The sequence below is a fragment of the Budorcas taxicolor genome, chromosome X, assembly GCF_023091745.1.
Source record: "Budorcas taxicolor isolate Tak-1 chromosome X, Takin1.1, whole genome shotgun sequence".
In the NCBI taxonomy this organism is placed as follows: Eukaryota; Metazoa; Chordata; class Mammalia; order Artiodactyla; family Bovidae; genus Budorcas; species Budorcas taxicolor.
The window spans coordinates 72,263,076-72,316,600 of NC_068935.1; the positions used below are offsets into that span (position 1 = coordinate 72,263,076).

Consider the following 53,525-nt stretch of genomic DNA (forward strand, 5'->3'; position numbering starts at 1 on the left):
CTTCAAAATATATAAAAACTCATCAAAGTGTTATAATTACACTTTTATGTGTAATTGATCAGTTTTCCCAGCACCACTTGTTAAAGAGATTGTCTTTTCTTCATTGTAGATTTTTGCCTCCTTTGTCAAAAATAAGGTGTCCATAGGTGCATGGATTTATCTCTGGGCTTCCTATTTTGTTCTATTGATCGATATTTCTGTCTTTGAGCAAGTACCATACAGTCTTGATGACTGTAGCTTTGTCTTATAACCTGAAGTCAGACAGGTGGGTTACTCCAGTTCCATTCTTCTTTCTCAAGATTGCTTTGGCTATTAGAGGATTTTTTTGTATTTCCATACAAATTGTGAAATTATTTGTTCTAGCTCTGTGAAAAATACTGTTGGTAGCTTGATAGGGATTGCACAGAATCTATAGACTGCTTTGGGTAGTATACTCATTTTCACTATATTGTTTCTTCCAATCCATGAACATGGTGTATTTCTCCATCTATTTGTGTCCTCTTTGATTTCTTTCATCAGTGCTTTATAGTTTTCTATATAATGGTCTTTAGTTTCTTTAGGTAGATATATTCCTAAGTATTTTATTATTTTCATTGCAATGGTGAATGGAATCGTTTCCTTAATTTCTCTTTCTGTTTTCTCATCAATAGTGTATAGGAATGCAAGGGATTTCTGTGGGTTAATTTTAAATCTTGCAACTTTACTATATTCATTGTTTAGCTCTAACATTTTCTGGTGGCGTTTTTAGGGTTTTCTATGTAGGGGATCATGTCATCTGCAAACAGTGAGAGTTTTACTTCTTCTTTTCCAATCTCGATTCCTTTTGTTTATTTTTCTGCACTGATTGCTATGGCCAAAACTTACAAAACTATATTGAATAGTAATGGTGAGCGTGGGCACCCTTGTCTCATTCCTGACTTTAGGGGAGATGCTTTCAATTTTTCACCATTGAGGATAATGTTTGCTGTGGGTTTGTCACATATAGCTTTTTATTTTGTTGAGGTATGTTCCTTCTATGGCTGCTTTCTGAAGGGTTTTTGTCATAAATGGATGCTGAATTTTGTCAAAAGCTTTCTCTGCATCTATTGAGATAATCGTATGGTTTTTATCTTTCAATTTGTTAATGTGGTGTATCACACTGACTGATTTGCAAATATTGAAGAATCCTTGCATCCCTGGGATAAAGCCCTCTTGGTCATTGTATATGATCTTTTTAATATGTTGTTGGATTCTGTTTGCTAGAATTTTGTTAAGGATTTTGGCATCTATGTTCATCAGTGTTATTGGCCTCTAGTTTTCTTTTTTTGTGGTATCTTTGTCAGGTTTTGGTATTAGAGTGATGGTGGTCTCATAGAATAAGTTTGGAAGTTTACCTTCCTCTGAAAATTTCTGGAAGAGTTTGAGGAGGATAGGTGTTAGCTTTTCTCTAAATTTTTGGTAGAATTCAGCTGTGAAGCCATCTGGTCCTGGGCTTTTGTTTGCTGGAAGATTTCTGATTACAGTTTCAATTTCCGTGCTTGTGATGAGTCTGTTAAAATTTTCTATTTCTTCCTGGTTCAGTTTTGGCAAGTTGTACTTTTCTAAGAATTTATCCATTTCTGCCAAGTTGTCCATTTTATTGGCGTATGGTTGCTGATAGTAGTCTCTTATGATCTTTTGTATTTCTGTATTGTCTGTTGTGATCTCTCTATTTTTATTTCTAATTTTGTTGATTTGATTCTTCTACCTTTGTTTCTTGATGAGTCTGGTTAATGGTTTGTCAATTTTATTTATCTTCTGAAAGAACCAGTTTTTAGCTTTGTTGATTTTTGCTATGGTCTCTTTTGTTTCTTTTGCATTTATTTCTGCCCAAATTTTTAAGATTTTGTTCCTTCTACTAACCCTAGGGTTCTTAATTTCTTCCTTTCTGGTTGCTTTAGGTGTAGAGTTAGGTTATTTATTTGACTTTTTTCTTCTTTCTTGAGATAAACTGGTATTGCTATGAACCTTCCCCTTGGCACTGCTTTTACAGTATCCCATAGGTTTTGGTTTGTTGTGTTTTCATTTTTATTCATTGCTATGCATATTTTTATTTCTTTTTTTAATTCTTCTGTGATTTGTTGGTTATTCAGCAGTGTGTTTTCAGCCTCCATAGACTGGAAGTTTTAATTGTTTTTCTCCTCTAATTGACATCTAAACCTACAGCATTGTGGTCAGAAAAGATGCTTGGAATGATTTCAGTTTTTTGGATTTACCAAGGCTAGATTTATGGCCCAGGATGTGATCTATCCTGAAAAAGGTTCCATGTGCACTTGAAAAAAAAGGTGAAATTCATTGTTTTGGGGTGACATGTCCTATAGACATCAATTAGGTCTAACTCATCTATTTTATCATTTAAAGTTTGTGTTTCCTTGTTGATTTTCTGTTTGGTTAATCTATCCATAGATGTGAGTGGGGTATTAAAGTTTCCCAATATTATTGTGTTATTGTTAATGTCCTCTTTCATACTTGTTATCATTTGCTTTACATACTGCAGTGTTCCTATGTTGGATGCATATATATTTATAATTGTTATATCTTCTTCTTAGATTGATCCTGTGATCATTATGTAGTGTCCTTCTTTGTCTCTTTTCACAGCCTTTATTTCAAAGTCTATTTTATCTAATATGAGTATTGCTACTCCTGCTTTTTTTTTTTGGTCTCCATTTGTGTGAAATAACTTTTTCCAACCCTTCTCTTTCAGTCTGTGTGTGTCCCTTGTTTTGAGGTGTGTCTGTTGTAGACAGCATATATAGGGGTCTTATTTTTTATCCATTTAGCCAGTTTTTGTCTTTTGGTTGGGGCATTCAACCCATTTACATTTAAGGTAATTATTGATAAGTATGATCCCATTGCCATTTACTTTGTTGTTTTGGGTTCAGGTTTATACATCCTTTTTGTGTTTGTTGTCTAGAGAAGATCCTTTAGCATTTGTTGGAGAGCTGATTTGGTGGTTCTGAATTCTCTCAGCTTTTACTTGTCTATAAAGCTTTTGATTTCTCCTTCATATTTGACTGAGATCCTTTCTGGGTACAGTAATCTGAGTTGTAGGCTTTTCTCTTCCTTCCCTTTATGTATATCCTGCCATTTCCTTCTGGCCTGAAGAGTTTCTATTGAAAGATCAGCTGTTATCCTTATGGAAATCCCCTTGTGTGTTATTTTTTGTTTTCTCCTTGCTGCTTTTAATATTTGTTCTTTTTGTTTGGTCTTTCTTAATTTGATTAATATGCGTCTTGGGGTGTTTTGCCTTGGGCTTATCCTGTTTGGGAATCTCTGAGTTTTTTGAACTTGGGTGACTACTTCCTTTTCCATTTTAGGGAAGTTTTCAACTATTATCTCCTCAAGTATTTTCTCATGGTCTTTCTGTTTGCCTTCTTCATCTGGGACTCCTATGATTCGAATGTTGGGACGTTTAACATTGCCCCAGAAGTCTCTGAGGTGTCCTCATTTCTTTTACTTCTTTTTTCTTCTCTGCTTCATTTATTTCTAACATTCTATCTTCTACCTCTCTTATCCTATATTCTGCCTCCGTTATTCTACTCTTGGTTCCCTCCAGAGTGTTTTTGATCTCATTTATTGCATTATTCATTATAATTGACTCTTTTTTATTTCTTCTAGTTCCTTGTTAAACATTTCTTGCATCTTCTCAATCCTTGTCTCCAGGATATTTATCTGTAAATCCATTTTGTTGTTCAAAATTTAGGAATATTTTTACAATCATTGTTCTGAATTCTTTTTCAGATAGGTTCCCTATCTTCTCCTCTTTTGTTTGGTTTTGTGGGCATTATCATTTTCCTTTACCTGCTGAGTATTTCTCTGCCTTTTCATCTTGTTTAGATTGCTGTGTTTGGGGTGGCCTTTCTTTATTCTGGCAGTTTGTGGTTCCTCTTTATTGTTGAGGTTCCTCCTTGTGGGTGGGGTTGGAAAGGTGGCTTGTCAAGGTTTCCTAGTTAGGCAAGCTTGTGTCAGTGTCCTGGTGGGTAGAGCTGGATTTCTTGTCTCCAGAGTGCAATAAATTGTCCAGTAGTGAGTTTTGAGATGTCTGTGGGTTTGCAGTCACTTTGGGCAGCCTGTATGTTGAAGCTCAGGGCTGTGTTTCTGTGTTGCTGGACATTTTGTGTGGTATGTCGTTCTCTGGAACTTGTTGGCTCTTGGATCGTGCTTGGTTTCAGTGTAGGCATGGAGACTTATCATTTAGTGTTCCCTGGAGTCAGGAGTTCTCTGGTGTTCTCAGGTTTTGTAGCTAAGCCTCCTGTCTCTGGTTTTCAGTTTTATTCTTACGGTAGCCTCAAGACTTCTCCATCTATACAGCACCAATGATGAAACATCTAGGTTAAAGATGAAAGTTTCTCCACAGTGAGGGACACCCAGAGATGTTCACAGAATTACATGGAGAAGAGGGATAAGGGAGATAGAGGTTACTAGGAGGAGAAGAGGGGGAATCAAAAGGGGATAGAGCAAGCTAGCCAGTAATCAATCTTCTATGTGCTCTCCACTGTCTGAACCCGTCAGAGATGTTCACAGAGTTACACAGAGAAGAGAAGAGAGAGAAAGGAGACAGAGGTGACCAGGAGGAGAAAAGGTGGGAATCAAAAGGAGAGAGACAGATCTAGGCAGTAATCAGTTCCTTATGTGTTATCCACAGCCTGGAACACGCAAAGAGATTCACAGAGTTGGGTAGAGAAGAGAAGGGGGAGGGAGGAGATAGAGGCAACCTGGTGGGGGAAACGGAGGGTCAAAAGGGGTAGAGAGCAATGAAGCCCATAATCACACTTCCAAGAAAAAAGAGTACTGAATATTGGGTTCTTAAAAGTACAAAATTGATAACAAATACCAAAAAGCAAAGATTAAAAATCTAGAGTAGAGGTTAGACTCTCAAAAATAAAATATTAAAAAACAAAACAAAGTCACAAAAATTATAAAATATGTATATGAAGTTTGGTTTAAAAATAGGGTCTTTTTTTTTTTTCAAGGTTATTGTAGGTTACAAAAATGAAAATTAAAGGAATGATAAAGGACTAAAGCATTTTAAAGTTTTAAAAAATGGTAATAGTAAAAATATATCTAGGAATTTCTCTGGAGCTGTTGTGAACAGTGTCGGGTCAGTTCAGTTTCAGATAGTTCCTTGATCCGGCTTATACTGCTCAATATCTATAGGCCCCTTCCAATGTAATTGGTGCTAACTACAGGGTTTTAATCTGTTGCATCTATTTCTAAAGCAGTTCCCTCCGTTTATTTTAGATTCTGTTTGCTGGTCTCTTCAGTGTCTAATTTCCACCGTGACACAAAGGTGGTCACTTATTTAAAATCACTTGTTCTGTCATGCTTTGGGGAGGGAGGAACAGTGCAAACAAATATCACTGGCGTGTGTGGGGAGTGCTCGCAGTGTCTTGGCTGCACTGTGTTTGCCCCCGCTCACAGAGTGTGTGCTTTCAGGGTCTATGCTTCTCAGGCTCTAGGATGGTCTGCTGGGGAACTGTCTGAGGTGGGCCCTGGGTTGAGTGCACTTCCCTGGTCTAAGCTGCTCAGGTTCAGGTTCAGGTTCTCAGGTACTCCACAAAGGCGCAGACTCGGTTGGGCCTGCATTTTGTGCCCTTCCCGGGTCCGAGCAGCTCAGGCGACCAGGTGCTTGGCAAGCACAGTCTTCCCAGGTGCGGGGTGAGTCTTATTAACTCCACAGTTCCAGCCCCTCAGTGTCCTGGGTGCGCAGCAGGCACATCTTCTTAGGTGCTGTGTGTCTCTTCTGAGGAGCTGATCTCTGGCTGTGACCCTCCCAGCAGATGTCAAATGTTCAGAATTCCAAGAAGTCTTGGTTAGCTACAGAGCCTGCTTGCAGTTTGGTAGAGGATGCCTCTGAGGGGCCGAGATTGCCCCTTTCTGGCTCTGGCTGCCCCCTGCCTGCCTGTCTCCAGTGGGGAATGGGCTGGTGTGCAGCCAGCTAGCTCTACTCTGGTATTCCTTCAGTCCTTTGTTCTGTGAGCGGACCTGGCAGTGCCTTAGGTTAGGGCTTTTCTTGGGATAGTTCTCTGTCTGTCTGTCTGTCTGTCTTTTTCTCTCTCTCTCTGGCTATCTCATGTTAGTTCCCTCAGATTGCCCTCAGGGTATTCAGGCCCGGTCCTTACTCTAAGCAATGCAGCCGGAGCCTTCCTGTTCAGCCCCTGCTTGCTGCTGGTGGATCCGAGCACTGGGAGTTACCATTAGGCACATAATATGTGGGGTTTGTTTATTTATTTATTTTTAATTTTTCCTCCCAGTTTTGTTGCCCTCTGAGATTCCAAAACTCCCCATAGAACAGCCAGTGAGAGTATTTCCTGGAGTTTGGAAACTTCTCTTTTAAGATTGCCTTCTTGGGACAGATCTCCATCCCTACTTCTTTTGTCTCTCTTTTTATCTTTTATATTTTGTCCTACCTCCTTTTGAAGACAATTGACTGCCTTTCTGGGTACCTGATGTCCTCTGCCAGCATTCAGAAGTTGTTTTGTGGAATTTGTTCAGCGTTCAAATGTTCTTTTGATGAATTTGTGGGGGAGAAAATGGTCTCTCCATCCTATTCATCCACCATTTTAGGACCGCCCCCACTTCTGTCTTTTTAAAATAATTGGTCCTGTGTAAATCAGGATTGCATTTCTATCATTTTAATTTGGTTTAATATATCCTTAGTCATCAAAATACTTATGGCTTTGGACTCTTAATTGGTAAATATTCATGGTATATGAATAAGCATTATCAATATTGTATGACCACAGCCATACACAAATATTGTATGCTCAGTTGTGTGTAGACATACACGACTAGAACTCAAACTATATACTACTTGTGATTATGAAAAATTTTGCCTTTTCTTGTGCTTTTTATATTTTTAATTTTTATTTATTTGGTTTTGCTGGGTCTTTGTTGGTGCATGTGGACTTTAGTTGTGGTGAGCAAGGGTTACTCTTTGTTGTAGTGCACAGGCTTTTCATTGCAATGGTTTCTCTTGTTGCAGAGCACAGGCTCTAGGCATATGGGCTTCAGCAGTTGCAGCATGAAGGCTCAGTAGCTGTTGCATATGGGCTCTAGGGTGTGGGCTTTGGTAGCTACGGCTCACAGTCTTTGGAGCACAACTCAGTAGTTGTAGTGATCAGGTTTAGTTGGTCCATGGCATGTGGAATCTTCCCAGACCCGGAATCAAGCCTATGTTCCCTGAATTGGCAGGCAGATTCTTATCTACTGTACCATCATGGAAGTCCTCTTATGCTTTTTAATTTGCAATAATATACATATAAACATTTAACAGTTGGAAGTATTATTTTAAAAGTACCATTCCTCCCCTCAAGTGTTTCCCAGGCTTCCCAGGTTCTTCCCAGGTTTCCCAGGTGCTTCTCAGGCTTCCTATGTGGCACTAGTGGTAAAGAACTCACCTGCCAATGCAGGAGACTTAAGAGATGAAGGTTCTATTCCTGGGTTGAGCTGATACCCTGGAGGAGAGCATGAGAGTCCACCCCAGTATTCAAGCCTGGAGAATCCCATGGACAGAGGAGCCTGGTGGGCTACAGTCCATAGAGTCACAAAAAGTCAGACATAACTGAAGCAACTTAGGACATACGCATGCCTTCCTCCCCCCACTTGAGTCAAGTAGGAGAAATATGCATGTGAACAACTAAAGTAAAATATAGTAGAATATGTGTGTGTAAGTTTCACGTCTTTGTTATTGTCAGCTATAGAGCCCTCACACACTAGACAGCTCTGAATCTTAACTAGCCAAGAGCTCAGGTCAACTGCCCTAATTCAACTCACCCAAGGAACTGCTGAAATTGGCAACAACAATTGAGACAAAATGTTGGGTCAGTTTATCTTAATCCCTTATGTGTGGTACTATGGCTTGCAGAGCCTTTATGAAATGGAATACCCTATCTCCATCCCAGCTTCATGCATGTTACAACTACAGAAAAGAATCATGTTGATAGTTAACAAAGTCATGGTATATTTGCCAAATAGTTCTTTCTTCTTGGCATCAGAGTTTGATGATGATCCAATCTGAGTTTTGAAAACAGAATTATTGATGTAGTATTTAAACATGAAGTATTTGACCTGTACATGAAATCCTATAATGAATGTAAGATAAAAATCTGTGCAAGTGCAATAGTGAGTAATTTTGCCAGTTCAACTGGAGTCTTAACTAAGAAAATATGCCTCTTTCAAAGGGTAATATTTGTTGGTGCTTCTATGAAACAGTTTTTCCTAAAATTTACAATTTTCAATAAAGCAAAAATCCAGCATGACTATACATTAGAATAATAGATAAGAGGTCACAAGATCTTCAGGTCACAAAAGAAAGTTGTGAGTCACAAGATCTTCAGGTCACAAGATCTTCAGGTCACAAATTGAAAGTTCAATTTTAGGCAAAATTAAGTAAAGGCGAAATACTAAACCATCAACACTTTTCAAAAATTAACATAAAAATGGGAAACTGAATTATGTGTTTAACAAAAATATCTTTAAATATATTAATATTATCTAATAGAAACACGTGATTTTATTCCCTTCATATTCTAGTAAAATTCTGAATTAACTTTTATATCTATAATGTTACATTATAATTTGTCATGTGCATATGTGATCAATTCAATATAATAAATCTGTCATTTTTAACAATAACAAATGATCATTTGATAAAAGAGTTTAATGATTCAACTTGTACTATAACTTAAAGTTTTTCCATTATGCTTAATTTCAAATTTTATAACTCTTTTAGGTACTTTGAAAAAATAAATCCAGTATACCTGTGTACATTTCAACTAAGTAGAAATATCCTATCACTATTCTTTGAACATCTGCTCACTATACTGCATGTTTACATATTAATGTGCCGTACAAATTTGTAAACATGAACATATGAAACTTTGAAAGGAAATGACACCAGTCATTTTCCTCTCAATATTTTATTGAAACAGCATGTCAAAAGTTGGCCAGCATCACACATGTAAATAATCTTAATACTGGATATGTTTCAAGCATTCTTTATATTTATTTGCTCTATGTTGACATTCAAACCATGTTTATTTACACAATTTTAATACAAATTATCATTTAATTGCAGACCAAACCTAAGAAGATTAAATGTATATTAAAGCACCTATATCAAAGCAACAGTCACTGTTGCCTAACCTATGCATTTGATTTGTTTTAAATTGCTCCAATAAACATGTTAAATTCAAGTGAAATGGACTAGTAAACTGCTGCTATGTGCCAGGATACTGTTGTTATATTGGCTAAATAAATATTTTTCAGCACAAAGGCAACATATCTCTAAATTGGAGTAAAAACATTGTACTTCCATAAAATGTTTTTACTCCAATTCATTTCACACTGTCGATTAAATTCACAAAATGCAGTACATGCAATTAGACATTTCTAAGTATATTTAAATCTGTCTTTCCATATAAGAATACAAAATAAATAGTATAAGAATGCAATGATTAGATGTTCTTTGTAGCATCCTTTTTTTGAGAAGAGGAGGGAGAAAAGGCAACATAGTATACATTATTTTAAAGCAAAATGAAACTAAAACCCCACTGGTTATATGAATTACAGTGTGACATCTGGAACTTAGCAAATTGCATCTTCAAATAAGGAAAATATTTGTTACTGAGATTTAAAACAGTGATAACTGTATATTACCCTACTGTAAACATGGATATATAATACTATTGTTTCAAAGCATTTAGATTTGTCATCACAATGTTTGTAGATTTTTGTAAAATATATTTAAAATATTTGTACAAATTTATTTAAATCATATTCTGGCTTACCATTGCATCAGTAACAGTTAAAAGATACATGTTATCAGCTTTATGTGCACCATGATTTTCTTCAAGGTGCATACTATAAATGATCAGGATAATGAAAGGGAACTCTTCCATAATATCCAATAAAAATGCTTGTCTTTATCCATTGTTGGTTGGCACTTTTTCAAGTTGTCAGCACTTAGAACTCTGACCATCCAAAGACAGATACACTGATTCATCATTTGCTGATTCTAATTTTTCATTTTTTGTGTGCCGTAGACTTACTTCAACCTCACAAAGAAGAAGTCGTGTCTACTCCTAGACTGCCTAATAGCAGTGAAATATCATGAACATCTAAATTCATAGCTTGAAGAAAATACAACTATGTTTATGATATAGCAAATAGGAGTAATGATATTAATGTTTGAAGACTCTAATATTATATAATCTAATATTATGTATTAGACTTTAAAATATAATGTGCAGAGGGCAGACTTGCTCTATTTAATGAAAAAAAAGGAAGTTTTGATGCTAAGTTTGTTACCTAAACTTATACTTGGTGATTAAAATGTAATGAATATAGGATTTATCCACTTAGACATGTGTTCTGCAAAAAGGCTCAAATTTGAACTCAAGCCCTTGATTTCAATTTGACTGACTGTTTCACAAAGTAGAAATACTTCCTGACACCAGGTCTTAGCTTGCCTAAGCTAAGTTTCAAAGATAAAGCAACATTCACTTATTTCCTGATTCAATGTATAAATCTTATAGAGTAGATGAAAGTTTATTTTCTCTAGATTTATTTGGGTCATATAATCAGATTCTTATCTAGATAACTGAATTAAACTGCTTCTGAAAACTAAATTAACATGCTTTTTCTTTAATGGGATGAAGTAGATGTATGCATGCATGCTAAGTCACTTCAGTAGTGTCTGATTCTTTGCAACCCTATGGACTGTAGCCTGCCAGGCTCCTCTGCCCATAGGATTCTCCAGGTAAGAATCCTGGAGTTGATTGCCATGCCCTCCTCCAGGGGATCTTTCCAACCCAGGGATCTAACTTGTATCTCCTGTGGTTTCTGCATTGCAGGCAAATTCTTTACCACTGAGCCACAAGGGAGGCCTAGATGTATATATATGTGGTCAAACAAAATGTAAATATCAGTTTTAATTATAGACTTGGGAGTCTATTATGTATCATTTGGTCACTTTCATTTGGTACTTCATACTTTGTCTAACTTGAGTGACTTTTGATTTTTGTAGGTTTTAAAAAGCAAACCTAATATTCAGTTGACACAGCTGAAATTAATATAATTTCATACATTCTGTTTTTCACTCCATAATCATTAGCCTCAACTTACCAAGTTACTCAAGTTTTGCAACTGATAGCAATTTTCTACATACAAGAAACTTGTTCAGAAAATAGAGGACTGCTTACTGAACTTCTTAAGGTCTCTTCCAAGTCTAATTTTCTATAAAGGTTTTCCCTTGGTTTCTTATTCAATAAAAAGTGTTGAATGACAATTTGTGAATATTATATAAAAACAGCTTAAAATAGATTCCTGGGTTCTAGACTTTAAATGTTTTCCCTTTAATATAAATCACCTTTCCCAATAGAATTTGGATTAGCAATTGTATATGGATTATACACAGAAAAATTGTCTGAAATATAAAGTATGGTGTATATGTACTTGAGCAGCTACAAAATTAATGCCTTTTCTTAAATAACCACTAAAAAGTAACCCATAAATTTTCTAGATTTATTAGTCAAATACTTTATGGTTTTAGTTGCTAAGTATCTGCCATGTAAGTCATCAGAAGAAGTTTTATTATAATCTGACTTGGGAGTTTCTGCTTAGAAAATAATCATTCTTTTAGCAGTAAAATTTAGCCTACAGCTTTCCTGTTTAAGAGTAGACAGGAATAGTGTGCTTGCTACTTTAATCCTTGATTTGATAAACTTGAGTAGTACAGGTTTTCTGCTTCAAAGACTTTTATAACAGGTACCTAATTAACTTGAGCAATAAATAATTTTTCATCTTGACTAGGTAACTATGTGCTGTTCTATCCCTATACCCAGAAGTGAAGGGGCATATAATTTTAATGCATGTATAAGAAGGTATATTTATAAGGTACATTTGAGAAGAAAAACTATTTTGAGCAAAATAAATAATGTTGACTCGTGTGTGTGCTCATTGTCTGACTCTTTGTGACTCCGTGGACTGCAGCTCACCAGGCTCCTTGTCCATGGAATTTTCCAGGCAAGAATACTGGAGTGGGTTGTCATTTGCTCCATCAGGGGATCTTCCTCAGTCAAGGAACAAACTCACATCTCTTGAATCTCCTGCATTGGCTGGCAGATTCTTTACCACTGTGCCACCTGGAAAGTCCAATAATGATATGCCCTCCCTAATATGGGACTTCCCAGGTGGCGTAGTGGTAATGAATCTGCCTGTCAATGCAGAAGCCACAAGAGACTTGGGTTTGATTCCTGGGCTGGAAAAGTCCCTGGAGAAGGAAATGGCAACCTACAATAATATTCTTGCCTGAAAAATTCCATAGACAGAAAAAGAGTCAGACATGACGGAGTGACTGAGCATGCTCCCTAATATGTGTTGGAAAAGTTTTTAAAAAGCAGTTTTTTCAGTGCGGTTAGTTTTTCAAGTCATACCACTGTGATGTGAAGGGCCTTGGCTTAATAAATTGTAGAGCTAGCTGCACCAAATTAAAATTAAAATTCAAGTCATCTTAAGGATATAGAGGTTATACTTAACAAATCTCTCTAGAGAATTTAGGACCAGGTGAAAGGAAACTTTTCCACTTCATAAACTAAAATTAAGTCTCATTTATGCTAGTTTTGTGTGATTTATCATGATTGATGCAGAAGGGTGAAATTAAATTGTACCATCGTAATAGTAGTTACATATTTATGGATTCAAATATATTCTCACAATTCAAATCATAACTTTTAGTCTTTTTGAAAGACTACCACAATTTGTAAACTGTGTACATAAAACGCCAGGTTTGCTAAAGTACTAAGTAAACAAACATCACCTGAGAATGATCTAAAAAATAAAAGAGCATAAAAGATCAAATTTATTTAGAATATTTTGCTGTTGATTTAATCTTCATGTTCCTTCAGGATTGAATGGTCCATAGGCTGCAAATATTAGTATTAGAATGTTAATGTCCTTATTTGTATCTTAAAATTGAGACCAGTAGTTCCTTCAACATCAGAGTATAGAAGTATAAGGCAAATGAACAATGAAATGTTCTACAGTTACAAGATAGATAATTAAAACTGTACCAATATTCATAGGTAAAGTTGAAGTTGTTTCACTGCTTTCACAGGAATTAAATATATCTTCTTTTGGTCATTGTCAATATGTAAGAGGCAGTTGTGGTAAACAGGCTTCACTATAATTAGGGACTTTGTTACCTGAAGTCATTTTTCACTGGTAATCTTACCTCATCAAACCATATTTATTGAGTATCTTATTTTGAGACCTAAGGCTACAGTAATCAGAGATTGCTTATAGATCATATATGACTTATGACATGTCATAAGGCACTTTAAATGCAAAACAGAGGAATATCCTCTGATAATGAAGCTTTTTAAGCCCTTTAGTTTTTGACCATTTTTGGTGACACATAAAAAACAATATATATGGTTACATGTAAGCATTTTAGGAACATGACTATTCCATTAAAGGCAATGGCTAATTTTTGGATACCAATGAGTGTGATTCTATTTGCCTTCTATGAAAGAAACTTGACTGTTGTCATTCACTTTAAGATGGTTGGCAGCATTTACCAGTCTAGGTGGTGTGGAGAACTTATACCTATAAAAGCCATAGGAAGGATGGAAAGAGCAAGCAATTGCTTCCTGAGCAATGGGGTTTGGTGATAAAACATTTTCAAGTGCCTGTAATTCATACATTTGATTGGAAGAATTAGGTGCTTGTAGACACTGTCCATTTAAGTCTTCAGATAAACCATTTTTTGAATTGGTGACTCCCAAAGAAGATAACATGGGAACTTCCATCATGAGTGGGGCTGAAGACTGAAAACTGTTGTTGCTTGCTAGACTTTCAAGAGCAGGCAAGACAAGAGGCTGCTGTTGCCAAAAATTATTTGGGCAAATCTTGTAGCAAAGGGGCAGGTTGATATTGTGTAGGTACACCTCTGGACGGGGCATTCCAAGGGAGCTTGTAGGCATGTGAAATGTAGGAAGTGAACAAAGTGGAGAATGCAAAGAGTTCAAAGGAGAAGGAGCCCCTCTACTAGAGGTCACTGGGGATGAGCTGCTGCTTCCACCTGTGAATGACAAGTCAATCAATGAACAATGAACTATATATTCCTACTGAATCAGTAATCATGTACATAACTATCCCTGCTTCATTCTTAGATTAGCTTTCCTTGCAAGTTCAGAGTTATTTTGCTGTTGCTGTTTAGTCACTAAGTTATGTCCAACTCTTTTGAGAACCCATGTACCATAGCCCTCGAGGCTCTTCTGCCCATGAGATTTCCCAGCAAGAATACTGGCATGGGTTGCCATTTCCCTCTCCAGGGTATCTTCCCAATCCAGGGAATGAACCTGTGTCTCCTGCTTGTCAGGCAGATTCTTTTCCACTGAGCCACCATGGAAGCCACAGTTATTTTGACTCCTTTGGAAAAGACCATTCCTCTGATCAAAGTTGAATATGATATTTCTATTACTACCACTACTACTTTTAGCATTACTATTATGTATCATACATTGAGCATTCATTATGCCCTAGAACTATACAAGGTACTTGAGCAACATTCATTCAATGAATTACAAAAGGAGCCTAATTAAATATGATCCAGAACCAATTATATCTTACAAATAAAAGTTTTTATTTTTAACTTAAAAAAATTAATAAAATAAGTACTTGATTAAATTGAACAAGTTGGTTGAGATTCTATAGAAAGCTTCAGTTGATTAAAAAAATCACTGCATATGAAAGTAATCTTATAAATTAAAAAAATAACATTTAATATGTTAGGTTTTCTCTTATGTGAAAATCACAGATGGGGAAAGTTCCATGGTTCACTATATCGAAGGTTAAAGACAGTTTTACAGGTTAAAAATACCAAGATGAAAATGAAACTGTTCATACCAATGTTGTTAGGTGATCCTTTATGGTTGCTTAGCATCTACCGAAATCAGGGATAAATATAATGTCCAGGAAAATCTAGATTTTACACCTTATATTGTAATTATTTAATTTTTTTTAAAATTGGTTATTGACTGAACTTGATCAAGTTTTTGTGGAGTTTTTTAGGTGCTACTATTTTTCTTAGGGTTTCTCTGGTAGCTCAGCTGGTAAAGAATCTGCCTGCTATTTTTCCTAACTATTTTAAAATACTTTTTGTTGTTCAGTTGCTAAGTCATGTCTGACTCTTTTCAACCCAATGGACCGTAACCCACCAATCCCCTCTGTCCATGAGATTTTTTAGGCAAGAACACTGGAGTGGATTGCCATTTTCTTTTCTAGGGGATCTTCCCAACCCAGGGATTGAACCCATGTCTCCTGTATTGCAGGGGGACTCGTTATTGCTGAGCCACCACAGAAGCCAATTTTTATATGTAAACATAGTTTAATCCTATATCAACAGGGTGGCAAATATCTTTTATAATTAAACATCCAAATATTATTTTAAAAAAATGGTACCTCTTTTCTTTGTAATTTGAGAACATTCTGGACATTTTAAATAATTGAGAAAAATATATATTTTACATTATTAATGATCATCTTTAGCTTTTTACAAATTAATGTGTTTTGGATAATTTAAAATCATCCTGCCTAGATGCTATTAAAGTGATACTATCAAATAAGTGTTCATATTTTTCTAGGCAGCTTGAATCAAATTAATACAGTCAATTCAGTGAAATATTTCACTAAATAATTAAACTTGATTTCTTTACATTTCAATAAGTTTTTATGATATTTTTATGTAAAATTCAACCTAAGTATAATGTAACTGTAACTTTCAATTAATGTTTAAAGACAAACAACTTTAATGGAGTAAAGACAAAAAAGGTAAAATAATTCCATATTGCTCATGAATAAAGACTTCTCTATTTATAATTGAATATCATAGTAAATGAAGGTATGCATTCTTCTAGCAGAAAGGCTGCATTGCCAAATTATTATTTAGTCAGGTGATGTACTACCTGACAACAAATGCTCTGCTGCTATTTTAAGTGCTTATGGCAATTAAACAGATTGGAATAGCTTAGTATTTTTTAATATAAATTTATTTAAATTGAGGTTAATTACTTTACAATATTGTATTGGTTTTGCCATACATCAACATGAATCTGCCACAGGTATACATGTGTTCCCCATCCTGAAACCCCCTCCTTCCTCCCTCCCCGTACCATGCCTCTGGGTCATTTCAGTGCACCAGCCCCAAGTATCCTGTATCATGCATTGAACCTGGACTGGCGATTCGTTTCATATATGATATTATACATGTTTCAATGCCATTCTCCCAAATCATCCCACCCTCTCCCTCTCCCAGAGTCCAAAAGACTGCTCTATACTTAGTATTGTTTTTGACATTTATTTTTCCTACTCACAATAAAAGGAAAATTGAAGCCAAGTGATGATGAAATTTAATGGAAGTCATTTTTATCATGCGCTGAAAGTATCTCATAAAATATAAAATATTTATTTTAATATCTAACATATTTGAAAATAAGGCCACTAGTGCACCCCAGGGCTTTCCTGATAGTTCAGTTGGTAAAGAACCTGCCTGCAATGCAGATCCAGGTTTGATTCCTGGGTCAGGAAGATCTATTGAGAAGGGATCAGCTATCCACTCCTATATACTTGGGCTGTGGAAAATAATCTGCCGACAATGTGGGAGACTTGGGTTCGATCCCTGGATTGGGAAGATCCCCTGGAGAAGGGAAAGGATACCCACTCCAGTATTCTGGCCTGGAGAATTCCATGGACTGTATAGTCCATGGGGTCGCAAAGAGTCAGACATGACTGAGAAACTTTCACTTCACTTCACTTCACTTCAGTGTACCACAGGCAGATTCTAAAGAATATGAGATCGTGAGCTGCTGAAAGACCCAGGTGATTTCTACAGCTCTCAGGATGTATGATAACTCAAGAAGATATAAGTCAGTAAATCCACCATTAATTATCATGTTTATGCTCTTTTCCATCTTGCCTGTTTCCCTCCCTTTTTGCTTGTTATCTCCTCATCAAGATAAATATACACTCACTTGATTGTAAACACACATTTTCTAGCGTGTACTTATATTCTTGTGTAGTATTTGTACAGATCTGATGGTCATTATTTCATTAACATTTAAAAATAAAAATTAATAAAACATCTTACTGTGTGTGTCTGCACTAAAAGTTTTAAAATCCAAAGTGAGAGAAGGCCTCCATGGGTAGGTCTCTAAAAGTCCATCCAATACACCCCTGAAAAAAGATATACAACCTTTAGCAAGTCGAAAATGTGATTCCTGAAAATAATAATTTATGTAAACTTTTGAGTTATTTTGTTATAGTTTTTAAGAGTGAATAAAATTCCCAGTGATTATCCCTAAATAAAAGCCCAAGAATCTAGAATAAATAATATCTTAAAAGTGGGTTGGGGAGGGGTTGGGAGGAGGAAAGATTTAAGAGATAAAATATCTAGGTTTCTTTCTTCCTACCTACTAGTTACAAAATGCAAGGACTCTGGGCTTCTGAGCCACAGTTTCTTTAGCTGCAGTACTTGTGAAAAGGGCGTATAAATATTAGATGTGACTGTTACATTGCTTACCTGTTTCTTCCAGGATCTCTAAAACCTTTAGCAAAAGGATTCCTGTCTATTTTCAGTTTGGTAATCTAAGATTTCAGAAAAAAAAAGAAAGATAAAGTCAGTGACCTCAGTAGAAAACACTGTAGTTGTCAATGTTGCTTTTAATGGTTACAACAACCACAAAACTTTCCAAACTGTAATATAGCATATTAAATAAACATTAAGCATATTGCTAAGTCAAATTTGGAATGTTTGTTGCCTTTCTCTCCTGCTGCTCTTGTCCTGCTCTTCTTTAACACAAGATCCACAAAACTCATAATTAAACTTGCCTTGATTACTAGCAAAAGGCTATAGATTCTTTTTAATGGATTTCTTTTTAAATGTGGAAAATTGAATCCATATGGTACAACTTCATTCTGTCCCTAAAGCTTCTCCAGAGCCATCGTTGCTTGCCTGGGACCTAGTTGGCTTTACCTGCTGGTTTTGGTAAGCTGTCACCGTGGTGAATTCAGTTTCTTTAAAGGAGAATGTTTTAACCCCTTCAGCAGGCAGAGACTGAATCCGGGACAGGTCAACCCTGCTGTCTTGCTTCATCACGTGCACACGGGGCTTGTACTTGTGCATGGACTGCAGAATGATCTGGAGGAGAAATAATGAAATGCTGCCTAGTAATTGGCTTCCGCTCCCCTACACTGGCCCCCTCTCATCAGCATCCTGAAACTTCCCACACAAAAGTGAAGCTAAACCAGAAAGCCTAGGCTAACTCTACTTTTTTGTGCCATTTGGCACTAGACAGAGGTCCTCAGGCATAAGGGGTTTCAGGAAATGGACACCACAGTGGCACCAGTTAGCAGTGGTTCCATTTCCAGTTGGGGTCTTTTCCTGCTTCCAAATGTGGGTGACAATGTAATATTCCCAAGTGTCATTGAGATCCAACTGCCTGCCTTAAGTTCCCTGGGCTTATTTAACTGATGGGAAACTATTTTACCCTCCCCATCTCCTAAACCAAGAAGAATCCTTCTTCCTTTTGTGGTTAGCACAGTGTTAGGTCAGGCAGGGCAGAGGTGATGTGCACCTGGGAAGAAGGTTCAAGGTCTATGTGACCTGAAAGGCCTTCCATGCAGGTGGGTTGTGGAGAAGACTTCCACCATACCATGAAACACAGAAGGTGCACCTCAGGGGAAGGAAATCAGAGCCCACAGTGATAGCCAGGAAAGCTAAAGTGCCAGATTGCTCAGGTATGCGTTCCCTTTCACTCTCCCAACCAGACATCCTGGTTTAATCAAGTCACATTCAGTCCTCAAACTTCTCTTACTCACCATCTCCAACCCCCAGCATTCTCAGATGCCAAACAAAAGTCACAAGAGCTACTTTGGTCATTGGCCCAGAACTTGGACAGTTCCTGAAGACCACAACTAGCACATCTGGGGGACACCTTCTTGGCCTTTCCAAGGTGAACCTCCTGCTGACGCCTTGGCATCCTCCTCTTCTCCTTGGGACAAAGGATTGTGCACACTTACATGACCTTTGTCATCCATCTCATTGTTGGTAAGTTTCACACGATCAAAGCTGATGATCTGGCGCATCCATGTCTCTCCCGAACAAGGTGAGTCTGGGTGAATATAGACCCTGGGAGTGATGCATGAGTGGTCTGTATTCCCGGCTATCATCCACTGGGAGCTGTGATAGATGTACCTGAAAATGAGTGGAGTGTGACTTTAGGCACTGGCCAAAGCCAGGGGTAGGGGCTGCTGTGATCTGGTTCTAAAGAACTTGGTCAAGTTTTGCCTGCTAATCTCAAAGTGAGTGGGAATGTTCAGTAGCTCAACTGTGTACCACTCTTTGTGACCCCATGGACTGTAGCCCACCAAATTTCTCTGTCCATGGGATTTTCCAGGCAAGAATATTGGAGTGGGTTGTCATTTCCTTCTTCAGGTTCTCTTCCCAACCCAGGGATGGAACCCACATCTCCCTGTCTCCTGAATTGCAGAGGGTTTCTTTACCACTGGGCTGCTGGGTTTAACATGATTTCCAAAGAGCATCCAGGGATAGAAAGCAAACTGTAAATAAGCATATGTCATTAAAATGCTGCAAAGTGCCAGGATAAGTATAATGTCACGGGATTTCATAGTCTGGTTTGTATCTCTTCACAGAAACTGCAACAAAAATTGATCTAACTTGTTTCACCATGCAGAGACACCCGAAAAATCCTCCTGGCTCACAAGCATCAGGGAAGAAGCAGAGGGGTGAGGAAAGTACTGGTGTGGCCCACTGCCACTAGCAGTTGTGGAAACCCCTTTTGCCACAATGCTTTATATCAGAATACCCTCAAGGAACTCTGCCCACTGTGGTCTTGATTTTCCCATTGTCTCCAATCTTTTTTTTTTTTCCACTTAATGTTTTTAATTGAAGGATAATTGCTTTACAGAATTTTGTGGTTTTTCTGTCATACATCAATAAGAATCAGCCACAGGTACACACATGTGCCCTCCCTCCCAAACCTCCTTCCCATCACCCTCCCTATCCCACCCTTCTAGATGTCACAGAGCCCCTGTTTGAGTTCCCTGAGTCATACAGCAAATTCCCATTGGCTATCTATTTTACATATGGTGTTGTAAATTTCCATGTTACTCTCTCCATACATCTCACCCTCTCCATCCTCCCCTCCCCCATGTCCATAGGTCTATTCTCTATGTCTGTTTCTCCATTGTCTCCAATCTTAACAGCTTAGTTATGTGCCAAATTCCCAAACCAGCTCAAGCATGAAAAGCAGCTTGTTCTGCTATTTTGGGGTTACGGTCCTACCAGGTTCTCCAGCCCAGCCTAATTCTTGCCTCTCACACCCAGCACTGGGCACTATGCAGGCTGTTTGCTAGAAAGGCTAGACATCCATTTCAGTCAAATGCTCGTTTGGCTGAGTGAAGGCAGGGGCTGCCGCCCAACCCCCAAAGACCCCAGCTTCTGGGCTGCTAGCTAAGAAGGGTCTCTTAGCTTTAGATCAGTGTGGCCACTTTTAGCCTGCTTTAAGTAGAGAGCTTACATTAAGAGAAATGTTACTTGTATTCTCTGGGACCTAGCCTCTCCTTCAGGGAAGAGGCTAAGGAAGGAAGAAAAAACATGGACCTAGGTGAGATAACTGCTTGACTAGCTTTGGGTGGTAAATTAGAATATTGTTCAAGGACCCTGCCCTAAAGTAGCACAGTCCAGAGCCCAGTAGAGCCCCAGAAGCTCCAGCATTTCTCCCCAAATTCCTTTAAACAGCTTCCCTCTCATTTTCTGAGCCCATACCCTCTGAAGTTTGTGGAGTCAAGGCTAGGATAGAGGGTCGGCGAGAGGTTTGGGGTACACTGAAGTCCCAGCTGAAATCTGTGTGCCAAGAATGAGAGAAAAGAAAAACAAGTCTTCTTTTCTCTCAGTGTGAACTCCCTGAACTCCAGTCTGAGGGAGAAAACTCAACTCTCAAAGCCCAAAGAAGAATAATTCTCCCTTCAATGGTAGAGTTTTCAAAACAGTGCTGTCAGGTTCCATAGATCTGAATACCCATTCCAGGCCTGCAGTACCCTCCTTTGGTCCCAATTACCTATAGCGTTTGGAATCTACTGGCACCACATCAATGGCCACATAGTACTGTTTCCCTGGGTCCAGTCCTTTCACTTTGACCTGAACAGAGGGGAACATCCGCCTGTGGGAGAGAAAACAGTGACTGACCTGGGTGTGATTAGAAATGTTTGCAGCAGGGGGAACAAATGAAAATCAAAGGCATTCACAATACTCTTCTCATTCTAGACAGGTTCAGGAATGACATTTGATGCATGAAGAAAGATTTCTGGATATATATTTGATTGAACAAACTCAAGATTTCTGAGTGGAGCAGAATATTCTTACCACAAGGCTTTTGTCTGCCCCACTTCCCACCACCACCACCATATGGAAGAAAAATAGGAGAGAAAAAGCTGTACCCCTTCCATCAGTGGTGCTTTCTGCGAGCCAGATTTGGGGAAGACTGAAATTAAGAAGATTCACATACACAAAAATTACCCAGGTGATGTGAGGAAACTGTCCCACAGAAAGAGGGAAAGACCAAACTCAAATTGACTTGGGCTCAGTTTAGTGGGCCTGCTTGATGGGATATTGTTCACTAATAATTGTGAGGCTTTAACAGAAGCTTAAGACGTGGGGGTGGCATCTGTCAACCTGCCTTGGCAGGTCTAATTTTTATTGTTTACTACACAGGCAGAAGCTGAGAGAATGAGTTCTTAGAACAGGGTGTACAGGAAAGAAAGTATGAGCCACTAACAATGGCCAGGCAAGGCCTACTTTGGTCAACTGAGAGACAGTGGTTCCTAATACTTTCTGGGGTGTGGATATGGGGAGAGGGGTACAAGAGCATAAAACTGGAGGCACTCATTTTATGAGATAAGAACATTAAGTGCCTACTGTGTGAAGCCCTTGAACAAACTGGGCAAAGCCAAACCTGCCAGCCTTCGTAATGATCATCTCAGTCCCAATGTCATGGAAGCTCTTCCACAGCTCAGATCCTTGAAGTTCCACTTGAATAATATCTTTCTCTTCCAGACTTCCAAAGCTGTTGAAGCCGAAAGTAGTTGCTAACGGCCCTGTTTTTGTTCGCTTTTCTGTGGGAAATAGAGACACCCAGAGTTTGAGAGAGCTTTGCAGCCATGCACCCCCTTCTCACTGACTCCTGTCTCAGAACAGACCAGCCTTGTTTTTTTCCTGGGAGCCTTGGCGACTAATTTCCAAGTTCTTCAAAATACCCACTGTGTCCCCTTTGATGGAGAAAAGGGGATCCAGGTCGTGCCCTGTGAAATGCATGACCCTTCTTCAAATTTTCCCATTCTCATGTCTTTTGGAGACTTTTGGTCCCTGATGCTGAATCACATGGGGATCTGGGTCCTTGCCCTGCTTCTTACTCTGAGAAACAGCCGCCCACTGGCTCTCAGGGTCTCCAGGAGGTTGGAGAGACTCACTTCACAAACTTGTGGGGATTTCCCCTTCACCGCAAATGAACCACAATACTATGGGCTGAACTTGGAGGCTCTGAAACTTCCCCTACAGCCAGATGGCTGAGATATCCCCGCAGCCCGGAACGCGGCCAACAGCTGGGCCAAGACATCCTTTGACAGGGCTAAGACATCCTTTGATAGGGCTAACCGCCCTCAAGCATCCTTGAGGGGCCAGCCTGAGACTCTCAGACCCAGCAAACAAGGGTAGCCGGCGCAGGGATTTGGGCTGCGGTAGGGGTACTTACCAGTCAGCTCGCTCTTCCTCCCTGCACCGCTGCTCCTTCTCTCCTCCTCCTCTCCACCGTCTTTCTCAAGCAGCTCAGGTTGCGCCTCTTCTCTAGGGTCTCGTAGTTTTCTTTTACTGGGTCTCCCCACCAAGGCTTCCACTGAGAAGGCATGCGCCCGAGAGCTCAGAGCCATCCCTGGAGAGGCTGAAGAAAACTGTACTCTGCAGTTTGAACCTGAGCTGGGTTAGGGAGGGAGAGGGTGGGAGGGCGCCGAGGGTAGGCGAAGGAGGGAAAGCGGGAAAATCAGAAAAACTGAGAACTCAGACAAATTTTTGTAAATCTATATGCAGGAGGAAAAAATGTATAATTTTTATATATACATATAAATGTTCTTTGAATAGACAGAAAAGATTAAACTGGAGCTAGAGTCCTCTGGAGTCTAGTCCCCTTTGTGGTCTCCTCCCTCCCAGTGGACATGTGCAGACCATCAGTTCTCAAATCCCTGATTCCGGGACTTGTCAGATCTCAGAGATTGGCAAGCACAGCCCTTTTAGGGAGCAGACCTGCCGCCAATGGCGGCTCAGGCCGCTCGGATTGGGAGATACTGTTGCATCGGACACAGTGAATACCCAGCTGGTCGGCTGCTCCTAGCCTCCACTGTTTGTTTTGGAAACTGTTGGAAGCATAGGAAAAAAGAAAAAAATAAAAAACACCGTGAGTGATACTTCAGAGTCTGACAGGGAGGGGCGGTGGGGGTGTAGGGATAGAAGGGGTTGGAGGTTGATTGGAAAGGAGTTCAGGATAGTCTAGTGAGGAGGAGGGGTATACAAACTTACTGTTTTACATTAAATTGTGAAACTCGAAGACACGCAAAGTAATTGCCCATGAGGGACCACTTTTCCAACAAAAGTGAAACTATGATTTTAACAGATCCAGAGAAGTATATAGGGGTCTTTTGTTCTTAAGTGAGTACACTAGGGAAACAAAGAGCAGCACGAGCTTTCTGGGCCTGTCTGTTCTACAGTCTGGATCTCAGACTAGGTGGGCCCTGTGCTGGTCTGACCTCCTTATCTAGGTGGGGAGATAAGAGAGTGCAGGGAGGTAGGTCCCAGATGACCACTTTCAATGATCAAGAACAAACCTGGGCCTTCAATCCCTGCTTCTACTGTGCCCAATATTCCCACATACAGCCTCTTACAGAATTTAATTAACAAACACAGCCTGAGAATTCCAGGGCCACAAATAGAGCACCAATCAAAATTGTGCTTCCAACAATGTGGCACCTCAAAATGTTGTGCTTAGTAACTGATTCCATTGTCTCCTGAAATATCCTCCTGGGCTAAGTTTTCTTTTCCTGAAAATGGATAGTCACCTTTTTTTGTATCAGGAAGCAACTTGCCTACCACTTCCAAGGAATGTGTTTATGCATGCAGACCTGAGAGGTCTGCCTGTGTGCTTGGGATTTAATCATATACTTTTCATCAGGCATTCCTGGGCTCTCTTGCAAACTGCATCTTAACTCCTGACATTTTCAGCTTTTCAGAGAGTTGAACTCTCCCATGTGTACTGAACGAAATTGTAGTTAATTAATGTTAAAAACTTTTTTTCTGAGAGTTAAGTTTTTGCAAACCTCAGAACCAGCTCTCTGATCTGTTCAGCTGCCAAAGCACTAGGCTGTCAGCTACCTGGGGCATGAGGGACATGCATTTATGATAGAAGTTCATTTTTCCACTGCTGAAAGTCTCCTTTGAATATTCTCTTTATTTCAACCAGAAACACTCATAAACTGTTATAAGAGATTCTTCAGCTGACATGGAACATGCAAAGAGAGAGAGAGAGGCTCTGGAACCCATTGAGGGCCACATTAGAAAGAATTTTTTTTGGTTACAATTGGACAATCCCTACAGTAAAATGTTGATTTTGAATTGCAAAAAAAAGGTTATAACTAGGAACACATATAGAATTTATCTCTTGAAGGAAAACTAAATTTGTATTTAATACAAATCAAATAGTTTCAAAGTCTAAGGAGATACAGAGGAAATAGATGTGCCTTGCAAGATCCAACCAGTCCATTCTGAAGGAGATCAGCCCTGGGATTTCTTTGGAAGGAATGATGCTAAAGCTGAAACTCCAGTACTTTGGCCACCTCATGCAAAGAGTTGACTCACTGGAAAAGACTCTGATGTTGGGAAGGATTGGGGGCAGGAGAAGAAGGGGATGACCAAGGATGAGATGGCTGGATGGCATCACGGACTCGATGGACATGAGTCTGAGTGAACTCTGGGAGATGGTGATGAACAGGGAGGCCTGGCGTGCTGCGATTCATGGGGTCGCAGAGTCAGACACAACTGAGTGACTGAATTGAACTGAACTGAGGTATATACAATTTGAAAAGCTCTTATTGAACATGAAATCTGAACTTGCTTTAAGGAGAGAGAAAGCAGTTTTAATTCTCTAATAAAAATCTAATATTTTATTAATCACTATAAATAGGTATTATGGGGTCACAAAAGAGTTGAACACAACTGAGCAACTCAGCAACAACAACAAATAAATATGTTATTTAACACATGAACAAAACGAAGTCAACCCTGAAAATATTGCTTCTGATGAACCATGTGTGTTAAAATAAATGTTCAGATTTAAATTTGTTTCTGAAAATGTTATGTTTCTCGGATATTTATGAAATGAAAAGGGCAAAGACTCATGGCCTTTCTAGTTTTCTATATAGGCAATATGGGTTATTTGGGAAAAAAAAAGTATGTATAAAAAAACTAAATCTCACTGGAGGAAAAAATCTCATGTTCTGCAGTATTTACTAACCAAAGAGATTATGTCAAACTCATGTGAAAGGATTCCAACTGCCACTTTTAATTTATAAAAGAAGGAATGAAGCATACTTAATGAAATAAAATTTTCAAATATAGACCTATATTGTTCATGCATGTGTGCTAAGTCTTCAGTTGTGTCTGACTCTTTGTGACCCTTTGGACTGTATAGCCTGCCAGACTCCTCTGTCCATGGGATTCCCCAGGCTAGAATACTGGAGCAGGTTGCCATGCCCTCCTCCAAGGGATCTTCTCAAACCAGGGATTAAACCCATGTCTCTTTATGTCTACCTGCATTGGTAGGTGGGTTCTTTACCACTAGGTGCTGCCTGGGAAGCCCTTACCTAAGTATAAATAAAATAAAATACTTTCAGACTGGTCATACCTAGTGCCACACTGGCAAAACTCAAGCAACTTCATGACAGAGTTTGTTTCCTCCAATAGTTATTCATTCTTCTCTCCCTTGATCCTCATTCCCCATGGTTAAGATATTTTGGCCCATCACCAAGCTTGTAGAATGTGAGTCTGAAATAATTTGCTTATGGTCATTGTTGCCATTTCTTGGGAAAAGTCTGCCTACAAAAGTCAAGAAGTGCAGAGAATCAGTTTCCTCACAACATCATTTGAGTACCTGAATTCCACTTTGCCTGAACTAGGTAAGTTGCTTACACAAATAAATCATCTTAGCTCAAGTGAGTTTCAGTTGGGTTTCTATCACTTGCAAGGAAAAGAATCTTGATAAATACACTCATCTTGACAAAAATTTGGAAAAATCAACTTTTTTCCCCTAATTCTTCTTCCTTTCCTCTTCCTCCTTCTTCAATACTACTGGTTCTGTGAACTAAGAAATTACATGCTACACACTATCCTAGAATATAAAAACCTGGAAGAAAATTTGACTTTCTACATAAATTACTAGGACTATGATAATTAACAAAAGTAATAACGCTCAAGCAATCGAGCACATAGGAAGACAGACTTTGGATTTATACAGACCTGATTCAAATTCTGACTTTGCTGCTTTCTATCTGAGAGACCTTACACAAGTCTTTTTAAACATTTATTCTCTTTCTTCTAATATTTCAGTTTTTCCTTTTAATACCTTCATAGAGTGTGTTTCTGTGAGAGTATGTAACTGAGGGTTAGTAAAATGATATACACAAACCACTTAGCATACTGCCTGGAACACAGTAAGTACTCACAGCTGTTTTCAACATTAAAGAAATGATAGAGGTTAATTTCAAGAATGTATTAATATTTACATTAACTATATAGTTATAGATCCTTTGTGCCCAGCCATTAGAAACCAAAGAACTTTACACTAATATTGGCGCTTTCAACTTCTGTTTAAATCATAAGGCAGATTCAAAAGTTCAGAAGTCTTTATAAACTAATCAAGTTTCTTAATTTGAGAATCATTTTAATAAATTCAGCTAGTGAATTAAGCAAAAATATCACATTTAAGTCTCTAAATCCATGGGAAATACATCTGTTAGAATATATATTCTGATCTGATTCCATTATCTTGAGCTTGAAAAGATATTTTTGATATTTTACCAATTCAGTGTGAGTATATCTTCTTCTTCTTATAGTAAGCAGATACAATGTATTAATTATAGGCCTCAAACACATAGCTGTGTTCTCATTACAGAAAATTAAGGAAGCAGCTCTAATTAATATTAAAGGTAATTCTCACACTGAGTCCTTCAACATTCAGTTCAGTTCAGTTCAGTTCAGTTCACTCAGTCATGTCCAACTGTTTGCGACCCCATGAATCACAGCATGCCAGGACTCCCTGTCCATCACCAACTCCCAGAGTTCACACAAACTCATGTCCATTGAGTTGGTGATGCCATCTAGCCATCTCATCCTCTGTCTTCTCCTTCTCCTCCCGCCCCCAATCCCTCCCAGCATCAGGGTCTTTCCAATGAGTCAACTCTTAGCATCAGGTGGCAAAAGTATTGGAGTTTCAGCTTCAACATCAGTCCTTCCAATGAACACCCAGGACTGATCTCCTTTAGAATGGACTAGTTGGATCTCCTTGCAGGCTAAGGGACTCTCAAGAGTCCTCTCCAACACCACAGTTCAAAAGCATCAATTCTTTGGTGCTCAGCTTTGTTCACAGTCCAACTCTCACATCCATACTTGACCACTGGAAAAACCATAGCCTTGACTAGACGGACCTTTGTTGGCAAAGTAATATCTCTGCTTTTCAATATACTATCTAGGTTGGTCATAACTTTCCTTCCTAAGAGTAAGCGTCTTTTAATTTCATGGCTGCAATCACCATCTGCAGTGATTTTGTAGCCCCCCAAAATAAAGTCTGACACTGTTTCCACTGTTTCCCCATCTATTTCCCATGAAGTGATGTGACCAGATGCCATGATCTTCGTTTTCTGAATGTTTAGCTTTAAGCCAACTTTTTCCCTCTCCTCTTTCACTTTCATCAAGAGGCTTTTTAGTTCCTCTTCACTTTCTGCCATAAGGGTGGTGTCATCTGCATATCTGAGGTTATTGATATTTCTCCCAGCAATCTTGATTCCAGCTTGTGATTTTTCCAGTCCAGCGTTTCTCATGATGTACTCTGCATATCAGTTAAATAAGCAGGGTGACAATATACAGCCTTGACGTACTCCTTTTCCTATTTGGAACCAGGCTGTTGTTCCATGTCCAGTTCTAACTGTTGCTTTCTGACCTGCATATAGGTTTCTCCAGAGGCAGGTCAGATGGTCTGGTGTTCCCATCTCTTTCAGAATTTTCCACAGTTTATTGTGATCCACACAGTCAAAGGCTTTGGCATCGTCAATAAAGCAGAAATAAATGCTTTTCTGGAACTCTCTTGTTTTTCCCATGATCCAGCAATTTGGATGTTGGCATTTTGATCTCTGTTTCCTCTGCCTTTTCTAAAGCCATCTTGAACATCTGGAAGTTCATGGTTCACGTATTGCTGAAGCCCCCCAAAATAGAATTTTGCACATTACTTTACTAGCATTGGGTAAGCTTAATTTAATATACACATATTGCTGAAGCCCCAAAAAATAATTTTGCACATTACTTTACGAGCATTGGGTAAGCTTAATTCAATATACTCATTCAATAACTTGGTATTTTTAATGTATCTAGCAATTGTGCTATGCATATCAAACTTTGTAATAAATGTTCTTAGGTAAAGTGGAGGAAGAAAGAGTAGTAAACAAATTCTTATCTGTGTTCCTTGCACTTTCATGGTGAAGATTGGGAAGTTAAATGCTTATTCTTGACAAACATTAGCTGAAGGGAAATTTATTCCTTTGGATTTAATCATGTCATGTTCATCAAATGCCTGCTATCAAGTGATGAAGGCCTTCCTATGATAATAATTCTAACATTGCTTTTGGGTTTATTATACTCCTCGTTCTCGTTGAATTTTATATCAAGGTATGCGACTTTTCCCATTTTTCTACTTGATTTATAACTTATGACTGGTGGTCTTTTTTATAAAGTTTGGATCTATGAAGTTTGCCTTCATAAATATGAGGGCAACTTTGTCCTTAACTAATCTGGGTCAGAGAAGATGAATGAAATAAATATGATAATCCTCCCCCCAAAAAATAAGAAGCCCAGAAGTGGCCCTACTCTATAGTGATTGCATGCCCAGCCAAAGGCAGCTGGGACTGGCATCCAACTAGTCCACGGTAAGGAGATCTTTAGAAATCAGGTACAAATTTAAGCATCTGATGATCTCTGATATTATGGCAAATGGTTAAATATAATCTGAATGTTGTTGAATTGTTTGGTTCAGTAACCTGCTCACCCTGCAGGGCTGGGAAAGGCACTATCCCTACCTTAGAGGCACAGTGTGTAGCTCATTACAAGACAAATATACAAGGCACTTGAGCTGGAAAACAGCCAGGTCTGCGTGTAATCTTGGATACATCTCCATGGGTATTTATCTCATTCTGCAGCTATTAAAGCAGAGGGGAGAAAAAAAAAATAAAATAAAATAAAAATAAAGCAGAGGGGAGGATATTAATGCATTTTCTCATCCCTTCTTACTCAAAAGATATATATATATATATATATATATATATGTATATATATATATGTATATTATGTATATATATAATCCATTGTATGTTCATAGCTAAAAGACAGCTTAGAAACAGAAAAATTAGGAGTTCTTTTCTTAAATTTTGAGTGTTAATCACAATGTATCACTTGTAGTAGTGTCTCCTAATATGAGTATTTCCTTGTTTTTGAACCCTGGCTCAATTTATTGCTAAAAAGCAGGAAATTAATTGCCTTGTATATCAAGGGAAATTTGCCTGGTAGTTTTAGTTTTCTAAATACCAGATTTCTGTAAAACTAAGGCAAACATTTTTGTTTCATTGTCTGTTCTAGTATTTTAGACTATCTACTATATGACAATTTAAAAAATTAATATCCAACATTTACAGAAGTACTAATGGGAAATATTCGGTAGTGGGCTGAGGGATTTTCCCTAAGTCCATCAGCATGAAAAGCAGGCAAACACCTACCTTGCCTATGCTTAAAGCCAAACTATGTTACTTTCACCACTTATCTGCCTTCCCAGGGTTCCTATGTTAATATTACTAGACAAAAAACTGCTTCTGCATGAAATAAATGTTTCTAGAGTTAGGAGACCCTGATCAATACTTCTAAGGGGCAAAAGGGCAGGCTTTAATACCCAAGGTCATATACAAAAGAGGCACTACTGAAAACAACAAGGATCTCACTACCCAAATCCATCATGTTTTAATTACTGGGGAAGAAAGAGCATGAAGGAAAGGCAAAGTCAATGGATTTGTCTATTAACAAATGAATGCCAGCCTTTAATAAACTGGGTCCACAGAACCATGATGTGCACCCTGGCTAAAACTCACTCTGGTCACTGCTCAGTTAGGGGACTGACTAAATCATCTCAGTGAGTGGTTTAGTCACTAAGTCGTGTCTGACTCTTAGTGACCCCATGGACTGTCGCCTGCCAGGCTCCTCTGTCTGTGGGATTTTCCAGGCAAGAATACTGGAGTGGATTGCCATTTCCTTCTCCAGGGGATCCTCCCAACCCAGGAATCGAACCCAGGTCTCCTGCATTGCAGGCAGATTCTTTACTGACTGAGCTATGAGGGAAGCCACAGCCAGTTAAATAATTGCCACTTCTTAAGCTTTGAAATTTATACCTCCAGCTTAAAACTTGACTCACCTGACAGCACCAAAGAAAAAAATGTTAATAATAGTAGATAGAAAGTTGTGAAACACATTTATTTTTGTGTTTTGTAATGGTGAATCCAGAGTCGTTTAAATCGTGTGTGTGCAGGTTTCTCATGGAAAGTGATTGTTGAACTTTTTCAAGGCAACGACCAGTAACCCTTTGGAAAACAATTGGATTAGGAGCTTTGGTATGCTAGCATTTTAATAAATACCAAAACACTTGGTATCACTTCACAACTGATTTCTTTTTTTTTTTAAGATAAATTTATTTATTTTAATTGGAGGCTAATTACTTTACAATATTGTATTGGTTTTGCTACATCAACATGAATCCGCCACAGGTATACACGTGTTCCCCATCCTGAACCCCTCTCACTCCTCCCTCCCCATACCATCCCTCTGGGTCGTCTCAGTGCACCAGCCCCAAGCATCCAGTACAGGTTCGATGCACAACTGATTTCTATTCTCAGATTATGGTCTTGTTCTGATTTATTTTATTACAAGGAAATGACTTCTGAGAACTCTAGCTTAAACAGAAACTTAGTCATTGCTTTCCATTTTGGCAAGCTTAAAACTATGGTCATTTTCACTGACACACACATGCATCCTCTTCTATTTTCCCTTGCCTAAGGACTAGCTGCTGCTGCTGCTAAATCATTTCAGTCATGTCTGACTCTCTGCGACCCCATAGATGGCAGCCCACCAGGCTCCCCTGTCCCTGGGATTCTCCAGGCAAGAACATTGGAGTGGGTTGCCATTTCCTTCTCCAATGCATGAAAGTGAAAAGTGAAAGTGAAGTCACTCAGTCGTGTCTGACCCTCAGCGACCCCATGGACTGCAGCCTTCCAGGCTCCTCCATCCATGGGATTTTCCAGGCAAGAGTACTGAAGTGGGTTGCCATTGCCTTCTCCAAGGACTAGCTAGAATGTCTCAATGTTTTAATAAGCTTTTATGGCTGGAAGAAATTTTTCAAAAAAAGCATTTGTTTGTATGTGCTTTTTTTTCTTTTTTGTATTTGAATTTTCAAGTAAGAATGCTTAAGGACACATCTAGAGAGTAGTATGAAGTATTTTCCTCATGATTGATTTCTTAAAAAATAAAAGCAAATAGATGTTCCACCCTCCATTCCCCATAATTTTATTTTGCCATTGAAAAAATTTAAAAGTCAGTTTTGAATGTTCTTTTTTGGTGACAATGAGTTTAAACATGGATTCATTGTTTATTTTTCCTCTAGATGATGTCTTGATAAATTGGAGCCACCACAGAATGTTTGAGCTCCCCAAGGCACCAGAGATGCCTCGAGTTGAGGATCTTGGTTTGAAAGAGATCTCAGTGCGTTTTATCAAGTTTTCTTGAAACAGTAAGCCAGACTAAGTCAAGCTGTCATGGAGGCATCTGATAGAAGACTCAGTGGGTCTCTACTCCTGCCACCCTCCCAGTTTCTGTGTGTATCTTTATGTCTCTCTCTGTGTCTCTTTTTTGTACCAGTTGGATTTTTCTCCCTGTGTGTTTCTGTCTCTCTCAGTCTCTGTGAATTAATTTGTGCCTTTATTGCTCCTTTTCTCTTCCTCCTTTTCTCTCTCCTTCTTCTGTTTAGTCCTCTTTTTCTCTCTCCCTGTCTGTCTCTGTCCCTTATATTCTCCTCCTATCAATAACCCAAGAAGGCCTGTATTACTAGGAGAGTACTGTACAGAAGCAACTGTACCACCTTACAGCAACCTCTTGACATCTTTTTCACTCAGATGCCTTCTGTAGTCACGTGTTTTTAGCTTGAAGGCAGGTATGTGGCATGTGTTTATGTGTGTAGTTTCATAACACAGTGTCTTAACTAAAGCTCTGATGAGAAAAAGCAGGAATGAGTTAAAAAAAAAGGTATCTTTTGGCACATCCTGCTTCTCCTTCATCCCTCCTCTAAGGATGGTCAATGCCACACATTTTGAGGTGTTAGGCCTACTCCATAGTGTTAGGGACTGAAATCAAGATGAACTCAGAAAAATTCTTCTGGCTTAATGATTTGGAGCTCCTTGGAGAAGGGCCTGGGGAGAAAATATCACAGCTCAGAGCCCTCTTGCCACCTCTTAGTGCTAGACATTTACCACTCAACTCAGTATGCTTCTCTCAGATCTGACCTCATCACAGGTCAGTCCTTGTCTTCCATCAAGGCATGCAAGCCTCCTCCTTTTGCTCTTTAAATCTGCCCTACATGAAATTTCGTGGGTCCCCAGGAGCCTTCCCACAGCAACCTTGCCCAGGAGAAGAACTATTATTGGGTCATTTCTGTGTCACTGCATACCTTCAAAAGACAAGACAAGTCTAACCTTTACTCATTTTAAAAGATTAACATTCCACTTCATGTCTCCTGAGAAGTAGAGGTTTCAGGATTCCTGTTACATAGCCCCCAGTTGAAGAAGATGAAACCAACAATTATGACTTCAGCTGGACTTCCTTAACTTTATGGATTTGCCAAGTGATAGTCAATAGGAAAGGCAGATACCGAGATGAATCCTTTCACCTAAGGTCCCCAAAGAAAACCCACAGCATGACCGGTAAGGCAGAAATTTTTACCTGGGCGGGAAGAAATGGTTGGCCACTGCATCAAGATGCCAAGCAGGACCCTGGCCTAAAAGTCAAGTCTACGGCTGGACTCATTCACTCCACAGATGCCAGTACCAACTGTCTCCAGAGTCCAGAGGAGAGTGGCTCAGAGCCAGAGTAATGAGAACCCTATGTTCTGGCTTCCAAGCTACTGCATTTGGTACTTCCTGAATTGGATTGGTCCTGCACCTTCTTCCATGCAGAAGACCTGTCTTGACTCAAGGCAAGCCACAAAAGCACAAGGACAATCCATGACTTCAGCACTTAGGGCAGCAAGGTTTCAGGCTCCTGGCCTCCTTCCTCAGCTTCTCTAGGAAGCTTGCTTAGTTGTGCTTTGATCTGAGCTGCAGGCAAATGCTTCTTGGGAACATGCCTCCTAACCAGAAGTAGATTGACCATACAAGTTGAGTAACCTGATCCCCCTCCCTAGCAGCTGGAAAACCCTTTTCAAATCCCAATCAACAGCAGCTCAGTAGCTCTGCCTGTGGGATCCAGCAGTCTACTCTGTTTCCAGGTGGTCCACCTAGGGACCCATTCAGTCTCAGCAATTTCATACAGGCAGCACAAACAGGCAGCCAATGATATATCCCTTAGATAGCTCAGAAACTCTCATGGGCCATGGCCTCTCATCACCAAACCCTGCACTTCCCAAAGGAAAGAGTCAGGTCTTTCCTAGGTGGAGATATATACACTATCATACACTAGAGCTTCCCTGGTGGCTCAGTGATAAAGAATCCCTGGGTCAGAAAGATCCCCTGGAGGAGAGCATGCAACACACCCTAGCATGCCTAGAGAATCCCGCAGACAGAGGAGCCTGGCGGGCTACATTGGGTCGCACAGGGTCACACAGGACTGAAGTGACTAAGCAGCATATATATATATATATATATATATATATATATATATATGTATATATACACACACACACACATATATATATACACACACATACACACACACAGTAATCTCTAGGGAATCTCACAAATGAGTTGGTCGGTATATTTTCCTGAAGCAGACTAGAATGTCTGATTTTTACTTGATTTATTTCTTGAGAGTAGCTCATAGAGAATTGAAAAGGGCTAATAATCTAAGCTGGAAGACTTTACTAATGCCAAGCAATCTATGGGGACTAGAAAATTAATGCTTATTTTATCCTCTAGTGGGTTGTTTCCCTGAGAAGACAGATTTAAAATCAGTGCGGTTTAATTGAATGAACGCTAGAGAGCATTCTTTTCCACTTCTGGGAGCAGGAAAGCTTAAATTTTAGAGGACTGAGGGAAACCCCAGCAAGCCCACATTTGGCTATCCTACTGTGAGGTCTTTTTTGTGTTATCTGGGGGCTTCTCTGATAGCTCAGACGGTAAAGTGTCTGCCTGCAATGCAGGAACCTGGGTTTGATCTTTGGGTCAGGAAGATCCCCTGCAGAAGGAAATGGCAACCCACTCCAGTACTCTTGCCTGGAAAATTCCATGGATGGAGGAGCCTGGTAGGCTACAGTCCATGGGATTGCAAAGAGTCAGACACGACTGAGCAACTTCACTGGTTCACTGGAAGAACCAGAGGCCTCCGGATTGAAACCGGTGAGCCAGGTAAAGTGAGGTCTTCCCTGGGAAACCAGCGGGCAAGGAGTGCTACACTTTATATACCAAAATCTGACACTAAATTATGAAAGTGCAGTGTGTTCTCGAGTTGCTGATGTTTCCAACTCACTGTCAACCACTCATAAATGTAATTGCTTTAGATGATTTCCTGTGCAAGTTATAATTGTTTAAAGAAAATTGTTCTAAACTATTTTTTTTTTTTTCTGGTGAATATTTCCCCTTTCTCTCAAGGAAAGTGAAAAGGATTTTATTTTTTGTTTATGAGTTAATTGTTCATTTTATTTCGAGTTTTAAGCCCTAAAATCAATGTAAGAAACAGGTTCCAGCCATTTTTGAAGAGAACTCAGAAACAAGAATTTCCAATGGGGTCATTTCACAGTCCTTAAAGAGGAATTTTGAAACACTCTCAAATCTGTCTCTGGTCCTGGCTTCATGTTGGAAAATGTGTTTCCTTTTCTAACTGGGGGTATTCACTTTTGGTAATATTTAAAACGAGCCCCATTCAGTTGATGTTTAGCTAACTATGAAGAAAATGGCTCTTGATCAGGCAGGCAATTACCAAACCAAAGCTGATCACTTCCCAAGCAAAACAAAGGAATGTGCAACTACTTTTCTTCTGCAGTAATGAACATGGCAGTCAATTATTTATAAATGAAACAGAGTTTTCTTTGTTGGTGAGCACCAGCATGGCTAGGATCCACACAGCAAACTGTCTTTACTGGAACCTAGACCATTTACCTGTTTTTTTTTTTTGGTCCATGTGGGGAGGGAGCTGAGTGAACGCAAGTACAGACAAGATCCTGCAGTTGCAGGTCGCAGCTGTCTAGAACAGAAGAGATTTGTGACTGTCTTGTCAACAATCCCACCCAGGCAACTCAAGAGACCTGAGTCCTCTTCCCTCCCATCACTCTCTGCTGTGAGTCCATACTGCTTGGCTTTGATCTATAACTCCAGTACTAATTAGCTGATACTTCACTTTTAGCCTTTGGGGAGAGGAATTCTGGAAGATTAGGCTTGACGACCCACAGAACCACATAGGTACCCAGAAGACAAGTGTTTGCCAGAAACCCACCTCAGTGTGCCTAGGACAGAGGAAACTCTAGGTGTACTCTGCCTGCACAGAGGCTGCAGTGATCTTAAACAGGGGACAAATTTTGACATTCCAAAGAAACTGCCATTTCCCCTCATGACTTCAGCTGCTGCTGCTGCTGCTGCTGCTAAGCCACTTCAGTCGTGTCCAACTCTGTGTGACCACATAGACGGCAGCCCACCAGGCTCCCCCGTCCCTGGGATTCTCCAGGCAAGAACACTGGAGTGGGTTGCCATTTCCTTCTCCAATGCATGAAAGTGAAAATTGAAAGTGAAGTCACTCAGTCATGTCCGACTCTTAGAGACCCCATGGATTGCAGCCTACCAGGCTCCTCCATCCATGGGATTTTCCAGGCAAGAGTACTGGAGTGGGGTGCCATTGCCTTCTCCTCATGACTTCAGCAGGTGCCCCCAATTACTGGTTACTCCTAACAAGCCATACTTGTGATTAGAAGAAAACATTGGTTTGACTTTTCACAGTTCAGGAGATCTTAATAGAATTCTGTCCCAACATTGCACCCAGGTGTGGAGTCTCTAAAAATAATCACTGCCATTTTTTTTTAAAAGATTACTATTTGTTATTGCTTTATATTATCTTAACAGCAACAATAAGAAATGAAGTAGGTAATTTCATTTTCCCATTACCCAGATAAAGCAGTGGAGGCCTATAAAAATTGCATTAATGGTAGAGCCAGTTTGCCAATCTCCAGCTCTTCAGTGAGCTTCCAAGAGCACTGCTCATGAGAGAGTCAATTCCTAAGCAGGTTGATAAGACGTCTGGGGTTCCTGAGGAGGAGAAAGGGGTCTGGAGCCCTTAAGGAGGAGATAGGAGTCTGGAGTTCTCAAGGAGGAGAAAAGAACATTTTTTTTTTTAGCCCAGAGTTGATGATTGTGCAACAAAGCAACTAATCTTGCTCAGTTATATATTTTCCCTTAAGCTCTTTATGCATGATTATATAAACACAAAAAACACATGCAAAAAAAACAAAATGGCTGTCTGGGGAGGTCTTACAAATAGCTGTGAAAAGAAGAGAAGCAAAAAGAAAAGGGGAAAAGGAAAAATATAAGCATCTGAATGCAGAGTTCCAAAGAATAGCAAGAAGAGATAAGACAGTCTTCCTCAGCGGTCAATGCAAAGAAATAGAAGAAAACAACAAAACAGGAAAGACTAGAGATCTCGTCAAGAAAATTAGAGATACCAAGGGAACATTTCATGCAAAGATGGCCTCGATAAAGGACAGAAATGGTATGTCTGTCCTAGAAGCAGAAATATCTTCTGTTTCTAACAGAAGCAGAAGACATTAAGAAGTGGTGGACATCTAGGTTGCTTCCATGTCCTGGCTATTATAAACAGTGCTGCGATGAACAATGGGGAGGGAGGAGGGAGGGGCATTCAGGATGGGGAACACGTATACCTGTGGCGAATTCACGTTGATGTATGACAAAACCAATACAATATTGTAATTAATCTCCAATTAAAATAAATAAATTTCTATTAAAAAAAGAAGTGGTGGCAATAATACACAGAAGAACTGTACAAAAAAGATCTTCATGACCAAGATAATCACTATGGTGTGATCACTCACCTAGAGCCATACATCTTGGAATGTGAAGTCAAGTGGGCCTTAGAAAGCATCACTATGAACAAAGCTAGTGGAGGTGATGGAATTCCAGTTGAGCTATTTCAAATCCTGAAAGATGATGCTGTGAAAGTGCTGCACTCAATATGCCAGAAAATTTGCAAAACTCAACAGTGGCCACAGGACTGGAAAATGTCAGTTTTCATTCCAACTCCAAAGAAAGGCAATGCTAAAGAATGCTCAAACTACCACACAATTGCCCTCATCTCACACACTAGTAAAGTAATGCTCAAAATTCTCCAAGCCAGGCTTCAGCAATACGTGAACCGTGAACTTCCAGATGTTCAAGCTGGTTTAAGAAAAGGCAGAGGAACCAGAAATCAAATTGCCAACATCTGCTGGATCATGGAAAAAGCAAGAGAGTTCCAGAAAAACATCTATTTCTGCTTTATTGACGATGCCAAAGCCTCTTACTGTGTGGATCACAATAAACTATGGACAATTCTGAAAGAGATGGGAATACCAGACCATCTGACCTGCCTCTGGAGAAACCTATATGCAGGTAAGGAAGCAACAGTTAGAACTGGACATGGAACAACAGCCTGGTTCCAAATAGGAAAAGGAGTACATCAAGGCTGTATATTGTCACCCTGCTTATTTAACTGATATGCAGAGTACATCATGAGAAACGCTGGACTGGAAGAAACACAAGCTGGAATCAAGATTGCTGGGAGAAATATAAAAAACCTCAGATATGCAGATGACACCACCCTTATGGCAGAAAGTGAAGAACTAAAAAGCCTCTTGATGAAAGTGAAAGAGGAGAGGGGAAAAGTTGGCTTAAAGCTCAACATTCAGAAAACGAAGATCATGGCATCTGGTCACATCACTTCATGGAAAATAGATGGGGAAACAGTGGAAACAGTGTCAGACTTTATTTTTTGGGGCTACAAAATCACTGCAGATGGTGACTGCAGCCATGAAATTAAAAGACACTTACTCCTTGGAAGAAAAGTTATGACCAACCTAGATAGCATATTCAAAAGCAGAGACATTATTCTACAGACAAAGGTCTGCATAGTCAAAGCACTGGTTTTCCCAGTAGTCATGTATAGATGTGAGAGTTGGACTGTGAAGAAAACTGAGTGCTGAAGAATTGATGCTTTTTAACTGTGGTGTTGGAGGAGACTCCTGAGGGTCCCTTGGACTGCAAGGAGATCCAACCAGTCCATTCTAAAAGAGATCAGTCCTGGGTGTTCTTTGGAAGGAATGATGCTAAAGCTGATACTCCAGTACTTTGGCCACCTCATGCAAAGAGTTGACTCATTGGAAAAGACTGATGCTGGGAGGGATTGGGAGCAGGAGGAGAAAGGGATGAGATGGCTGGATGGCATCACCGACTTGATGGATGTGAGTTTGAGTGAACTCCGGGAGTTGGTGATGGACAGGGAGGCCTGGTATGCTGCAATTCATGGGGTCCCAAAGTTGGACACGACTGAGCCATTGAACTGAACTGATATAATAACAATATATCCTGCTTGAGGACATGTTTCTCCTTCTTGAGTACCTCCTAATAAATCCTGTTATCTTAAAATATATATTATGGGAGTGGGCCTGGTAAGATCTTTCTATTGTTCTAATCCTATCATCTTAAAATGTAAATTGTGGGATTGGGTCTAGTAAGATCTTTACAACCTTGAGGCATTCTTTTCATTTATTGTAATAACAAATTTAAAAAGTATACAGCTCCCTTGCTCAGACTAACAAGTGTGGCATTCTCTGTCTCACTTCTGATGTCTATGTTGGAAGCTTTCTGTGCCTCTTTTTATATGTTAATAAAACTCTGCTACACAAAAGCTCTTGAGTGATCAAGCCTGTCCCTGGTTCCAAAGCTAAATCCTCTTTGGAGATCACGAATCTGACACTGTCTACTGTAAGCTATCACTCAGGGACCAGAAAGTATGGAATTTATAAACCATCTGCTACCATTACATGGCCCTCTACCAGTCTAGATCCCTCAAGGGATTCACAGCAGGATCAGTTTTGTAAAGCTTGGGGGTAAAACTCAGTTGCCAGCTTCTTGTGGAGGGCTGGCACCATTCTAGTTAGCTTGATCTTCTGTTCTGTGCCCCAGGTGCTAGCCCCTAAAGCAAACCTGCCTGTCCTGGCAATTCGAAGAGCTTGCACCTTCTGAGCTATGACAGGAGGCTAGCTTTCTTTGAGCCAAGCTTATGACTACACTGTATGCCCCAATGTGCTCTGAAGTTTGGGGGATAGGCTGCTGTCACACATCAGGGCCTCTAGACTCTCCTTCCTATAATCTAAAAGCTCTGTCTAAGGCAAGCAAGCCTCCTCACAGACAGTGCTTTAAGAAGTCAAAGCATGAACATCCTTTCTATCATGCTTCTCTCAGTTTCTATTATCCAGTGATATCACCCTACCTATATTCAGCTTCCCACCATTTCCCTGGACAGAGTAACATTTAAATTATCACAATTCATGGGACCATGATTTATTAAGAATTTGACTTTGTGAGAAACCAAGAACATTTTATACAATTCCTCCTGCTAGAATGTATCAAAATGCCAGGTGTATTTTTAAACTGGGAACTCCAGGCTGTTTGTTTTCAGCATTCTCAGAAGAGGTTGACAAGACATGATTAATGGAAAATTACAGGCTAGGTTTTCATAAAACATTCTCTCCTTTACTTAGCACCATTACTTAACTATTCAGATTAGCCTCCACATCTACTACTAAAAATATATGGCAAATTTTAAGTATAATTAGTACATAAGCATTTAAGAAGCCCAATGAAATAAACTTGGAAAATCAGGTTATAATTTTGTATTTTATTGCATTTGCACATATATTTTGACCTCTGAATCATCATTATTTTAAAAGGATCTTTCAACATTTGTTAAAATTCCTTTGAAATTTGAAGTGATTATAAGATTTCCTTTTTTTTTCACTGTAGTAAATCTTAAACAACCACCACTTTGGGGAAACATAATATACTTTTCCATGAATCACTGTGAATGACACCAAATGTTTAGGTGATGTGATGTTGGAAAGAAGAAGCATTCCACAATATAAGATTCTGTGGTGCATGAAGTATGTAATACTTCTGAAAGAAAGGGTTTTTTAAATTTAAATATTTGAATTTTTTCAACACTTTCATTCTCAATCATAAAAATAATCTATTGTGAGAGTTAAAATATCTGTGCTTTAGTAAAATTTAGGCTTCATGCTTTGTACAATCTTAATATACATACTCTGGATTCAAATAGTCAATGAAAACTGTTTTGTTTAATATTTAAAGCCAAGTTTATTTAATGAAAATCAGAGACTGAAGGGCTTCCCAGGTGGCTCAGCGGTAAAGAATCTGCCTGCCAATGTAGGAGACACAGGAGACACGGGTTTGTTTGATCCCTGGGTCAGGAAGATCTGCTGGAGAAGTAAATGGCAACTCACTCCAGTATTCTTGCCTGGAGAATCCCATGGACAGAGAAACATGATAGGCTACAGTCTATGGGGTTGCAAAGAATCAGACACGATTGAAGCAACTGAGCATGCACGCACAGACTGAAAAATGACTGATTTCTTGGGTCATTCAAACAACTGAAGCTGATTGAGTGGCAGATCTAACTGACTGAAGATAGCTTGGTCACAAGGGCAGCTGTCAAAAAATGCTGTTACCCTCTCAAAAAAAGTTAGGACTTGTTACTTGAGTGAATAAATTTTTATAGCAATCAATGGAAGGATTGTAAGCATTTCAAAATTTAGAAAACTTTAAAATGCAAACTAGACTTACGTATATGAAATGTAACCCTATCCCAAAGTTATTATAGTGCATTTAGTGATCTCTGATTAACGTTTAAAGGACTTTTTTAGATAGTAGAAGGTATTTGATGGTAATGTCAAGTGTGTATTACATACTTTTTGGTTTTTGATGTTTCTCTAATTTTTAGTTTTCTGTTATTTGGTGAGATTTTAAATTAGTTTCATTGTTATTATCTACTTGGATTTACTTTTGTAATTGTGTTCAGTGTGAATATTAAAAAAAATGGAAGGACGTTTTCATTATATAATTTCAATCTCATTTTTTTAGTTATCTTTTCTAAATAAATGAAGTTCTTCCTTCCCCATAGGTATAATTAAAACATATATAGCAAACATAGCTCTCATTATAGTGGCATACAATTTTAGAATAACTATGTAACTATGTGGTCTTCTATATTTCATCCATAAACTATTTTTTTCTCTCTTTTTTTTTTTTGATACTGATAGAACCCAGTTGAGATACTTTTATTTCTAATTGGATGACACTATTTTAAAGCATCTCAAATAATGTTTTGTTTCTTTATCACAACACATTTCAGAAACGTGGACAAAGATCAACAAAATCATTTAATTTTCTATGATGAAAAATGAAAAGAATAACAGAAAAGAACAACTGGGATAATATAATCAGGAATATTTTTAAAGTGAATGTAGCTTTATATGATATGTTGGACAACATTTACTGGAGTAAGTATATTTATTGGCTCAGATCATTACAACATTTTTTAATCTTATCGAGTCCCAAGAAACTTTTATGCACTCTGATAATATGCAGATTACCAGAGTATATCACTCTGGTCATAAGCAAAATAAATAAAATCCAAACTTAATTAAAATGGTTTGGAACTCATCTACATGCCTTTGAAGGTAACTTCTCATTTTCAAACTTGTGAATATAAACAATATTTAATTGTGTATTAATTTTTTAAAAGCTCAAGGATTAATTCTACAACATAACAAAACTCAGCTGGCAGGAGATTGAATTTCTCTGTGGTTCTATTAGCTGTTTAATTCTTGCAATAACAAAAAAAAAATTGGTGTCTAGCTTTCAGGTAACTGTTCAGCTTGACAAATCACCTGTGCTTAATTTGGTAACTGATATTATTATTCATCATGTTTTTATCTGATTTTCTTAAAGCTATGTTTTTTTAATTTATTATTTTCATTATCTTATTTTTTATACAATATTTTTTATTTTTATACAATAATTTTTAATTTTTATACAATATTGTAAATTAATTAGCCTAATTACTTTACAATATTGTATTGGTTTTGCCATACATCAACATGAATCCGCCACGGGTGTACACGTGTTCCCAATCTGATACTAACATTTCCCACTATGAAATTTACTGTTATTAACCCACTTCATACTCGCAGACTTATTTATAAAGTAGATAACAGAACTTATAACCATCTGACAAGATGTTCACAAGTCTTCCCCCTGCCCCTTATCACTATAGATTTATGTTGTTGTCATTTAGTCACTAAGTCATGTCCGTGCAACTTCATGGACTGTAGCCAGCCAGGTTCCCCTGTCCATGGGAGTCTCCAGACAAGAATACTGGAGTGGGTAGTCATGCCCTTCTCTAGGGGATCTTTCTCACCCAGGGATAAAACCCACATCTCTTAGATCTCCTGCATTGGCAAGTGAGTTCTTTATCACTAGTGCCACCTGGGAAGTCCATTTACACTGTATCAAGTAATATAATAATTTAATAATCTAATAATCTAGAGATAATTTAAAGTAGGACGTTCATAGGTTATGTGCACATATGCCATTTTATATTAAGGAGTTGAGCATCTGGGGATTTTGGTATCCCCTGGGTCCTGGGATCAATCCCCTGCATATACTGAGGGATGACTGTAGTTAAGTGACCTGGGTTGGGTCACACAGATGAAGGTTAGAATCTTAAATTTAACATTTAATTATCTGATAACTTTGAACAAATTTCTCAACCTTTCAGATCCTCAGTTTCCTCATCTATGTAATACGGACAAAAGTAATTACTGTCTCATAGTGTTTCCCTGGTGATTCAGATAGTAAAGAATCTCCTGCAATGCAGGAGACCTGGGTTCTATTCCTGGGTTGAGAAGATCCCTGGAGGAGTACATGACAATCCACTCCAGTATTCTTGCCTGGAGAATCCTCGTGGACAGAAGAGCCTGGCAGGCTACAGTCCATGGGGTCACAAAGAGTCAGACATGACTGAGCAACTAAGCACAGCACACAGGGTCCCTATAAGAATGAGATAAGAATGAAGAATGCTAGTTCCTAACTAAATTTTATTGAACACTCATCCACAACAAAAGCAACAAGAACAGTGATCACTGATTTACATCCAATAGTTAGAAGAATATTCAAATATTTGAATAAATAATATGAGATGAGAACTTTTCAGATGATTAATATTCTTTTACATTCAATTTATATCATTTTATAATTATTATCTATAGTTCAATCCCACCCTGGTTTAAAATAAAAGTGAAATATTTAAATTGTTGATATGTCCACACTTTGATTAGAAATGAAAGCTAACATAGCATAGTGTATCTTTTAAAAAATAAACCCTGAATACACTCTGCTTTCCTTTCCCATAGATTGCAAAAAACGTTTTGTTTTGAACTATAGATTCACATGCAGTTGAAAGAAATAATACAGAGACATCCTATCTACCCTTCACTTAATTTCCTCCAATGATAACATCTTGTAAAACTATAGTACAATATCACAACCAGGATTTTGACATCGATATAATTTGCTGATTTTATTCAGCTTTCACCAGTTTTACACACATTTGTCTGTATGTGTGTCCATAGATATGTATTAAGTTCTATGAAATTTTATTATGTGTGAAGGTTGATGTGATCACCACAGTCAATATATAGAACAGTTCAATTACCACAATGATTCCTCATGTTGCTTTTAAATAATTATACCCTAATGCCTCCAGCACCCTTGTCATAAATGAAATATGCAACATGTAATCATTTGGGATTGACTTTTTTCATTTAGCATAATTTGTTGGAGATTTGTCCAAGTTGCTGTGTATTACAATAGATTGTTCCTTTTTATTGTGGTATACCCATGGTATGAATGTACATAATTTATTTAATCACCTATTGAAGGCCATTCAGTTGTTTTCCACTCTTGGTGATTAAAAATAAATCTGCTATAAACATTCAAGTACCAGGTTTTTTTTTTTTTAATTGTTCCTTTCATCCATCACCACTCCTATTTTTTTTTCCCTCCACTTGCCCATCCTCTTGAATTGCTACAGCTTTAACTGCAATTTAATCAATACTTAACTGGTTATTTATCACTTTCAAAATAATAGGGAGCATGACAGAAGGATTAAATTATCTTGATAAGTTTTGTTTCATCTGATCAATGTGGATTAAATTATCTTGATAAGTTTTTATTCATCTGATCAATGTAGTGAAAAGAGATTAGTTTGGTTACTAGTTGTAATAAATAGGAATTTGCTAGCTTCCTGTGGTAATATTCAGCCCTTAGCCATTCATTTTTGAAATGACTGAGATTAAAAAAACAACAACAACAACTAGAAAAAGGATTGACTTGTATTCCTTTTGACATTAAAGGCATACATTAATTGTGTGTGCATGCTTCAGTTGTGTCTGAGTCTTTGTGACCCTATGGATTGTAGCCCGCCAGGCTCCTCTGTCAATGGGATTCTTTCTCCAGGCAAGAATACTGGAGTGGGTTGCTGTGCCCTCCTCCAAGGGATCTTGCTGAAGGGAATGATCCCGTGTCTGCTGTGTCTCCTGCATTGCAGGCAGTTTACCAATGAGCCACCAGGGAAGCCCCTATTTTAATTGCTTGATACAAAATATTGGGATTTTATTTTCATTTGGAGTTATCAAAAGAAGTTTGGAATACATGAGGTCAATTTCAAAAGCTTTTTAAATTTAAGCACAATGCATAGACATAATTATTTTTAAGAATTTGAATAAGGATAAAACATCTATGCCTAGATCACCATTCTTCCTGTCAGAGTCAACTATTTTCACTGTTTTTCACTTTTCTTTGAAAGAAAAGCATACAAACATACTGTTTTCTTACTATACTTTGACATTAGACTGAAGTTTGGGCTCTGCTACATTTGTATTCTCTTTGCACAGTTTCCATATTAAATAATATGGAATATTTTGTTTTGTTTTTCATCTATGTGAATGGCTATTTTGTGGCCGGATTGGCAATAACTATTTACTTTACTCTCTAATATTTATACACCAAATTTTCATGTAACCAGGTCATCAAAGCACTATGATTATGGGCCATCGGCTGGGGGTTAGAAATACTTTTAACAGTGGAATTTAAATTGTGAAAGTCGCTCAGTTGTGTACAACTCTTTGCGACCCCATGGACTATACAGTCAATGGAATTCTCCAGGTCAGAATACTGGCGAGGGATCACTCCCAAGGGATCTTCCCAATCCAGGGATCGAACCCAGGTTTCCTGAATTGCGGGTGGATTCTTTACTGTCTGAGCCCCAGGGAAGCCCAAGAATACTGGAGTGGGTAGCCTATCCCTTATCCAATGGATCTTCCCAACCCAGGAATCGAACAGGGATCTCCTGCAATGCAGGCGGATTCTTTAACAACTGAGCCATGAGGGACGCCCTTAAGAGAGCATTATTGTAATACAATTTAAAAAACTCATCATAGTTGATTTAATCTCTGAAATGTGTAGATAAATGAATTCTCTGAAGCTCGACTGCTGAAATGTTTTTCACTTATCATCATAAGCACTGAGGTCCTGCATTTTGTCAGAATAATATAAGCACAGGGCAACTAGCCATATTTCAATGGTCAAAATTTCCTCTCACAGTAATGTAGTCTGTTGTGTTCCAGCTGCCTACCTGGATACCTGATTCCATCTTTAGAAAGTTGCCTTTGTTTGGTACAAGGTATATCTAGTACTGTCTGCATAAAAGTATTGTTCATAAAAGGAGAGTTGTCATTAGAAAATAAAACAAGTTTAGAATTCAGCAAAAATTACTGTTATAAGTAGAGCTTACAGAGTTTATTTCAGAATATGACAGTTTTAAAAATACATGCAAAATATGTAATAAATATCTTCTATGTAGAATTTATTTGGAAATTTACAGAAATAACCAATTATCAGGACATTTTGAATTTATATTGCTGAAAATTTATGGGATGAATACAAGGTTGAAATTAATAAATCTCAAAAGTATAAAGTGATAAAAATAAATTTTTATTATGATATTATATATATTACTTGAAACAAAATCTATTTCAACAAATATCCTTGTGTTAATTAAAATTTTAAGTATATTTTTAACATTTAACATCAGTGAAGAAGGGGATAAAATTTAGGGTAGTGAACTTATGACATTAAACATAGTAGAAATAGTCTAAAGCAATATAAAAATGTGTACTTGTATTTGACAAACATATAAAATAATATAATTTTTATACTGAAAATTTTGTATTCATTAAAATTTAGTGGATTAATAAGCATGTTTTCAAGGCCCTGTGATTTTTAAAATAAAATTTTAAAATTAGTTTATTTATTTTTGGGTGAGTCTTTATTCCTGCATGAAGGCTTTCTCTAGTTGTGCTGTATGGGCTTCTCATTGTGGTGGGTTCTCTTGTTGTGGCACATAGGCTTAGATCCCCCAAGGCATGTGGAATCTTTCCAAACCAAGGATTGCACCTGTGTCTTCTGCTTTGGCATGTAGATTCCTAACCACTGGGCCACAAGGGAAGTCCAAGGCTCTGTCTTTCATAAGCACATGCTCAAGATGCTTCACCAAAGATATTTTGACTATTTAGATTAAATTATTGCCCATTATCAAATTAAATCATTAAAACATTTTAGAGACAAATCTTTCATTTCAGAATATCTCAAAGACTAAGTAAACATTGGCATAAATACATAGTATTTTATTCTGATTTGTGTGAGATAATTTTCCTCTCTATTCTCAAATGTTGCATCCTAAGCACAGTTTTAATTTTATCTTCCAGTTTACTTTTCCCTAATGAAGTTTTATGATCATTTTATTTATATATAATTCATGCTTAAGAGGAAGACTATGGCTCTTAAAAAGCAAGATTAATTCTGAAGTGAATTCTACTCAGGAAAGCTCAGGGAAGCCATGTGCTAATGCCCCTAAAATGGAAACAGAATTCTAAACATTACTATTTTATTTTCCTTTATGTTTCATAGTCTTCTCACTTTATAATTTTTGGGCGATATTCTTTCAGTAAATACTAACTCTTTGCACATTTCCATCCTACTCCACAAGTCTCAACTGAGGAGTTTGCTTTATATCTCTGCTATTATTTACATGTAGTGGTTTGTATCTGGATTCAGTTGAGTTCAGTTCAGTTCAGTCGCTTATTTGTGTCTGACTCTTTGCGACCCCATGAATAGCAGCATGCCAGGCCTCCCTGTCCATCACCAACTCTCGGAGTTTACTCAAACTCACGTCCATCGGGCATCAGATGCCATCCAGCCATCTCATCCTCTGTCGTCCTCTTTTCCTCTTGCCCCCGATCCCTCCCAGCATCAGAGTCTTTTCACAGAGTCAACTCTTCACGTGAGGTGGCCAAAGTACTGGAGTTTCAGGTTTAGCATCATTCCTTCCAAAGAACACCCAGGGCTGATCTCCTTCAGAATGGACTAGTTGGATCTCCTTGCAGTCCAAAGGACTCTCAGGAGTCTTCTCCAACACCACAGTTCAAAAGCATCAGTTCTTTGGTGCTCAGCTTTCTTCACAGTCACAGATTAGTGAATGATAATTCTTTGAGCAGGAACTCTTTCTTTTCTTTGCTTTGCTTATTTGATGCAGTTTGCAATTGAGAATCAATATGTAGTTAGTGATTATTTTAAGAGATTGGCCTCTCAGTTTGGTCATTTTATGTAACTGAATCATGTATCAAGCTTTGAAGTAATACATGGTTTGACACATACCCCTACTAACCAAATTTATTTACAATGTACGATGTAAACAGAGAGGAACTATATCTCTGTTCTTAGCAGCAAAAATCAAACAAAACTGAAACAAAAATATTTTCTAACTTTGTAATCAGAGAGTAAATATTCAAAATATGTAGAGGATAACTCTTAGAAGTTAATGTTAGAAACTGTGGAGCTTTCTGTATGTATTCCTTATTCTTATGGATCATTGGCCATATGAAGTGGGCTTATGTATTCCTGAACCTATGTCAAACATTTTAGTGACCTAACATAATGGATATTTAATTACAGTGTCTAGTTTAACTACAGCAAAAAGCTTAAAGATGTTTCTTTATTTTTCAAGTATCAAATGAACTGTTGAATTTGCAGGTGAAGCTTAATTTATTGAAGACAAATGTTATATCTCTGTGCAAGTATAGCCTGAAAGACCTGTCTGAACAGTAGTTCTTTTGATGCTTTCAAAAATTCCATATGTTTGTATATGGATCACAAGCTGGAATCAAGATTGCTGGGAAAAATATCAATAATCTCAGATATGCAGATGACACCACCCTTATGGCAGACAGTGAAGAGGAACTAAAAAGCCTCTTGATGAAAGTGAAAGAGGAGAGTGAAAATGTTGGCTTAACGCTCAACATTCAGAAAACGAAGATCATGGCATCTGGTCCCATCACTTCATGGGAAATAGATGGGGAAACAGTGGAAACAGTGTCAGACTTTATTTTTTTGCCTCCAAAATCACTGCAGATGGTGACTGCAGCCATGAAACTAAAAGACGCTTACTCCTTGGAAGAAAAGTTATAACCAACCTTGATAGCATATTGAAAAGTAGAGACATTACTTTGCCAACAAAGGTCCATCTGATCAAGGCTATGGTTTTTCCAGTGGTCATGTATGGATGTGAAAGTTGGATTGTGAAGAAAGCTGAGTGCCGAAGAATTGATGCTTTTGAGCTGTGGTGTTGGAGAAGACTCTTGAGAGTCCCTTGGACTGAAAGGAGATCCAACCAGTCCATTCTAGAGGAGATCAGCCCTGGGTGTTCTTTGGAAGGAATGATGCTAAAGCTGATACTCCAGTACTTTGGCCACCTAATGGGAAGAGTTGACTCATTGGAAAAGACTCTGATGCTGGAAGGGATTGGGGGCAAGAGGAAAAGGGGACGGCAGAGGATGAGATTGCTGGATGGCATCACTGACTCGATGGACATGAGTTTGAATGAACTCCAGTAGTTGGTGATGGACAGGGAGGCCTGGCATGCTGTGATTCATGGGGTCACAAAGAGTCGGACACGACTGAGTGACTGAACTGAACTAATTCACATACATATGTAGAGGATTGTGTGTGTGACTGTGTGTATAAATAAGAAACATGTTGTTGTCATGTTTCCAATTTATGTATGTATGTGATATCAATTGAGTAAAGCCTTAATATTTTCTGTTTTTTTTTATAAGAGCATGCATACAATTTTTACACTTTATAATTTCCAGAAACAATATTTTCTGGGAGATATATTAGACAGAGAAATAATCTTATTATATATAAAAATACTTTTTTATTTTATAAGGTTAGAAGTATAAAACTTTTCAATCATTAAGGTAATATGTTTTTACTTTGACAGACATTTTATATAGATTTAATAAATTACTTTCTAAGTATACCTTATCTTATCATAACATTTTCAAGTCTGAATAGAGATTTGGAAAGTAATTTTATCTCAGAATTTTAAGATGGCAGAATAGTAAGAAGTGTGCTTATCTTCTGCAAAGCTCCAAAATTGCAACTAGCTGTTGAACAACTATCAAAAGAAGGACGCTGGAACCTATCAAAAAAGTTACCCCATGGCCAAAGACAAAAAGGAAGCCATAATTAAATGGTAGGACGGGTATAATCATGAAAAAAATCAAATCCCATACCCCTTGAATAGCTGACTCACAAGCTGGAGAACAATAATATCAATGAAGCTCTCCCACTGTTGTAAAGGTTCTGACCCAAATGTCAGGCTTCACAGCCAGGGGATCTTGTTAAAGGACTGGAAATCTCCAGGGAATCTGATGTTAAAGGCCAGTGGTATTTGATTACAGAACTTTCACAGGACTGAGGGAGATAGAGATTCTACTCTTGGATGGCACAAATAAATTCTCGTGCCCACAAAGAAAAAAGGAAAGAAGCAGTGACCCCACAGGAGACTGAACCAGACCTACTTGCTAATGCTGGAGGGTCTCCTGTGGAGGTGTGGGTCAGGAATGGCTCACTGTTGGGATAGGGGCACTGGCAGCAGCAGTCCTGGAAGGTGCCCCTTGGCATAAGTCCTCTTGGAGTTCACCGTTGATTCTGCCTTATACCCCAAGACTGTGTAACCCCAGGCCAAAGAACTAACAGGGAGGAAGTGCAATCCCACTCATCAGCAAATAAATTGATTAAAGTTTTACTGAGCATGGCCATGTCCAAAAGAGCAAGACCAAAATTTTCACACTGCCAGTTTCTCCCATTAGAAAGTTTACACAAGGCTCTTAGCCTCATCCACCAGAGGGTGGACAGAAGCAAGAAGAACCACAATCCTGCAGTGACTAGAACGAAAACCATCTCAAATGAAGTTAATCAGAATAAAAAAGCAGAGGATTATGTCCCAGATGAAGGGACAAGATAAAGTCCCCCCAAAAACAACTAAATAAAGTGGAGATAGGCAAACTTCCATAAAAAATATTTCAGAATAATGACAATGAAGATGGTCCAGGATCTCAGAAACAGAATGGAGAAGAGGCAAGAAAGGTTTACCAAAGACCTAGATGAACTAAAGGACAGAGACAAACAATACACTAGAAGGAGTTGATAGCAGAATAACAGAGGCAGAAGAATGGATAAGTGAAATGTAAGACAGTGAAATGTAAATGCAAAAGCAGTGGAAATCACTGCAGTAGAACAGGATATAAAAAAAAGATTGAAAACAAATGAAAATATACTAAGATACCTCTGAGACAACATTAAATTCACAAACATTCACATTATAGGAGTCCCAGAAGAAGAAAAGAAAGAGAAAGGACCCAAGAAAATATTTGAAGAGATAATAGCTGGAAACTTCCCTAACATGGGAAAAGGCGTGCAGAGAGTCCCAGGCAGGATAAACCCAAGGAAGAGTACATCAAGACACATAGTAATGAAACCAATGAAAATCAATCACAAAGAGAAAATATTAAAAGCAACAAGGGAAAAAAGATATATAATATATAAGGGAAGTCCCATAAAGTTATCAGTTGATTTCTCAACAGAAACTCTAGAATCCAGAAGGGAATGGCATAATATATTTACAATGGTGAAAGGGAAGAACCTACAAGCAAGAATAGTCTACCCAGCAATACTCTCCTCATTCAGATTTGATGGAGAAATCAAAAGCTTTACAAATAAGCAAACATTATGAGAACTTAGCACCACCAAACCATTTTTACAAGAAATGCTAAAGGAACGTCTCTAGGCAGGAAACACAAGAGAAGGAAAAGACCTTCAAAAAATAAGCCAAAAACATTTGTTAAAGTTGTAATTGGAACATATGTGTTAATAATTACCTTAAATGTAAATGGCTTAAATGTACCAACCAAAAGACATAGCCTGGCTGGGCAGAAGTAAAACATGTGTATGTATGCACTTCCACTTACCACATCATCCTACTTAATTCCCCAAGTTGTAGGCAATTGTTTTATATTGTTAGATTAATCCTATTTCCATTATGACTTGAAATTGTAATTATATTTTATATTTTTCTGGCTGTTGATTGTGAAATCTGATAATTATCTTTCATGATTATGATTTTATAACTATTATTTGCTTAATATCATTTTATCATGACTGGTTAACAGCAAATAATAGAAATTCTGTATTAAAAAAATAACTATTTAATATAAAAACCTGCAATCACTTTTGAAAATCTAGATGCATATCAGAATTATCTTGGAAATTTTTGAAAAATACAAATGTCCAGGTATTGCTTTCCTTCTCCACAGCTCCAGATGTGTGAGCATCAACATTTAAAAATAACTAGTCTATATGATGATCTTTTACTTTTATCTAGTCTATTTCACTTTATCCATTTCATATTTAGTGGTCTTATTTCATTTAGTTTAAGTTTTACAATTTCTCTGCCACTTTTTGTTATTGTTATTCCTCAAGCCTTCATCATGCATAGTAAAAAGTTTTTATACACACATAATATATAATATAGTGTGTATAATATATATATTTTTTAGAAAATTATGAATTTTTGCCTAGCTATAAAATTTATGACATTTTGAGCCCACTTGTTTGACTTAGTATGAACAGAACACTAGATTTCTAATTTCAGTTCAGTCGCTCAGTCATGTCCTACTCTTTGCTATCCCATGAATTGCAGCACACCAGGCCTCTCTGTCCAACACCAACTCCTGGAGTTCACTCAAACTCATGTCCATCGAGTCAGTGATGCTATCCAGCCATCTCATCCTAGGTCGTCCCCTTCTCCTCCTGCCCCCAATCCCTTCCAGCATTGGAGTCTTTTCCAATGAGTCAACTCTTCGCATGAGGTGGCCTAAGTACTGGAGTATCAGCTTTAGCATCATTCCTTCCAAAGAACACCCAGGACTGACCTCCTTCAGAATGGACTGGTTGGATCTCCTTGCAGTCCAAGAGACTCTCAAGGGTCTTCTCCAACACCACAGATATATTCACTCAAAACTTTGAAATATTTCCATATATTTTGGCATCTAATATTACTGCTAAAAGTCTAGAAAGTTTATTATCTTAGTGATTTAAAATATTTTGTGACGAAGACTTGAAACTTCTAATCCAGCTCTGAGAATATAAAGAAATACTATGATTTACAACAAACAAATGAGCAAAAAAAAAAAAAAGGAAATTAATATGTGATACAGTATTACTAAGAAAATAATTTAGATATTAAGTGAAAATTGCAGCATTATTCCAGTGATTTATTTTCCAACAAATCATTTTTTTTT

The 53,525-nt window shown here is 38.2% G+C and overlaps 1 protein-coding gene across 1 annotated transcript; it reads right to left on the bottom strand.

Annotated features, from left to right (window-relative positions):
- Positions 1–13,532: 13,532 nt before the first annotated feature.
- TBX22 (T-box transcription factor 22) lies at positions 13,533–23,022 on the bottom strand. The gene is made up of 8 exons (XM_052663734.1): positions 22,794–23,022; positions 22,053–22,185; positions 21,159–21,260; positions 19,099–19,273; positions 18,053–18,217; positions 17,600–17,664; positions 17,168–17,253; positions 13,533–14,101 (listed from the first exon to the last, which is right to left on the bottom strand). Exons 1-8 carry the CDS (start codon positions 23,020–23,022, stop codon positions 13,533–13,535), a joined length of 1,524 nt encoding a protein of 507 aa, XP_052519694.1.
- Positions 23,023–53,525: the final 30,503 nt, after the last annotated feature.

Coding starts and splice junctions, on each gene's coding strand:
- TBX22 (XM_052663734.1), bottom strand. CDS start 23,022: ATGGCTCTGAGCTCTCGGGCGCATGCCTTCTCAGTGGAAGCCTTGGTG. Junction 22,186..22,793: donor CGGCTACCCTTGTTTGCTGG/GTCTGAGAGTCT, acceptor CAGGGCCGTTAG/CAACTACTTTCGGCTTCAAC. Junction 19,274..21,158: donor GTAGATTCCAAACGCTATAG/GTAATTGGGACC, acceptor ACTCATTTTCAG/GTACATCTATCACAGCTCCC.